This window comes from Manis javanica, chromosome 5 (assembly GCF_040802235.1).
Source record: "Manis javanica isolate MJ-LG chromosome 5, MJ_LKY, whole genome shotgun sequence".
NCBI classification, from domain to species: domain Eukaryota; kingdom Metazoa; phylum Chordata; class Mammalia; order Pholidota; family Manidae; genus Manis; species Manis javanica.
The window spans coordinates 27,875,871-27,947,077 of NC_133160.1; the positions used below are offsets into that span (position 1 = coordinate 27,875,871).

At 47.3% G+C, this 71,207-nt stretch overlaps 1 protein-coding gene across 4 annotated transcripts; it reads left to right on the plus strand.

Moving 5' to 3' along the window:
* The first annotated feature begins 8,092 nt into the window (after positions 1 to 8,092).
* On the plus strand, positions 8,093 to 48,306 carry STK35 (serine/threonine kinase 35). 4 transcript variants are annotated; one of them, XR_012131505.1, is made up of 5 exons: positions 8,093 to 8,650; positions 9,238 to 9,838; positions 21,812 to 22,561; positions 43,708 to 47,721; positions 48,106 to 48,306. XR_012131505.1 is itself a non-coding variant. In XM_017680174.3 (4 exons), the coding sequence occupies exons 1-3, from the start codon at positions 8,345 to 8,347 to the stop codon at positions 22,522 to 22,524; spliced, it is 1,620 nt and encodes a 539-aa protein (XP_017535663.3). In that variant the 5' UTR covers positions 8,093 to 8,344; the 3' UTR covers positions 22,525 to 22,561; positions 43,708 to 48,306. The 4 variants fall into 4 exon arrangements, 2 of the variants coding, with proteins under 2 accessions (XP_017535663.3, XP_036852340.1); XR_012131506.1 differs by having other exon boundaries at positions 43,708 to 44,621; XM_017680174.3 differs by having other exon boundaries at positions 43,708 to 48,306.
* Positions 48,307 to 71,207: the final 22,901 nt, after the last annotated feature.

Consider the following 71,207-nt stretch of genomic DNA (forward strand, 5'->3'; position numbering starts at 1 on the left):
GGTGCCTTGGGTAAGAAACATCACCTTCTGAGTCTCAACTCGCTCATATGTTAAGTCCCTAGACTCTCATTTACTTTATTTTAAACAACAAAATACTTTTTGGGAGGACCAATTCATAGAAACCATCTGGTTTTAGAAAAACCAAACAACTTTCGACACAGATGTAGTCATTATAGGGGTGGGCCTCATACCCCACATAAAAATGCAAGCCTTATAAAAGGGACTTTGAAAAGCAATACATTAAATATTAAGATGTGTTTAAAACTATAAACCAATAGGACAAAATGTAAAAATAATAGTGTCCTAAGATTAAGTAAACTGAGATTTCAAGGATAAAATATTTCAGCGACAGCAACAGAGACTCAGAAAGTGCTGGATCACAATTTAGATCGGAGTGAAATTTATGTGACCTAGAAAGTGAGTTGGGTAATTCAGAAAGCAAACCCAGGGATAATCAAGATACTGAGGTCAAAAACACACAGGAAGAGATGGAATAAAATGTGAGAAAGTAGGGAAAAAAAGCCAATATGTCTAAATTTATATATTAGTTATTAATAATATATTTAAATAATATAATTCAAGTAACATTATAATCTTGAAAGTATGTGCATACCTGCAGTAATATTATATATAGACCTTTGATTATTTCATCTACAGTCTGAAGAATTTATATACCCAAGTTGCCTCCCCCACAATTTTTTTTTTTTGCAATCTTCTCATTGTGAAAAATGAGAGGGTCACCTTATATTTGGGACCACCTAATACTGAGATAAGTATGAGCAAGCACTTAAAACTCAGAAAGCTCTGTATGATTTGTGACAGGCACTGTGATGATTGTTAAAGCTATTTTTATTATGATTGTTTTACCCTAAGCTGCGCTCTTTGGTTATGTACTTCTGAGCACTTACCCATTCGAATTCCCTGATCTTCCACTCCTTAGCTGTGTGATCTCAGGAAAGTTACCTAACCTCTCTGTGCCTTAGTTACCTCATCTTTAAAATAGAGATAATAATAGTATCTCACAGGCTTAAAAATTCAAAAGATCAGTATATGTGTAAGAAATGTTTGGACCACTGCCTGGTAAGTGCTTCTTAAATATTAGTGGTTCTCATTATTTTCACAAATGGAGAACTGTAACTATTCATAAACATGGCAGTTTTTCTCACAATACAGTGAGATTTTACCAGCAGGGAACTTGTCGTATTCATCCCTGGATCTCCAACTTGCATTTAGGGCCTAATCACATAAATACTGGTTTAACCAATAAGAAGATGTACAGAGAAAGGAAAGCTTTCTTTCTCTGTATAATGTTTGAGGCTCCAGCACAGCACTCAGATCCCATTGATTAGAAGGCTGATATCTATGGTGCAAGGCCATTTCTCACTGGTCAACAAAAATTCAAAGTAAAATTAATAATGCAATACAGTTGGAAAAGACTGTAGGCTGGAATTGGTGCAACCACTATGGAAAACAGTCTGGAGGGTCCTCAAAAAATTAAAAATGACCCAGTAATCCACTTCTGGATATTTATCCTAAGAACATGAAAACACTAACTTGAAAAGATAACTGCATCCCCATGTTCATTGCAGCATTAGTTACAACAGACAAGATTTGGAAACAACCTAATTCCTTCTTTTTGATGGCTACACTGTATTCAAATGCATGGCTGTATGTAACTAATCCTGGCTCTGGCACCTGAGTATTTCTAATATTTTATTATTAAAAATGAGCACAATAAAAATCCTTGTTGCACATATATTATTCCACACTTGGCTAATTATTTCTATAGGATCAGTCCTAGAGATGGAGTTGCTGGATTGGTGTATGAATTTTTAAGCGTATTAATAAACACTGAGTTATCAGATTGCCTTCCTAAAAGGCTGTGTCACTTTACACTTTTATCAGTGAGTATACCTTGGCATGTGTTTGTGTACATTTCAACCAGATTCCCCAATCATTTATTTTGAATGTCCCAGCTGTTACAGAATCAAGGACTTGTGCGCCACTACTTTTGCATTGTTTTCCTTCCTCTTGCCAAAAATCATTAATGACTCCTAAGAACTTAGCAACCAATTTTTTGTGGCAAATATTCAGAGACATAGCCTGACAAAGAATTTTTTATGCCAATCCCAGATGAGAGGGGAAGAAAGGTTGGCATTTCTGAGCCATTTCGGTGGCCAACAAGAAGAGCATTTGAAATGAAAACAATCCATTCTGTTTGGGGAACAGGATGGCTCTATCTGCTTCCATCCCTGTTTTCTGTGGCTTGGACCCTCATTAAATAGATAAGAGATCCTCTCAGTTGAGTCTTAGTGGGTACAATGTCTCTTGTGCAGTGTCCCCAGGGTGTGATTTGGGTACTGACTACCTGAGCCATCTAGATGCTTTTAGATAATACAAAGGTGGACATCATGGCCAGAAGCTGAACAGCGCCACCAAGCTGACAGGCTGCTTCAGTGGTAAATACCATTTCCACTTCTATTTTCAATTTCAGTTTTAATACAAGTAGGAAATAAATATCCATAATGTTTAAGAGTTAGTTACTACTACAAGTTTGATACCACCAGAAGGATCTCTTGTCTGACTCCCAAGAAACAATAACTCATTCTGTGGTTACCTCTCCATACTCGATTATGGGGTCACTTCAAGGTTTTAAAATTGTAGATCTTTCCTGTTAACTTAAAGCTATGGAGAATAAGGGTTTCCTTTTCCTTTCTGTCCTCTCTCTACACATACACACAGCCCTCTCCAATTTTTCCCAAGATAATTATATCATAATTTTTGTTTAAATCAATGTGCTCTTTTTATATTATAATGACAATGTGATATTTCCAGCTGAACATTGCACTTTGTGATGATTATGTTTTTCTTATAAATTGTCTTGTTTTCTTGGCTTTAATAATCACTTCATCTCTTATTTGCTTAGTTTTCTATGTACTAGCTCCAACCCATCCCCAGATTCTTTGCTAGAACTCCAGCCCTCTCCGACTGCCTCAGCTCTGTGCTCAGTCTAGGGGCGGTATAGTGTAATACACGGTGGTTCTCAAAGTGTGGTCCCTGGACCAACACTACCATCAGTACCACCTGGGACCTAGATAGAAATGCAAATTTCAAGTTCTCCCCAAAACTTACTGATTAGCCACCCTGAGGGTGGGGCCCAGCAATCTGGTTTTTAACAAGCCATCCAGGAGATGCTAATGTGCCTTCAAGTTGGAGAACACTGGAGTCATGGTTAAGAGCTTGGATTCCACAGCTCAAGTCGGCCAGGGTTCAGATGCAACTATCCTACTCATTTGTGATGTAACAGCTTCCAAGGCTCAAGCTTCCCACTCATAAAGTGGGGACAAACTGCCTCTCCACACAGTTGGGACCTGCGTGCTATCAGGCAGCAGGACGAGGTCCAGCTTTGCTTTATGCTTTTTTGGAGAAAGCCCTCCTGGAGCCCCCTGTATCCAGTTCTGTTATGGGAAGGGAGTCCAAGCGGCCGCAGAGCCTCCCCCAGTCCTTCCCAGTGACCCTGTTCAGAGCATATTCTCTACCAAAGCAGGGTCACCTCAAGCTTCTGTCCTTCAGCACCTTCGCGGCCATCTGAAGTCTCCCTACTGCACCCCTCTAGGAGCCTCTCTTCCCTTGGGTTCCTCCCTCACCCCACGCCCCCAACATTTCACTTGATTCTCTGCTACAGCCCCCTGCCACCTCCAGCCGCCAGCCCTCCCACCTCATCCGTGGCTAACCTCCCTGAAGCGCACTGGAGCAGACTCAGCCCCTCTCCCAGCTGCCAGCCCTGCCTCACTCCCCCACTCCCCCCAGCCTTTCCCTCCCAGGCCAGAGCTCCCTGTTTTCCCATCAAACCACCCCCAAGGCTGGCTGCCCCTCGGACGTTCCCAGGCCCCTGAAGGACAGGGATGAGGAGGGAGCATCATCATTCTGCCTCCTCACTCTGCGCAGCTCTTAGAGTAACAGCTTATCTGAGCTTCAGCTCTCCAGCTACATCCAGTTGCATGGCGCTTGGTATGTAATAAATGCTCAATAAACCCAACGCTCTCACCATGGCCCACAAGTCCCTGTCTTGTGACAGGGGCCTACCCCATTTCTCCCTCCTCATTTCCCACTATTCTTCCCCCATTCCCTCACTCCAGTCACACTGGCCTCCTTGCACATTCACATCCCAGGGCCTTTGCATTCAGTCTTCCCTCCAGCATGACTATTCTTCCAGTAGATATGCATTTGGCTGATTCTGTTACTTCAATCAGGTTTCTGTTCAAAGGTCACCTCCTTAGAGAGGTTTTCCCAAACCATCCGTTCTAGAATAGCTCCTACCCTGAACCTTGCTATCCCTTTACCTGCTTTACTGTCCTTTGAAGGACTAAGGTCATTTGGAATCACCCAAGAACCACTGGGTCTTATTTTCTGTGTCAGCCCCTCACAAACAGGGCTGTAAGTCTCACTGCTGCCCTTTCCTCTGTCCTCCATTTCTTCTGTCACTAACTGCTTAGCTCCAACCATGTGTCTGGCCCTATCTGAGGCTCCAGAGGATATGGAGGCAGGACATGGAGACAGGCATACACATCAACAGAGAAAGGTGGGGAAGAAGGCTTTCCATAAATGCTCACAGAATGCTTACCTTGGGAAGGGCTGAGCAGGGAAAGGTAGAATGAAGAGTCTGGATTCTCAGTTCACATCCTAGCTGTGCAACTGCCTCCCTCAGTCTCTTCATCTGTAAAATGGGGCCAATGATAGAAACTACATCACAGGACTGGCACGAGAATCTTAATTTATTCCTGTGCCTGACAGATAGACAACTCTAATCAAGGTTGGCTATTGGTCACAATAGTTAGGTTACTTCTGTAACTTAAGAAAAACCAAAATAAAGAAAAAAAAGGTTGGTAAAGCCATCAACAATTTTCCAAGTAACATGGCTCTGCTCCAGTATGCTAAAGAATTTATACTCCTTGTGGTTCCCAGGATTTTAGATTCAATCTCTCTCAAAACTCAGGTGGGGAAACTAGCTGGAACAGAAACTAGCTGGCCTTGCTCAAACTATGAGGCTAGTGATGGCAGAAATGGGGCCAGCCCTGCCTAGCGCCGTGCAGCCTTCTATGCTTAGAAACTCTAAGTAAAGATACAGGTATCATGATGGTGGCAGGGTTAGGGCTTGTCTTTCACCTCTTACTCAACTTTATTGCAGTATAATTTACATACAATAAAATTCCATCACAAGAAAATTCCCTGGTGCCCCTTAGCAGTCAATTCCGCCCCCCAAATAACCACTGATATGAATCCTGCCCCCATAGATCAGTATTGCTTGACTTTATGTTAATGGAATCATATGGTATGTATTCTTTTCTCCCCCAGTTTTTTACAGTTTAGTTGAGGCAAAACTGTAAAATTGATGTTCAGAAATTGCAACTATTTAAAGTATACAATTTGAAGTGTTTTTAACATATCCCCCCTTTAAACTATCACAAGATAATTTCAAGATAATGCTCACATCCATCACCCCCCAAAATTTCCTCATTTACATTCGTATCCCATTTCTCCCCAACCCACCTCAACTACTCATCTGCTTTCTGTCACTATAAGTTTTCAGTTTCAAGAACTGTATATAGAATCATCCAGTATATATTCTTTTGTGCTTAGCTTCTTTCCCTCAACATAATTATTTTGATTCATTCATGTTGTTGTATCAATACGTCATTCCTTTTTTCCCCCCTGAGCAGCATTTCATGATATAGGAATACCACAACCTGTTTATACATTCATTTATTGATGAACATTGAACTGATTTCTAGTTTGGGACTCATGGAGAAAGCTAATATAAAATTCTTGTGCAAGTGTATTTGTGAATGTAAGTTCTCATTTTTCTTAAGTAAATACCTAGGCATAGAATTGCTGGGCCATTGGGCAGATGTATATTTAAGTTTATAAGAAACTGCCAGACTTTTTTTTTCCAAAGTGGTCGTACCATTTTACACTCTCACCAACTGGTTGAAGTTGAGCATCAGTCTTGATTCCTGTCTTACGGTTTCTGTACTTGTTCCTTCTTCCTAGAATGCCTTTCCACCTGCTTTAGCATGGTTGGCTTTAGATCTCAGTTCAAATATCATATTCTAAAGAGGCTGCTATAGATTGAATTGTGTCCCCTCCACCAAATTCCTATGTCAAATTCATAAGCCTCCATACCTTAGAATGTAACGTATTTGTAGATAATGTCTTTAAAGAGGTGATTAAGTTAAAATGAGCCTGTTAGGGTGGGTTTATTCCAACATGTTTTGTGTCCTTATAAAAAAAAAGAAAAGACACCTGCTCAGAGGTAGGTCTTGTGAAGACACAGGAACCCAACCGCAGGTCAAGGAGAGAGGTCTCAGGAGAAATCAAACCTGCCAACACCTTGATCTTGGACTTCTAGCTTCCAGAACTGTTAGAAAATAAATTTCTATTAAGCCAACCAGTCTGTGTTATTTTGTTATGGCAACCCTAGCAAACTAACACAGAGGCCATTCACTAATCACCATTTTGCAACAACAACAACAGTAATAATAATAAAAATTGACTGAGGCCAGAATCATCAATGGATGCTAAAAGCAGTGGGTGAGAGTCTGATGAACTGGACAAATAGTCTCAAAATATCTTCTCACAAGATAATAGTTATAAAGGCAAAATTAGTAACTTTTCAGTGGAGTTCTTTGCACACATCATTTTAACCAGATGATAAGTTAACATCACCAGGATTAGAACAAATCAATGTCATGTGCCTCCTGATGTGACACACTCAGGATACAACTTTCTTTCAGTGATATTCCTGCCAGAAATGCATAACCTGAATCTAATCGGAAGAAAGTATCAGACAAACTCAAATTCAGGAACATCTACAAATAAGTCACCAGTGCTCTTCAAAAATGGCAAGGTCATGAAAGACAAAGGCTGAGTAATTAACTGCCTTTCCTGATTAAAAGAAACTAAAAACAGGCATGACAATTAAACTCAACATGTGATCCTGAATTGGATCCTAAGGGATAGCGATACTATAGGGACAATTAGCAAAATTTAAATATGGAAGGTGTATTAAATAAAAGAATCATATCATTGTTAAAATTCCTGATTTTGATAATTGTACTGATATTATACAAGAGAATGTCCATGTTCTTAGGAAATACACACAAAAGTATACAGGATTAAAGGGGCATATCTGAAACTCTAAAATGATTTAGGAAAAAAGTACACATGCAAGAGAAAATATAATAATGCAAATACAGTAAAATAATAATTTGCTATTCTGGTTGAAAAGTATATGATAATTCTTTATTATTCTTGCAATTTATATGTAAATTTGAAATTTTATTCAAAAGATGTTAGTCTTTCAGTGACCATACTACTGGAGGTGGCCTGTTCCCAACCCCTAGACACTCTTCAACTCTTTTTATCCATCACACTTATCTTGTCCTAAATTATCCCGTGTACTTGTTTATTTAATAACATCTAACATTATTGTGTGCAAGGCCCTGTCCTGTTCTAACTGTATAACCTCAGTGAATTCTCCAACTACTGTTTTTTCTTACAGATAACAATTAAACACACAGAAAGTTAATCAACTTGCACAAGTTCACCCATATTTGTCTCCTCCAGGGACATAGAATCTCAACTAAGGCAGAGTCTGCTTTGTTCACTGCTTTACTCCCAGAGACTTGGGATGGTGCCTAGCACATTACAGGCATTCAGTAAATATCTGTAGATTCAGTTAACAAATGATGGGCACCTACTAGGCATTGGGGTACAAAACATTTAACAAAGTATTTAAAAATCCATACCTAAATGGACCTTACACTGAGCGCTAACCTCATCCCTGCACCCAATTAGCCACTTTATATTCATATACATTCAATTCACTTGGCGCTATCAACCCCGGGAGGTTAAGATCAGTCTACCCATTTTGCAGAAGAGGAGACAGGTCCCGGGTGGGGAAATGATTTACCCGGGATAAACCGGCTAATAGGAGGCAGGGTGTAGATTCCAACCCAGTCCCAGGCGGTTCCCAGGCACCACCTATGAATCAATCAAACGGACCAATCCAATCAACCAACTGGTATTTATTAGGCGCCTACAGCGGGTAGCTCCCCTACACGCAGCCCAGGCGAGAAAGGGAGAGGCAGTTACGGTGCGCAGACAGCTGCGGAGACAGCGCGGCCGCAGCTGATCGCGTGAATTTGGCGCCTGTTTTTTGTTGGTGGGGTGTTCTCGCCTGTGATTGGACCCCGGCGCAACGTGCCCGGTGCGCCGGGCTGCGGCTGCTCTGTCGACCTCTGCAGGACCCGGGAGGCACGGTACTCCAACGGCCTCCCAGGGGATGGGCCACCAGGAACCCCCACTGGCCCGAGTGCTTGCGGGAGGTTCGACTTTTATAAATAGATTATGTAAAAGACTCAGCTGGAGAGAACACGCGGAGAGCGGCAGGAGTCAGGACACCCGGCTCTCCCCCGCCAGCGTCGCTGCCACCATCCGCGCAGCAACAGGCTCAGTAGCTCGCCTGGCCCAGGCCAGCGCCACTCGCCGTGCTACGTACCGGCGGCAGCCCGGGCCTGGAGCGGACCATCCCCAGCCGGGGGCCCCAGCGGGGAAACGGACCGCCCGGAAGTGGAGGGGCGCCGACCAGGTAAGTAAGGGCGCGGCCCGCGAAGTGAAAACAAGCGCTGATGCTGGAGCAACCCCCGCCGCCTCGGGCGCTTGGGGAGGCAAACGGGCCCCAAGTTTGGCGCGCTCAGGGACGCCGAACTTCCACGTTAACGCCCTCCACCCAGAGCCCTCGGGGATGTGGGTCGGTTCGTTGGGCTCGGCTCGGGCTTAATTCAATGGACTGTTTACACCCGGGAGAACACAGGGCGGAACGTAGGGAGGGGGATCCCAGAGGAGTCAGGTAGGAAAAATGGTTTCCACACTCCAAACTGTTTTTTAAGGCAATTTCCATAAATTGTGAAGGCCTTTTGTCCTTGTTTTTCCTATTCTTACACGATAAATTAACTGAGAAGGCGGGTGGTTTTGCTCTTCTTTCCGGCTCCCCCTCTGAGCCATAGCCCTCTGGTTCCGTCTTTCCCGCTTTCCCCTCCCCTCCTGTTCGGTCATTGGCGGTGGCTTCCGTCTTAAAGGAGCCGCGGCCGTCGGAGGAGGAGGTGCGGACGCCCTGCGGCCTGCGCTCTTTGCCTCCTCTCCTCGGCCTCGTTTAACCAATTCTTTCGCCCGCAGGTCACGATCCAAGGTCCCGCTCCTCCTCGTCCCGGGGCCGGACGAAGGGATGAGGCCAGGGGGGCCCGGGCAGCGCCGTTGCTGCTCCCCTCGCCGCCCGCAGCCATGGAAACGGGGGAAGAGGACGGCACCCGTAGAGGTACACAAAGCCCCGCGCGGAAAAGGCGAAGCCCAGTGCCGCGGGCGCCCAGCGCGAAGCTGAGGCCGGCGGCGGCAGCCCAGGCCATGGATCCGGTGGAGGCCGAGGCCCCGGGCGAGGCCTACCCGGTGCGGCAGCGACCAGAGGGCGGCGGCGGGTCGGCTCGGCCGCGGTACAGCCTGTTGGCGGAGATCGGGCGCGGCAGCTACGGCGTGGTTTACGAGGCAGTGGCAGGGCGCAGTGGGGCCCGGGTGGCGGTCAAAAAGATTCGCTGCGACGCCCCCGAAAACGTGGAGCTGGCGCTGGCCGAGTTCTGGGCCCTGACCAGCCTCAAGCGGCGCCACCAGAACGTAGTGCAGTTTGAGGAGTGCGTCCTGCAGCGCAACGGGCTAGCCCAGCGCATGAGCCACGGCAACAAGAGCTCGCAGCTTTACCTGCGCCTGGTGGAGACCTCGCTGAAAGGTAGGAGCGCCACGGGCCATGTGGCCCGCGCAGGGCCTGCATCCTCGGCCCTACATCCCTCGGCCCAAACTGCCCCCAGATCCCAAGGCCCTGGTCCTGGTCCTGTCACCCTGGGCCCAGACACACCCTCTTTTCCCGGGCCGCCTCTATTTCAGGACCCAGGATCAGTCCCCAGCACGAACGTTAGCTTGTGTTTTCATAACAAGTACTCATTAAGTACTAACCATTATCTTAGTAAGTGCTCAGCAGATGTGAACCATTATCATTAAATATCGAGCACTTTTAAGATGGGAGCAGGGTCGTAGAGGGGGTTGGGTTCAGAGTTGGTAGAATCGATGGAAAAACTGCTTAGCCCTCCTCAATCTCTAGGGCCTCTTATCTTTACTTTCCAAAGCAAAGAAAACAAAAAGGTGTTACTGGGCCCTCCCTCACCCCCTCCCTGCCTGGTTCCAAATATCCTGACACCGTCCAGCCCCAGCCCCCAAACTTTTGCTTCCTGCCTTTTCCTCTGAGACCCCCCAACCCCTCATCCCAGAGCAGTCAAGCAAACTGGCGGTTTTCTGGCTAAATCCTCTGGGACCTGCAGAATAATAACCACGCAGGTGGGGCCTAGAACTGTCACATAACATGATCTAACCATCTTTTTTCTATTTTACATTCTTAATCTTTTTCTTAATCCTCTGAGGCTTTGTTTATAGGGAAGATAGGGCTCAGTGAGACAAGGGAGTTTTGCAGTCCGGGGAGAGCTAGTTGTAGTTTTGGGGTTTTAACTTTTGTCAGGGAGTGTATTCATCCTGAGCCTTCATTACTCGCATGTCTTGTTCGGACTACAAGTAACCAACAATCTGTTCAGAGAGGACTGGGCGAGTGGGCTAGAAGTCTTGAGCTCCCTTCTCAGGAAAGAGGTTACTCTTCCTAGGAGTCTACAGAAGTTATTTTAGGTAATAACTTTGTGTAAGTGCTATCTTCTTTTGATAACCAAGGATTTATCAAATACAACTTGAGCAAGGTTAACCAACTTTCAAGGAGAGTCAGTTTGTACTCCTGGTTTCCTTACAATTTTTCATAGCTTAAGTTATATAAATCCAAATCTGTCGCATTCAATGCCTAGATCCTTTCACATTGGGTAATGGTGCCCTCCCTACCTTAAGGATGAACTAGAACTGATGTTTCAAGAACGGGTAAAATTTTGGGTATGGTTGGATAGGGCATCTCGTTTCCAGCTTTTGCCCAACTTTAAGATCCTACAAGCCCATCTCAAGAGAACTAGTTTGCCTCAAGTCAGTTGACGATGGAGGGACATGATCCGTATCACCTGGAGTCCTTTTTAAAAATAGGCTTCCACTTTTTATACCCATCTCTGCTTCATCCACTCTGAAAAGCCCACCCTCTCCTCAGGTGAATATTTGTTTTTGAAGACTTTCCAGGAGATTATTTTACCTTACCTGTATTCTACAAATCTTTACTTCCATCAGACTCTTTCCATTCTGGTCAATGAATGGTCAGGAGTCCATATTACACACTCATTCCCCTTGGGAAATGGGAATTCACTTTGCCAAATGATCCCCTTCTGTCCGCATTCATTGATGCCAATCCTCAGTGGCACCTGGGTTTAGAGTCTTTGCTTCCTCTCACCATATACTGTTAAAATTCTCTGACGTGTACAGTTTCTCAGAACTCCGCAGTAAACAGTGGCAGCATGGCTTAGAGGTTAATACCATGGGCTTTGGGGTTACACTCGCTTTCAGTCTTGGCTGGTCAGAACTGACTGCATGAGACATGGGACAAGTCATTTAAAACTTGTGAGGAGCATTCCTTTATCCATAAGATATGTCATACGGTTGCTCTGCAGCCTCGGAATGTCAGTAGGTGCTCAGCTAAGGTGGACTTCACTGTCTAGCAAGTTCAGGCTATGTTTTGAATCTTTCCCACCATTAGTGGAATTGAGATGCCCGGTATTCTTGTTCAAGTTTCCCTTTCTTGTTTGACTACGGAACACATCTTATTGCCTGTGTTGTCAGCAACACCAAGTTGACAGAAATGCTGGTGTTTTCGTCCTCCCTTTGTGAACTAAAACTGAGGCCTAGAGAAATGAAATGTTTTGCTTTAGGCCACATGGCTCATATGTTCCTTTTCAATTGCTTAGAGTCCTCAAAATATTTGAGCCTCTGCTATGAGTCAGGTAATGTTCTGGGATCAGCCATAGGGGCAGTAAAGAAAATGGGCATTGCCTCAGTTTACAAAATTGCCATTCAGGTTTACGTTTCAAGTGTTAAGTTAGCAGTCAGTAAATATGCATTTGTTTTTGTTTTGTGTTTGCTGTTAATATTCAAGTGTAGACTAAAGACCCACATCACTCCAGGTTAACTTTTCCTGACTTCAGCTTCCAAAATTTAGCAGTCAATCTGCCCAGGGGCACTGGGTTTAGGCACACTGGTAGCGTTCAGAAATGTCAGTTGGAAGGAATTTTAGAGATAATCTGGTTCATCTCTGTCAATAAAGTCACTTGTAGTCACTTTCTGCCCAGTCTCCTGCAATTTAGAGTAATTTTGAAATAAGACCAAAAAGTGCTAATTGCCTTAAAGTCTCAACTGAACCAAATCCACATACTTTTTAATGAGTCCTTATAGCCTATTTGCAGGTGGGGGAAAAGACACTCTCTTCCCCAAAGAAACTTAATTTGAAAATTTTGAGGACCTGTGGAAGACTTCATACTAATCAAGGTCACCAGCGGAAAAGGCAGGTTGGCTCTATAAGGACTCAGTACAGATGTGCAGAATTAACAGGAATAAGAATCAGAAGTTGGCAGAGAAAATGGGCTTAAAAGGCGGCTGCCTAGGGCCATGCGGATAGGGAGAGAAGAGAGAAAGTGGGATTGATTTAACAGTTAAGCCAAATAGAGAATAGTTGCTTTTCCTCTTTCAGTACCGGTTCTCTAGTGAATACTCAGACATTTCTATAGTCATTTGACATAGAAATAATCCAAAGAAAAGGGAAACTCCATACCTCAGTTCTTGGTCTGATCCAACTTTTTTTGATGGATTTCTGTGTCTTACGGCTTCGGTTTCTCTCAGAACATAGACTCGACAAGTCCTACCCAGATCATTATTTGGAGAACAGAAGTTTCAGAATCAGTAGGGGTCTTGGATGCCTAATCTGGCCTTGTGTTTCACAGAGAAGGAAACTGAAGCCAGAAAAGAGCTGACTTGGCCCCAAATGAGTTAATGGTACCATTCAAACCAGTCCCCAGGGTTTTTTAAAATCAGACTAACAATCCTATAAGTTACTGGGTTGATGAGTCGGTGTCTTTGTTCAACCCTACAGAGGAATGAAAGCATCAGCAGTTTGCTTTTATCCCCTTGTTTCCTTTACTAAAGGACCCTGTGCCAAAAGCACCTAAAACTAAGGTCAAGATTACCGCCACTGAGAAGACAGCTGGTGAGCCCCAGCTCACTGTCAAACTCAGGAATACTGGTGCTCCCTCTGATACACACACTGACACGTAGTAGGGCAAATGAAGAAATAGCACAGAGCTTTCTGACAAATAGCAACAAATAAGGACAAATATGTGTATATATAACCAGGACAAACTCTCAAGGCTCAGAATACTGAATTATTAGTTTAGAAAAGTGGGATCCTAGCTTATTCTAATTTGTAAGACACTAGTACTTTACCAGTTAAAGTTTGCTGTACTCAAGATATCTTTAAGTGGCTTGACATGGGTGGGAATCTAGGCCCTTAGGAGGTAGTCCTGTCTGTGCACTGAGAGCCAGTGGTGGCTGAGCCACTGTGCACTGTTAGAAGAAACTGTGCAACATTTCTTCCAAGAGGCACACAAAACGTGCCCAAGTGACCACAGTTAACGTCACTGGTGGTGGGTATCCCAGAAAACAAGTTCCTTCTGGGAGTAAAGAGGCATGGGGGAGTAGGGGAAGGAAGTAGAAGTGGACTTCAGTCGCTGAGCACAGGGTAGGATGGGGAGCAAGACCCGGGTCTTGGCTGTGGATTGGCTGCCAGCCCGCAAACCAAAGCCCCCCACCCCCCACCCCCACTGGCCCAGCACTCCCCATCCCCAGCCTATTGGGTGCCAAGGGAAACCTTAGGGTCAGAGCTGGGCCACCTGAGCCCAGGCCCTGAGAAAGCAACTCTGAATTCTCCACTGGAGCTTAGGGCCTCAGAGTTGAGACATCCCCCACGTAAAGGCAGAGAGCTGGGTAGCGATAACTTGGCTACTCTGACACAGTCAAAAAGTGGCCCTAGGGACCCTGGGAATTAACTGGATACAACAGAACAGTGGTGTTGACTTGGAGTCAGCTGGTTTTAGCCCCAGTTTCACCTGCTTAAGAGCTGCAACTTACTGATTGCTCTGTGCCAGGTACTTTTCTAAAGGTTTTCTGTTAACAGAATTAGTGCCCAGAGCCACCTTTTGAAGTAAGTGCTGTAATTAGCCCTGTTTCGCAGGTGAGGTGACTGAGGCACTGATGGGACGGAAATCACCCATATAAAACAGCTAAGCAGATAAGCCAGCATCCAAGCCCAGGCGTTCTAGCTTGACTCTGCTTTTTCTTAACAGCTGTGCTGCACTCAGGACAGGTGGCTTAAGTTCTGGGTTCATTTTTTCTTGGTTAAATGGGCATAATCATATTTTAGAAACTAATGGCTACTGTTTATTTTTAATTCTGTGTTAATCAGTACTTGAGGCACTGCTGCTCTCTATTGGTGCCTCCCGTGAGTCTCAGTTCCCTACTCTTGAATGTACTGAGACAACCATGCAGACTCTTCTCTTGCTACTGACTAGCCTGCCTTCTGTGTGTGCTGGGGATTTTAGATACCAGCCCCAGGAGGTAGGAACAACCCTTACTTGAGAGCTTTCCTTAATTGGGGTTGCATTGGGTAGGGCTTTTTGTGGTATAAACTCTCAAGGAGGGCTTAGCTTTCCAATAGAACATGAGTTTATTTTTAAACTTAGATTTAGCCTGTGGTGGTATCCTTAGGGCCAGGAGCCCTCCTTAGTGACTCGCAAATTCTCGATCTTTACCTAATTGTCTTTAAGGTACATATTCTGCATGTCTCCTACCAGAATTTACCCTATTCTTTCCCTTTTTTCTCAAGCCTCTCCAGCTCACAGTTCTCATCTTGATTCATTTCACCCAGTTATTGAGCACATAACGTACTGTGTGTGAGGTACATTGTGGAAGCTCAAAGCCTTGGTGTGCCCAACTCAGTGGAGGTAGACACAGCACAACACTGCAGTCTGGGGAGGTACTCTGGGGGAGCAGCTGCCAGGAATCTGGACTAAGTTTGGGGGGGTGGGGGAGGATGAGTTGTAAAAGGGTAAATCAGAAGCCATCCTAGCAAGAGGTATGGCCTAGTTATGTGGCAAGACCCACTTCATGTGGAGTAAGGAGCCAGATTGCTGTGGGTTACTCCCCACTCTGGCTAGTAGAGTCTGCTTCTCAACAAGATCCTTATAATGTTCGAATACTAGTAGTTAGCCTTTCATAGTATTTTCATATTCATTCTCTCATTTAATCCTCTCCATTTAAGTTGTTTTCGTAACCTGGTCTCAACACATGAGAAAATCAAGACCCATCAAGGTCAAGTAACTTGTCCAGTACCATACCAGTAAAGAGTTAGGCTCTAGATTAACAACCAGATGTTCTTCCTAGTTTCCATGTTCTTGACATGCTGACTGTACCAGGGGGCTGCCAGTGGTGTCCAGACCCATTAACATAGCAGTTGTCTCTCTGGTGTCCAGGTATGATGCAGGATGGTTCATGTGTCACTGTTAAGGCTTACAATAGCCCAGTGAGATACGTGTCTCTTCCCAGTTTATGAAAGATGAAACAGTTTGATAGGCTTTTCAGACCTTTGCCCAGGGTCACATAGCCGTGTCAGTGAAAGAGTAGGGGTGTTGACCCCAGGCCTGGCTGGCTCCACAGCCCTTGTCCTTCCTGTTGTGCCTTGGGTTCATAATTGGCTTCTCGTTTCCTGGAAGGACACTATATCTTGCCCTGGCAGCCACCCTAGGAGGTCATCTCTTTAGTGTACAATGACATTTGACTAATCTTACAAAGTATTTTGGATACTTTGTATCTTGAGCTCGACCCAGCCTGTCTATAAAAACAGACACAGCCCAAGGTCACTGGGGCTGGGACAGGGCTCAGTCCTTATGTCCTTGGGGAGACCTGGTGGATGCATCCTTGCCTTCAGCTCCTCAGGCTTGGTCTTCAGCTGAGCCACTTTAAATAGGTTAATCTGCAACTCTTAACTGATCAGAAACAGGGATGGCTGCAGTCATAACAAATTCAAACTTCATTTTTCTAGATTCCTTTCTAATCCATTTTCTTAAACAATTTCATATTCTTTCACTTCATATTAAATTTGCTTATGACATGTTATGTAAGCTCTCTGTTGGCTTTTTATGTAAGTAAATTTTGTTGAAGTATAAGCACTCATCCAAGTGGCAGTACCGTAATTGCCACTGGCTGCTCCTGACAGTTGTCTCAGGTCTTCCTTCCTACTTGCCTCATGGAGTACCAGTTCTGGATATTTTTGGCACTTAGTGTGCCCTTTTCATTGCTGTTGGTGGTGTGGGTTTTCGTTTTTGTTTTTGTCTTTTTGGCACTCCCAAGTTCCTAGAGGGGGACTTCTGTATCAAATGGATTGAGCATTTTAAGACTTGTGGTACATGTTGCTGAATTGTCATCTCGGCACACTGAAGTCAAAATCATAATTAGTCCTCTGTTGAGAAATGACTAAATGTTGTGTGGTTGGACTGTCAACACCAGGGATTTGATGGACATTATATTCTTTGGACACATACATAATAGTTTGCTTAACAAGGAAATTTTTGTCAAAATGAGCAGTGGGCTGTAAAAGTAAAACATCTAGGTGTTAAATGCTGCCGGCACCAAGAGGCTGCAGTAGAGCATCATGGTTAAATCCAGGCTGTGGGGATGGGGACTGTGGGGTGTGCCCGTAACTATCTGTGAGACCATGACATAGGTAGGTTATTTAATCTTCTGAGCCTCAGTTTCCTTACCTGTGGAAGGGGATATAATTATCATCTAAGTAGAAAGGGGTTTGGAGTAAAGAGAATTGGCTGGAGTACTCTCTGAATTCTTCCTTTCCATCATGCATGACACATGAGAAGTCCTGTTGATTCTAAACCTCCAAGACCTTTCCTTCCTCCCTTGACAGCCCTCACTTCTGGTTTCCAGACCTCCTGGTGAATCCCTTCACCAGTCTGCCTTCCATTTCTAAGTCCTCCTCACACCTCCCTGGGGAACTTGTTTCATCAATTCTAAAACATGCTCTTTCACACGTTAGCATCTTGGAAATCAGAACCTGACATAGTCGATGGTGTGGCATAGTGCTGTCAACAGCCTGTAGTTCTTAAACTTGATGATTTCTTAGATTTAATAAGCAGTGCACTTCCTAAAATATATCAAGAACTTTACTTCCCATTTCTCAGTCTAAGTTTGTATCTTTTTGTCTTTCAGACACCATTTCTTGTGAGAGTACCTCCAGCTGCTTCCTCTCCAGCCTCATTTCAACCCTTCTCCTGCTCTCTCTTTGCTGCTTACCCCAGATTACCTGGGTTTCTCTCTGCAAACACGCTCCCAAGTTCCTAGAGGGGGACTAGAGAGTTCCTAGGACTCACCCTCTTCATCCCATCCCAGGAGACACAGGTCAAGGGGCTGCTCTCCCAGTGACTCTCATCCTAACCACCTCTTCCTGCTCCTCCTCCTGTCCTATCCCTTGTTCCCATAGCTGTAGTCATTCTGCTTCTAGTGAGCAGAAACCTTTGTTTGTAAGGGCAGAGACTGCTTCTGAACTCGTCTCAATGCTGGTGTCTGCAAGCAGTGTGTGCTCAGGAAATGAAGTGGAATTGACTAGAGTATGGAAGCCTGACTTCTGGAGGCTTGGGAACAGGCTTTAAAAGTCCTGGGTATTTTGTGTCTCTTTTTAGGAGGTGACTGCTCATGCTGTTTGTCCCAAAAGTTCATACTGAGTTATCTTTATGCTGAGATGGCTGGCCTCAAGCTTCAGAGTAGAGGAGGCACCTTTTGTTAGGAGACTCCAATGCTACTTATTTCTATGTAATGAGATTCGAGACACCTGCTTGGTTCCCCGCCGCCACCATTTTCTCTGTCTCCCTGTGAACTGTGGCATAGGATACTTGAAATACAGGTCTCCTGGTTATTGGATTTGGGGAAAGGTAATAGAGCTATCCTGAAGGTGGGCCTACCTGCCTTTCTTTAAGTCAAAGTGCATTTCTTCGCGCCCCAGTGACCTGATGGATGGCATTGTCGGTGGAAGGACCTGGCTGTGGAGGCTCACACCCTACCAAACCACTCGAGACAGTGATTGTGTCAAGTTGCTGGACCTTTCTCTTAGTTTCCCCCAGTGAAACTGTCCAGCAAGGTGACAGCTCACATAATGGGCCTCTGAAACAGTACCTGGAACCCGGTGGGTTCTCATATGTTCATTCACCACAAACCTTTATCACCTCCAAGTAACACTCTGACGCCTTTTTCCACCTTTAGGAAGCTAAATCTTTAGCTCTTTAATCTTACAGAACTGTCGGTTATACCAAACAAGAGAACTGTAAAAATTAAGTAAATGTTTTCAGTTATTTCGAAAACCTGTTGATTTCATGTAGGGGATTCCATTAGTTCTGCATGTGTCTGTTCCAGTTACACCTCCTGAATCTGGGGAATAACCACAGGGTGGCTTCGGGGACCCACTGAAATGGACCTGAAACTAAAACTGCATTGATGGCCTGTTACCTGTAAGCTTCTGCTTTGCCTGGTGGACCACAGTGACATTTCTGGTCCCCAGGAATTAGTGTCACTTCAGAACCAGTGTTTGAGAATTCCCGAAAGTCTGCCCTTTTCCCTTCCCCAGTGTATGAACACCTTGGTAAACTAAGACAAGGGCCTTGGCTGGTCAGAAGAGAAATTGGGCAAATCAAGTAGGATAGCATTCAAGCTGGGCCCTAAGGTGTACATTTGATGCCCACAGAAAGCTGGGTAAGAAGGAGGGTGCGATTTAGATAGATCACCACCAGAAAGAGTGGCCTGGTCTGGCTACAACATGGCTATTAGCGATTACATCCTCAGACAAGGGATGTAATCATCCACTTTCATTTTCTGATCTATTTCATCTTTTGCCTGACATCTGAGAGCTTCATTCAGTGGTCTGCTATGCCAGGATCATTGAAGTCAGTGACTCCTAGGACTCAGCTGAGGTCTGGTAGGAACGATGATGTTAGTGATGCTAGCATGTGATTTCCCCAGCATGTCTTACAAAAATGTATTTCATGCCTGTGATAACTCAGTAGTACGTGGCATAGGTGGCACCCTCACTCAATGGATGAGGAGACTGAAGCTCAGAGAGGTTCAGAGACTTGCCCAAGGTTCTAGCCAGCTTTCTGTCATACCTCAGCCTCCCCATATTTTCCTTTGAACCCAGAAACCACCCAGTAAACTACTGGGCAGAGCTTGTCCTCTGGCCTGTATTCTTCCTCTTACTTCACCCTGGCTTGCTGCACAAGAAATGTATCAAGTGCTCATCCCTTCCCTCCATCTCACCGTGAGTAGTTGGGGGCCCAGGTGGGCGATTGGCCAGAAGGAAAGGGCCGGAATTCTAACATGCCTCTTAGGGTCTTTAGTGAGCAGCTGGGGATTTCTGCATGAAAACACATGCTGCAGCTTCTGGTGAAATAAGCCCAGGGCCCTTGGCTATGCAAAGAAGAGCTGTCTGTCTCTGGGCTGGTCTCTGCTTTCCTCCGTTTTCCATTCTGTCACACTCAGGCTGCTGTGTCTGATTCTGAGCACTGCTTCCTGTCCAGGGCTTTTCCCTCCGCAAACAGCTCTCTCCCTCAGCATCTCCTGAGCTCAGCTCACACCCCTGAGCAAGCCCCTTGGGCTGGTCCCAAGGGCCTCACCCACTCGCTGTTGTCGGACACCCCCTTCACCCTTTTCTCTCTCCCTGCATTCTCCTAACCTGGACTTGTGCTGGAGTCTGTTTTGCAGACTTTTTTTTTTTTTTTGCTTGAGTTGTTATAGTTACCAACTTTGTATATAAAATAATCATTCCCCACCCTTTATTTCCCCACCAGAAATAATGTTTTCTGATGTGGCAGAAGGAATTTGATGGCTTTTTAATCGTTTCCTTTCTGGCTCTACCACCAGCAAACATTTCTTGCCCTCCTTTTTGGGGGTCTTTCCTCTGGGGCCTAGATTAATCCAGGCTTCAGATCACTGCTTGGTTTTGCAGTGTGTTTTGATAAAAGAGCCCCAGCCCACTACAGCTGATGACCTAGAAAGAGGATTATGTGATGGGAAACAACTGACTTCAAAAAAAAAACCCATCTGCCTCAAACTGGTTCTACCTGTATTACGTTGGTTGTAATATAAACGAATTATATAATTACAGGGGAAGTGAGATCTCTCAGATTGTGGTAAAAACCTGAAGCTTTTGCCTTGTCCATGTAGTCATCTTCTTGCCTCAACCTAGAACTCCAGAACTACTGGCTTTGGCAGACGCTGGGTGAGGAGTGCATCACTCTGGTAGAATGGAAACACCATGCTAGGTTCAGAGGACTTGTCTGCAGGCTCTGGCTCAGTCACAGATATTCCATGTGACCACCCAGGGCAGGCCTAGCCTCATCAGCAAGATATTACATCCATCTATTTAGACTTGACTTTGGGGGGCAGTGGTGGTTAGCAAGTAACTTCAGGTAAGGGCTCAGTGTGCCATTAATTGTTCTACGAAGAACAGTTGGTTCTGTTGGGAGATGTCAGTCACCAACTTGCCTGGAGTTTCTGGTTCAAAAGGAAAGACTTTGGGAAAGGCTGAGTTGGAATGTCAAGCCAACACGTTATTCCACCTCATATACATCTCCTTCCGACCCCACTGTTCTCCACAGGCTTCCTGTTTACACCTCTCTGGTCCATTCATTCCTGTATTCTATTAGGCATTCCATCTCAACCTAGAATTCCCTTCTTCCTGTGTGACCTACTTACTGCCTGTCCTTTAGGGGTTATTAACGCAGTTCTTCCCCTTCTGACTTCTTTAGATCTGGCAGCACTTACCCACCCTTCACTGTTCACAAAAGTTGGCCTTGATGCAAATGCTTGTGAAGCTTGCCATTTTAGATACATGTCTCCTTGAAATTGGGCTTCATAGAGACAGGGGCCTGCTATGTACCTAACCTGTGGTGGGCATATGGTAGCTAGCAGAAAGCTGGTGGGTTGGAGTGTGCCTCTGAAATAAAATTGTAGTGCCATTCTGGACACATTGACAAGGATCATTATACAAGTCAGGAAAGAAGGAAGGGATGGTAGCCTGCCTGGTTTGGAGTAACACATATTTCATGGCTGCGTTGCGTGCTTTACCTCACTTCAGCAGCTCTGGGCCATGTGGGTGCGGGGGTGCTGCCTGTTTGGAGACACCATAACGAAGCAGAATAGCTTCCCAGTTAGATGGATTTGAGTCTCTTTACTAAGTCTGTGAGCCTCAGATTCTTCATTTTATAAGAGGGGGGCTATTTCCTCCCACTCCGGTGGTGGTAAATATTAAGCTCGTTGGCAAGTACCCAGTTACACATGGCCATTTACAGGTGAAGAAGCAGAAGTAGAAACTTGGAAAGGTGAACTCAGCTGCCTGCTGGCTATTCAGCCTGTCGGCAGTAAACCAGAGTTACTTCCCAGGCATTCTAATTTCCAAATCCAGGCATTTGACACCAGTCCCTGCAGCCTCTGTCAGACCTTGACTGATCCTGTGTGAGCAGAGCAGGCCTGCTTGTGTAGAGCTGGCTCGGTGCCAGTTGAGTTGGTCCTCTTGGCTTGGAGCCATTGTCCCCACGGTCACTCCTGCTCTGATAGGCTGTGTTCCTTAGTCTGCAGGTGGTGTGAATGTGACCATCTCACTCAAGCTCTTTCCCGCCCTCCTTTGATTTAGGAGAAAGGATCCTGGGTTATGCTGAGGAGCCCTGCTATCTCTGGTTTGTCATGGAGTTCTGTGAAGGCGGAGACCTGAATCAGTATGTCCTGTCCCGGAGGCCGGACCCAGCTACCAACAAAAGCTTCATGCTTCAGCTCACGAGCGCCATTGCCTTCCTGCACAAAAACCACATCGTGCACAGGGACCTAAAGCCAGACAACATCCTCATCACAGAGAGGTCTGGCACCCCCATCCTCAAGGTGGCAGACTTTGGACTCAGCAAGGTCTGTGCTGGGTTGGCCCCCCGAGGCAAAGAGGGCAATCAAGACAACAAAAATGTGAATGTGAATAAGTACTGGCTGTCCTCAGCCTGTGGCTCAGACTTCTACATGGCCCCCGAAGTCTGGGAAGGACACTACACAGCCAAGGCTGACATCTTTGCCCTGGGCATTATCATCTGGGCAATGATAGAAAGAATCACTTTCATTGACTCTGAGACCAAGAAGGAGCTCCTGGGGACCTATATCAAACAGGGGACTGAGATCGTCCCTGTTGGTGAGGCGCTGCTAGAAAACCCAAAGATGGAGTTGCACATCCCCCAGAAACGCAGGACTTCCATGTCTGAGGGGATCAAGCAGCTCTTGAAAGATATGTTAGCTGCTAACCCACAGGACCGGCCTGATGCCTTTGAACTTGAAACCAGAATGGACCAGGTCACATGTGCTGCTTAAAATTCAGGGTAAAGCATCTTGGGTGTTTTTAAACTAGGTGAGTGTACCTTTGGTTCTGCATGCACACTTCCTGGACTGGATTCTTTATCCTGGGCCCTGGAGTGGGGCCAGGGGGGCAGTACAGGTCTGAGGAGAACCAAGTTCTTGTTATCAAAGTTCCCCCAAGTCTTGTTGAGATAGGAGATACGAGTATGAGTTGGAAAGTCTAGGGAAGCTCTCTGAGTGGACATCACATTTGAGCTGAGTATCTTCAAAGTCTTTTAGAAACCCTTTTTCTCATCAGTTAATAAATGCTAAAGGTAGAAAATGTACAAAAGAGGTATGGACAGTTTTTGGAGAATAAATGCTACCCCTGATCATCCCTCCTGCTCACACATCCAGGTCTGCAGTTTAGCTTTTGCTGTAGTTAGTGGAGCTTATTTCCTGCTTTTTTATTCAATGCTCATCTGAGCATTTCCCTGTGTCATACTTTGAAAGTATGGCTTTTAGCAATCGGCCTTATATTATATGTACCAAAATGGACCATTCCCCTACTTTAGATATCAGGTGGCTTCTGCATTTTAGGTCCTGTAAACATGTGTGAATGAGTATTCTCATACGCAAGTCTTTGCCTATTGGGCAAATTTATTGTGGGCTTTCAGTGTCGGGTACTGTGGGCCTGGTGTAATGATGTAAGCAAAATTAGAAACATGCTGTATGCTCATAAATTCTGCAGCTTACTTGGGGAGAGAAACCTTATCATTGATCATAGTTGCTTTACAAGGAAGAAGTATTAAGGGAGATTTACCCTTGAGAGGATGTTTCCCAGAGGCAAGAATGGGGAATGGGGGGCAGGAGGAGCTTTTCAGGTCAAAGGACTAGCTTCCACAAAGGACCTGAAGTGGAAGGAGCCTAGCACATTTAAGAGAGACTATTAGTGTGGGTTAGTGAGGAGTGTAGACATGTGGTTATCGGGGAGGACGGTGACCAGCCAGTGGGAAATACAGAAGTCTGCGAGGAACTCCAGGGGTAGTTCAGTTGGACCACAGTCTGAGGTGTGAGTGAGGGAAGTAAGATCAGAAATCAGGCAAAGCATGGGACCGTAGAATTTGACCTTGACTTAGGCATTTGGAAGCCACCTGGGGACAAGAGCAGAACAATGCAGCATTAAGAACTTCAGCTTGTGCAAGTTGAATTGAACATAAGATTGGAGACTGGGGGGCCAGTTGGACAGACTATCTCACTCACAGTAGTAAGGGATGTTGTTGAACCTGAAATTGAGTAGCACTGAGCATAGAGGACTGCCTGTATCTTCAGAGCAGATAACTGGCAAGACACCTAGTAGGATGTACAAATAGAAGAAAGTAGTAAGATATTGGGAGACTGATAGACACAAATGCTGGCTAGTGAGTTGGTCAGATTTGAATATTTTCCTTAAAAGAAATGCCTAGCCTCTTCTCATGGGAAGGAAGAGGATGTTGACCCCCATGTATGTGCTAGATGTTCTCACATGGGCCATTCTGTTTGATCTTTGTGGCCCTGCAAGGGGTTAGGTCATTTACTCAATATCCTACTAATTTAAGGGCAGGTATATATCATTCATGATCCCTCTCCTCCCTGCTTTTTTCTTAATATGGCACGCTGGAAGTAAGCCACTCAATTCTGCTGAAGCCTTGATATGAGGTGATGGGGCATGGTACTGATCGAGTAGTCACAAGGAAAGGAGCGTTACGTATTTCAGCACCTGAGTTGGGGTCTTAGCCTTTCTTTTTTCTTTATCACCCTCAGATTTCTAGTTGGAGTTGAAATTAAGCCTGGGTTAAGCCAGGTCACATCTGTAATGTTCTCAGTAGACTTGTTTCTGGAGTGAGCTTTTAATTCTTTCATTCCACAAGCATGTATTGAGTACATTCCAGGTGCCAGGCCACTTTGTCCTACTGTGCAGTGCATAAGAATAGTGTTCCCTAAAGCTAGGTTTGGGGTAGTACCATGTTAAGAGCCCAGAAAGGGTTGGCTCAACAGTGTTTTAATTGTGTTATATGCTGTCACTTCCCATGTCCATCTCATCTTTTCCACTTTTAAAAAACCTCTTAGAATTCATGTTTGCCCTGGGGTAGGAAGAAGGATAACATTGGTAGAAGGACCTGACTTTGGGTTAGGATTATGGGAATGTCATAACTAACTGAGATCAAGACTCCCCTTTGGATGTCCACGCTTGGGATTTGTACTGTTTTGCAAGGCAAAACAAAGTTTTAGCTAAATTAGAGTGATTGTCTCTAGGTAAGATGAATGAGTGAACTTGAAATGAGAAAAGATTAGGAACATAGTTACTGCCAAGTCTCCCAGGCTCTAGCAGCGAATGACACTGCTTGGTCAGTTGGTGCCTGTTTGACCATAGCCTGTCTTGCCCTGCCCTACCTGGGCATTTAGAATTGTGGGCCTGGATCCAGGTCTGTGTGACAAGGAGCCAAGCCCTGCGGGCCCAAAATGATCTAATGATCAGTTGGGATGTGCATGAGCTCTGGCTGGCTGGGCAGAGAATCAGAGGCTTGAGTGGGAAGAACTGTTGAACGCAAACTCCCCTCCCTCCCACCAAGCATTATAGATAGAGAAGCTAATTCCATATTTTCATTCAACGTATTTATTAGGGAACTATTTGCCAGGGATTATTTTAGGTACAGCAGATACATTAGTGAACAGAACAGACAAGAATCCTTGCCTTTGTGGACCTTATGTTCTATTGGGAGACCAACAGTGAACATAAGTGGTAGGTTAGTGCTGAGTGCGGAATGTAGAGCAGGATAGGGGAGATGAGAATTCTGGGAGGTGGGAAATAGAGGTGTTCTTTTAAATGTAAGAGATGAGGGTGGGTCTCTTTGAGACAGTGAATTTTAAGCAAAGGTTAGAAGCTGGAGGTGAGTCATGAGGATTTCTAAGAAACACCATCCCAGAAGGGAGGGAACAGCCAGTATAAGGCCTGAAGGCTTAATCAGGACAAGGAAGGGAGTGTAGGAGGAGAGGCTAAAACCAGGTAAGGAGTCATCTGCTAGAGTAGGCCATTATCAGGATTGTGGCTTTTGGGGTAAGATGGACAGCCATTGGTGATTTCAGCTGTGTGCTGTCTGATCTATTGAAAGGATCCCTGGGACGACTGTGCTGACTTGGGGAGGAAGGGGAAGAAGTGAGGATAAGGTGGGAGGCTGCTGTAGTGACCAGGTGAGGAAGAGGCATGGTGGCTTTGAATGGTGGAGCAGGGGAGGTGGTGATTGGATTTTTGATGGATTTCACGTCAGCCAACAGGATTTCTTTTCTGAATTGAATGAAAGGTATAAGAGGAATCAAGGATGACTTAAAGATTTTGGTCTTGGAAGGACAGACTTGCCATCAGATGAGATGGAGAGGAACAGGTTTGGCTAAAGAAAGTTAGGTTTCACTATCATCTGAAAGCTGAAATGCGTATTTAGAATCCCAAGTACAGAGGTGGAATATGCAGTTGGAGCGTCTGGAGTTCCAGGAGAGATCTGGTCTAGAGATACAGATTTAGAGATGGCCAAGGTACTAGAGTGGGTTTAGAGATGATTCTAAAGAGAGACTGAGCTGTGGGCCATCCAACATTGAGGTTGAGGAGAAGGAAAGCGGACAGAAAGAGAGGAGACCTGGTTATGGCGTCCCGGAAGCCAGGTGAAAGAAAGATAAGAGGGATCCGTCAGCCGCAGCCTGTGCGCCAGTAGGTTGAGTGAGGCGAGGACTGAGGATTGCCTGCTGGGTCTAGCAGTCGCGAAGGCATGGTGCTCACAAGCAGGGTTGGTGGTGGTGCATAATGGGGGAAACTCCCAGCCAGAGTGGGTTTGAGACAGAATGAAAGAGGAATTAGACAGAATAGAGCAATGATTCTCAAAGTTTTTGGTCTGAAGGCCCAGCTCTGAAGACTTATGTATGTTCTTGAAATTGAGGACTCCAGACAGCTTTTGTTTGGGGTTATACCTATGGATTTTTGTTGTATTAGAAATTAAAACTGAGAAATGTTTTAAACATTCTTTTCAAATGAATACGTAACACATCAGCTACATATTTACAGAAGTATCACAATTTATGAAAGAAAGATTTCAAAACAAAAATTAGTATGTAGAGTGGCATTGTTTTATATCTTTGCAGATCTCTTTAATATCTGCCGTAATAGTCAGGTGGTTTCTCATCTTTGTTCTGCATTACAACTTGGTGCCGTGTCATTTTTCATGCTGTAACTCCTGGAAAGCTCCACTGTACACTTACGAGAGAATGAAAGTGAAAAGGGCAGATAATGTTCTGTTGCTATGAAATGGCTTTGCTTCGTGAGCTCCGAAACTCCACACCACACTGAGAACCAGTGGAGTAAATGACTCTCCCTGAGGAATTTTACCGTGGAGGGGAGCTGAGAAGTAGGAGGAAGCTGGAGACCCAGAGAGAGCAGTTATTCAAGGTCCGAAGTAGAGGGACAGAACTTACGTGTCCCGATTCCCAGCTTTCCTATCAGACCTGTTGTTATGCCTCAGACTCTAACTGCATGTAAGAAACATACTTGTCCCAGTACCAGCATGATAAAGAACCGCCTCAGTAGATTCAGAGTAATGTTAAAGGGCTACATGGTTTGTTTTCTGCAACAATGAACAGAAATGCCCATTGGGTTAGAAACATAGGATTCTTCCTTAAGGAGTGTTGCCTAGTGGACCGTCCAGGATTGGGCCTTGTTTCTGTGGTTTCCTGGTTATGTGACCTCAGGTGAGTTATTTTACCTCTCTGGGTTTTATTCATAAAATGGAGTCAACTACATTTCACTGAGGTTTGTTACCCATAAAATAGAGTAGATCATTTATTTTACTGAGGTTGTTGGGGGAATCACAAAAGGTTATGAAAGTGCCCCATATAAACTGTCTAAATGACATGTTAAATGGAATTTTACATACACGCTTTGGCTGGAGGTGGAAGTATTTTGTCTTCCATTCCCCTCTGAAGACAGTAGTCTTCAGTAGCCTTGCTTCAGAGGTTTACCAAATGACTTAAAAAAAAAACTATGCTAAAGGCAATTCTGCCCATTTTCTTCCAAAAATATTATGTTTTTAAAAATTATTCGATGATCCTCTCTCTCCTTTGTCACTTTTTGAAGATGTTTAATAATTCCTGATGGCTCCTACCAACCAGCCGCAAGCCTTACCCAGAGGGGGAAGCCGGCCAAACTGATGATCCAGGTGTTACTGCCCACATGTGACCAGGGAGGGCTGTGATGAGAGGGAATCTGCATTTGCGGCCAAGTTTGCTAATACACAAACCTCGGTTACTAGGGCCTCTTGAAGCCAGGGCCCTTAAATGACATTTCTTTGGAGCAGACAGCTCAAGCCTGCTGAAGGAAATCAGATGGTGGTGTGACCTGAGGGGTTGTAGGAAATATTCTTTGCTTCATATGCAGTCTTGGTAGCCGCCTAACATCAGAGAAAGAAAGAAAGGCCTGATTTCTTGTTTTTAAGTAATAATATATTTATCACTGGTCTGGGCTAACAGCTGGGTGACCTGGGTTAACCCCTTCATCTCAGCTTCAGATTTTGCCTCTGTTTCATGAAATTTGAGGTTTTTTAAACGGGTGTGCACGATGGCGGGGTGGGGGGAGATTCCAAAGCCTCTAGTTTGGCCCCTAAAGATCTGAGAATTCACAAGCTTTTTGAGCTCAGCTAATGGTCAATAGCACATCTGCTTGTGTTGAAGCTGCAGAAGCCAATTGGATCATTTGCTTCCTTTGACTGGAATTATATACCCAACTTGTGTCACATTATAGATGTCAAATTAATCAAAAGTGATACTAAAAATTTTTTTAATGGGAAAGATGCTTAATGTGATTTGTTTTAAACAAGGTCTTCAAAACAGTGTCCCAGGGATAAATTAACAAAGGATTTTAGGTGAGAAGTTGGGAACCTAGAACTGGATAGGGTCTCCAGGTCCCCTTCTCTGTTGAGTGACTTCCTGTCCCAGCTCCAGGACAGTGGTGAACTAACAGGGACTGCACACCCTGGGGGAGGTGGGGCAAGACCGTGGGCAAGACGGCTTTAGGGGTGTGAGGCCCCCATTGGAGCCTCGCCTCACGAGTGTGGAGGGCAAAGAGGTCAGGCTTTGAAGGAGGGCAGCAGTGCTGAAGATGACTGGTGATGGGGGTCATCCTCGGCCAAGTGCTCTGTGACCATTACTATTTCTACTTTTCAAGTCACCTCCCAAAGGTCACGGAGCTAATAAGGGGCAAAATATAGATTTTAACCTGGGCTTTAACCAGTGTGGCATATTGCCTCATTGAAGCATCTCCACAATGCAGTTATTTTCATAATCAAGTTGAGCATCATCAAGATTGAATTTCCTGCCCTCCCAGCACTGCACACTAAGAGTAATGTGGACCGGAGGTGCCTGGCCCTTAGACGGTTTCCATGTGGGAGGGTAGTTTCTCCTGTGAAAAGGCTCAGTGTGCTGGTGAACAACTAAGTGGCCCAGAGGAAAGCAGGGAAGGCTCCACAGAGAAGGTGTAACTGCTGAAGGGACCCAATTCGGGTTTGATTCTTACACCCCAGAGATCCGTCCCTCTTAGTCTCTGCTTGAGCCTTGAGCTCCCCAAAAGGATAGATGGGAGGAGGAAATTGCCAGCTTTACCCTGAAGTAGATGATCAGATCCTTAAAAAATGGGGTTTTTATTTAAAGTTGAGAGATAATTGGCAGGAGATACATCCAGCTATGATTATTGACTTTCTGATCCACACAGATCTGGAAACATTGAGTCCCTTGTGAGTGCCTGTCTGTGAAATGGAAGTCCTAGCCTTGCATTACCATCTCATTGGCACTTCTGGGGGCTGTGTGAACATGAAGGCTTGTGAGTGAAGATCCAGAGGCTTTGCTTCTCTTTTTCCCAGAACTTACAGCCTGCATGCACTGTGAAGACCCAGCAGCTTTAGGTCCTGGTCCATACGGAGTTAACCTTGAGGCCTGGTATGGCTACTATTTTCTGGGAGCTCCCGCAGGTGGGGTGGGCAGGTGTTCATAATGCCCCGGGGCTGGCCTTTGCCCTTGACTCTTCCGGCTGTATCAACAGGAGGAAGTTGAGCTGTCTGTTGTGGAATGGGTTGGTGGCCCCCAGGGATAATCTATCCCTTGAAGCTCTGCGGGACATCAAAGCATCTGTGAGGGGACAGGCTTGCCCCAGGGCTGTTGCTGCTCATGTCCTCCTCCCTGGTGTCCTTGAATCCCCCTAGCCTAGACAGCATCCCTTCGGGCAAATCAAAACAGCTGATAGCAAAGCTGCCTGATGGTTGGGGTCCTTCCAACTCCCATTTCCTCTTACCCCAGGGTACAGAACGCCATCAGCAGTAACAGCTCCTGCTTATTAAAACCTGATGTGTGCAGGGCAGAGGCCCTGCCTTTTATCTGCAGCCCTGAATTAAGCACTTACATATATTATCATACTTAATCTGCGAAGCTGTTTTTATTTGCACTCTGCAGATGAGGAAACAATATCTTAAGGTTTTGAGAGTCAGGGTTTGAAACTAGGGATCTGACTGCAAATTCCATTGTTCCAGCTCATTTAGTGACTCTTAAAGGGATCTCTTCACCTCTGCTCATCAGCGGGGGTGGTGGTGATGGCATGGTCCCCGATATTGTCCTCTAGGAGCTCGCTGTTCAGCGTGGGGATGAGACATGGGCACTTGGTTGTCATAGGTATAGCTTGGGAGAGAGTGGAGGGCAAGCTACTTGAAGGAGGTGGCACCTTGGGCTAGTTCTTGAAGGTAGTTTAGGGGCACCCTATAAGCCCAGCAGTAAAGGAGGAGATTGCATAGGGTGTACTTGCCTTGGCATCCTGGGGCTTTGTTAGGTATAGGACTCGGCTGGTAAGAGGGAAAGGGTACTGTTCTAAGTAGTGAAATTCCCGACCAGAGATGCATTGTAGACCCAGGGCCTGGGGAAGTGCCCATGGTTCTGTCTTGATAAACTAGAGCAGCAACATACAAATTCCCAGCCCCTCTTCATTTCTACTAGTGAGTCCTCTGTGGTGTTACAAAATCAGAGGAAATAGGGACCTCATACAGCATTTCTAGGATTCAGAAGCATGGCAGGCTTTAAAACTGCCAGCCAAGTTTAGAATAAATCAATACTATAAAATACTGCAGTGAATTTCCCAACTTTAAGGGAATTATACTTTCAGTTAGAGGTACCAGGGGAAAGATGTAACTCAGCCTGCGTTGTACACAGGTCAAAAATCTGTATTTGTTTCTTAGTAAAAGAAAGTGATGTCTAGGGATTAGAGAGGAATGGATTGGAGCCACCTAGGCACACCATAGGGCAGAGTGACGAAGATGGAAATGCTTGTCTTCCCAGGCTGCAGAGAGCTGGATGTGGGACCCGGGCAGGTAATCTTACAAATGGCACCCTTGGCTTTTCGTGTCCAAGGCAGGATACTGTAGCAGTAATGAAAGGCGGCTTGAATTTGGTGTATCATATTGGGTTTTGTTCCAATGGGAAAGTCACAGACGATGTGAGCCAGTTGACTCACTCTGTATTTCTGTCTTTTTGGAAAAAGGGCAATCCTTAATTATTACATACAGGACCCTTTTGTTTTTTCCTTTCTGATTTTTTTAGGCATGTCTGAGACATGTCCTCCCAGAATCTAGCTCCAGTCTCAGGCAAATCTAAGGCATGGACTGGAAGTGTTGTGCTGTCAGATCTTGGCAGAATCGAGCCCAGCCCAGCCTTGTACCAGACATCAGGAGAACTGGGAGTCGCAAGTAAAGACTTTGTTGTTAGTAACCAGATTGCATACTTGGATTTGATGAATGTTTGGAAGGAATCCTTGGTTAGCGTGGGGCAGCAGGGATGAATGTGAGGATGCCACACCCCAGACAAACAGGGTGACTTTACCCTTAAAAAAAAATTATTTGGGCATTTAGTCCAGTTGCCTAAACTGAGATCCAGACGTTACTGCTGACATGATCCCAGAGATTCTCCTCCCTCCCCTGCTCTGAGCATCTAAGGGCATTGGCTACACCAACCAGGTGTAGCACGAAGAGCCTTTGGAGGAAGCGCCTCTTCCCAGCCCGTAGCAGTGGGACAGCTGTCCCTAGAACTCCAATTTCCCAGTACTCGTACAATTTCATTGAGTTGGGCATAAGGTAGCAATGCCATAGGCAGGCCCAGATGTGAGTCTTGAGGATCTGCAGAAATTACATAGCCTGGATAAAGTTTAACTGTAGTTAGATTGCTTCTGTTCTTTTTTCAGTGAAAAGAACTAAGGGTATCATGAGTAAGAAATTTTCTACTTAATAGCTGGAGGTTCTATCCTGTGAACTTAAAGACATGGACATGTTACTGCCGCACTCCTCCCTGCTCCTCCTCCCAGCTCCCACCCTGCGACAGTGTCAGGGACAAACCTCAGCACCAGCAGTTCTCAGAATGTGGTCCCACACCGGCAGTGTCACCTGGACCTGCCTTGAAATGACTCTCTGGCCTTACTTCAGACCTGCCTGCAGAGTGGGAAGTGTGAGGGCTGTGAAGCTGAGGCGCTCGGATTTGAGAGTTGCCCCAAGCAGAGGCAGGCAAAGGCACTACACATCATGTCACCGCTGGTCACACATGCAGCCGTCGGCCTTCCCTCTTACCCCTCTGCCCTCCAGAAGCTTGGATCTAGGCCTGAATGCTAGGAGAGCCTGCCAGGTTCTAATCTGGCTCTGTTTTCTGTAATCACCTAGCATTGAGACGTAGGGCAGCCACTTCTCTGGGAGCCACAGTTTCCTCATCTAGAAAACCACGGGACCTCAAGGACTGCTCTGCTCTCCCGTCTCCTCCTCAGACCTGGAAGTTCATAGGGGCCACCATGGATGTGGTTCTGGGACCGGGGGTTCCTGAGTCTGTCTTAGTTTCTCCCTTAGTGCATGTGTTGGGATGAGGTGAGATCCCTCAGCTGCCTGCTCCTGGGAGGAGAAGGAAAACAATCGAACCTCTCCATGGGCTTCCCCACCCATGGGCTAGGGGACTTCTGAGCCATAATAACAACGAGCACCTTGAGATGGTCTCCACAAGTTCTCTTGGGAGTAACGGATCCCCGTAAGGTCTCTGGTGGGATGGGCGATCACCCTTAGAGAAAGGGGGATGTGAGAGGGAATGGGGGAAAAGCGTGATGTACAGGCTGTGCTCAGGTCTCCAGAGGAGTCTTAGACATGGCTTTGAATCCTGACTAGAAAACTTGTCCAATCCACTGAGCAGCTGCTGTGTGCCTGGCTGGGGCTGTAGAGATGAAGATAGTCCCTGACTTCAGTCCATCTAAACCTTAGGTGTCTCTCTGAGCCTTAGAGTTCTCATTCATAAAATGGGCTGCTAACACCACCCATATAGGGTCTTCATGTGGACTAAACAAGAGTAAAGCTGGCATAGTGATGCTAGGCACACAGGAAGGACTCCACAGCTTTTGAGCTCTGCTGTCCCTTCATACTAGTTCTTGGCCATGGTGCTGACAGCTAGAGGTAGTATCTCAGAATATGAGCAAGTTGATATGCTTCCCACCTCCGACCAGTAAAGAAAACACACACCTCAGAGGGGCCCATTAATTTTGTGATTGCCTTTATATGTTTCAGGCACTGGGAGGTCTTGCAGTAGGACATCAGGGGAAAACCAGACATGGTCCAACTCGTAAGGCACTTACACCACATTTTGAGAGACATGTCATTAGGGGAAAAGTACAGATACAACTTCAGGCAGGTATGGATGGAGGAAATAGCCGAAAATAGGGGACCTGTGCAGGCAGTCAGGGAAAGTGCTGAGGAAGTGACATTGAAACAGACCTGAAGGCTGAGGTGCCTGCCAGCCAGAGGGGCAGTGGACTGGTAGGAGCAAGGTGGGCAAGATGGGTAGAGGCCGGGAGGGGACAGGAGCCTTGTGACGCCAAGCTTTGCAGACAGTGGGTAGATCATTGAAGAGTGACTTCAGCCATCCAATTTCCATGTTTACGAGGTCACCTGGCTCTGTGACCAGTAGGATTGGAGAGAGGCAAGCATAGAAGCTCAGTAAGAAGCTGTCATTTTCCAGGTTGAGGTGGATGATGCAGGGGTTGGAGAAGAGTGAATTCAGGGTACATTTTGGTGATTGCCAAGGGGCTTAAAGGTGGAGACTGGATTAGGGAGGTGAAGGCAGGTGGTTCAAGGCTGTGCAGTCGGGGAGAGCCATTTAAGATTGCTCACTGCAGGAGGAGTGCAGAATACACAGACCTATCTTGGATGTGGGTATAAACCTACCGCTAGAGAGATTTGATAAGTTGTAAGTGATTTGGTTGTCTTGGAGTGCTGTTGAACCCAAATTTGGGGCTGAGCATAGGTCCCCTTCCTGGGCATAGTGCCCTCTGTAGGCCTGGGGCTGCCTTCACAGCCTTCCTTTATGGCTGAGTCTTGCTGTGTTTTGTTCTTCATTGTAATCAGCTTCTCATTAAGTGATTGATGTGTCTGGCTCTGTCTTTATTTGCATATGCAGTCTGCTATAATTATGCGTCAAGAACACAGCGTTTTGTTGGTTTTTTGGGGTTTACTTCTGCCTAGAGCTGAAAACCTGGGCAGTGTCCTGTCACATGGGCAGGCTGGTGGTTCTGCCAGAGAGCAGCTTCTAGTGCTGGCATCTCACTCTTTGGTTTTTTGTTTTTTTTTTTTTAATAGTTATATAACATCAGCACCGTGGTTGCTAGCTATAAAATTGATTTTGAGAGCCACTTTAATGTGTGAATTGGGAAATACTTTCTATTTTAGGTTAAGGAAAGGAGTAGAGGAGGAGGAGATAGGGGGACAAGTTCTCTGGTGCCAAGTGCCTTCAGGTTTCTAAGTACAGGTACCAGGAGCTGAGGGTAGCCTATGGCCTCGACATTGAGCTAATGGGAAAGGGGTTTCAAAGTGAGTCCTTCAGTTATCCTTAGACACTTTGGTTTGAACCATGTAGGGCAGGGGTGGAAGCTACTCCTCTATCTATCCACCCTACATACCTCCTTCCCTGGGACCCAAAAGTCTGGGCTCTTTTTTGTACTCATTTACAGCTGCTTACTGAGCCCCTGCAGCTTGCTCATGGTCTTACCGACCCTGTGTTTGTTTCTGTATGGGAACAAGCCTGGTGCAGCCTGGGGTCTCTCATCTTAAGGCCTTAGTGGGGGTGCGTCACTTTTCCTCTCTCACTTGAACCTACTGAGCATGTGACATTTGCCAGACTTCATACTCGCTTTCTGTTTATCTTGTTGAGTCTTCACTTGAGTCCTGGGTGTGGTGTCCCCGCCACTCCCACTCCGGAGAGAGTAAGTGATTTGCCCCCACTGACCACAGAGCTAGCAAGTACCGGCTCCAGGGCTAGAGCTCTAGTGCCCATGCTCTTTTCCACCAAGCTACCAGAGATGGGATGCACCAGTGAGTCTGTAGTGGCACAGTACTGTCTCCACACTCCCAGGAGCTCAGAAGAAGGCTGCTGGCTTTTGTTGAAAAAGTGAGTAATGACAGCTTGCAGAACGTAGGACCTCAGGTGGCCCTTGAGGAAAGGAGGGCAGACGTGGGTAAAGGGACACAGTGTAACCAAAGGCAGAACATCGAGAATCTGTAGAAAGAGCAAGTCTTTGGGTTGGCTCACACAGAGGTAAAGTGGGAGAGCGAAGTAGCGGAGTTGCCAAGAGCTTTGCACATCAGCGTAAGGAGGGTGACCTTCATCTTGCAAAAAAGGTGGCGGTGGTGTACAAGGCTTTATTTTTGGCAGATGAGTTGGTCACCATGGGGAGAGAACTGTCCGCCCCCAGGAGAGGGAGATGAGATATACCCAGACGGTACCAGTCTTAAGAATGTACCTAAGAAGGCACCTTCCCAGCGAGTAGAGGGAGGGAGGTGACAACTGATGGGCAGTTAGAAACCCTGTGCTCCCAGGGTGGCATTACAGACTTGCTGTTGAGCCTGATACGCTGCACAACCTAGGTTTTAATTGCAGCCCTAGCACTTCTAGCTGGGTGGCTCTGGGCAAATCTCCTAATTTCTTTAGGCCCCCATTTCCTTGCCTCTTAAATGGTACTCTTGTGAGGCCTTCATATTTCTCGTGAAATATGAAGTATACAGCCCAACTCCTGATGCACAGTGACAGTTCTGTAAGTGGTGGCTCTGTGTGTGGCCCTTGGCCTGTTTTTTGTTTTTTTTTTGGTGGGTCCTCATAGGCTAATCATCCATTTCACTTCATTTCTCACTAACAACTGGCAGTGCCCTTCTCTTCCCCAAGAGTGCACCAAGCCCCTTAGAAGGAACCCCAGTGAGCTCCCCTTGGCACTCTGGGCTTTGTACTCGTTGCTGTGACCAGAAGTCCATATGGTCTGCTTTGCCCAGACACTCTGGCGATGAGTTTGAATCATTCCTTATATAACCACAAATTGTCCTGATCCCATATGGAAAAGTGACCTCTCTCCTTTAGCTATGACAGCACCTTAGACATCCTCCTGGCAGAGGGGCCCAAGGAGAATTCTAGGAGCCCAGCCTCACCCTGAGCCCTTTTCTGCTAATCACGTAGCCACAGCTGAACCTCAGTCTCTTTGGGGACCAATTGAGGCGGTTAACAGCTTCGATTTCATCCCCATGCTTAATAAATTGAGGAAGGGAATTATTTAGGGTTTTCCCAAAGCTGACTGCCAATTACCAGGGCTGCTCCTGGAAACAAAGTTCCCCCTTAGTTTGTCTTGAGATCCACCCAGACCTGTTTGCCAGCTAAGGTGTTCAGAGGAAATCACCACCCCCAGTGCCCTCGGGCCTCCCTATGTGACTTCCCAAGGCCAGAAAGACTACATTTATATGGTTCTGCATCCTCAGACCCAGGTAGTATGACTCCGGGTATAGTCATTGCTGGTCTCCAGAGAGACCTCCAAGTCTCAGAATTGTAGGTCTTGCCCAGTGAATCGTCTTTGCATACTTTTGGCAAACTTAAATACTAGCCTTTTGGGCAACACACCCCAAGAAATCAAAAGGTTGAAGGCATACTAGGTGGGCATTGGTCACATAACCACTGCTGCAATATGCCTGAGTCTCCATGTCTGGGAGCTCCCATGGTAACTGCTTGCTGCATTTTGCACAAACCATTCCCTGCTCTGTCCAGACTTCCTGACATACGTGAAATAAAGCTGGCAACTGGTGGCATCAGTATGCCACCTTGACTCTAGCTTGGCTCATTCCCTTTCTGTAAGCTGGCCCACTCTACATGGGCTTGCCAGCTGTTGCCGTGAGAGTATGCGTCCTCACTGGTGAGTAGGCCACGGAGCCATCTCAGTTGGCACACAGAGAGCCTGTCTTCTGTGATGGCCTTTGTCTGCTTTAAGAGACTCTCAGGTTCCTCTTGAAAATCTGTTGGGAGGGACCTCTCCCTGGCCCTGTGAGGAGGGCTATCGCTGTGAGTGAAGTCTGCCGCCCCCTGAGCGCCCCCCTCTGCTTGAGCCCAGCCACATAGGTTGGGCTGCTCTGCCATGGAAAGCCTCCTTAGCACTCCCACGCAGCTTTCTCAGTTCTCCCGTTAAGAGTTTTTGCCGTAATAGATAAGGAGCCTACAAAGGTGCTCTGGGTCCTCAGTGTTCCCTTGTGTCAGGGACCCTTCTCAGGATCTGAGTGTTGGGGCTGTTGCCCCAGAAAAATGCACTCAACTTACACCCACTGTGTTACTTGCTTCACCTTCAGGGAATTTGCAGACCTATGTATCCTTGGAGTTACAGGGACCCCAGACTGAGAACCTTGGTTCCTGGTCCCAGGCTCCTTATTGGCATATAAAGAAACGATGTCCCCAGAGAGGGGTGTAGAGAGCTACATGAGCCTGAAAACCAGGTTTCCCACCCTACTCTCTCACCAGGCAAGCTCCTTTACCATTGCTCTGCATTTTACTTCAGCCTCTTAATCTGCTCCCACCTGGCAGGATATTCCTACCATTGTATTTGAGCTGTTACAGCCTGTGCAACAGGCTGCCCTTCACGGAATCCATGGGCTGCTTCCTCTGGACACCCCTAAGTAGGTGAAGAGGAGGTCGGGGTAGTGGTTTCTCAGACAGAGGGTAGACCCCCCCGTGGCTGCACAGGGCTGGTGCTCAGTTCCTCTTCCAGCTGCCCTGCTCCCCCACTCCTATGGCAGTGCAGCCATGAGCACATTTCCCACGTGCAGTATGGGAGTCCACCATACCTGGGAGCACTCCGCCACCACCTCTGGAGCCTTATTAGCTAAGGAGAGCAGTTTTGACATTTTACAGATGGCTGGCCCTGGAAGGGAGGCCATGGGGGTCTTTAAGAATCTGGGGAAGTCCTCAGAGTTGAGGCCAACTCCAGTCCTATCTCTGGACTTCCAGTCCTATTCCCCACGCTCCTTACTAACCTCCTCCTGTGGCTGACTTAGACTCAGGGATGACTGAAGCCAGGCCAGCTCCAGCCAGCCACACTGGGATTTCAGGCTTCCCCGTCCGAATTAAACAGACTGTTCTTGCTGACAGTGGGCTCCCTGCTTCCCCTGTGAGGGCAGGCCTCTTGTGGACGAGTTGGCAAGGCAAGGAGTAACAGGAGAGCTGACACGGCTAGAGGTGCCTCCTGGTGCTGTAAGTTACAGGCTGTGTCAGGGCAGGGCAATCCTTCATCCCCGTGGGCCTCATTTCTCCCCGAGCTCTGGAGGTGTGCGGGGTGGAGCATGGCACAGGCAAAATCCCAGCTCCTCCCTTCCCAGCTCCTGGGGCCTGGAAAGGCAACCTGCCTCCCTGGGTGAGGTTGAGCATCTGTCTCTGCACCTGGCTTCTTGGGATGTTCAGTAGGACTCAACCAAAGGCAGGGATTTTTTATAGTTAAATTCCTGTCATGCTGAATGAATGGACCCTTGAAGTTCGTTCATTAACTTTATTGCCATCTACTTAATCCCGGTTTCTATCAGTCACCCAGTATTTGAGCTCCTTCTATCCTTGGCCACCAGGAGGCTGAGGAGAGACACAACCGGTCCGGTCTGGTCCCGTCCATAGGAAGCACGGACTGAGTTAGAGGCTTGTAAAAACAGAGCACACAGTGGTATGGGGGCGTCAGAGTGGTTCCACATCAGCTCCCTGGAGCCCAGACAAGAGACCCTGCAGGGATGGGGCTCTGGGAATGCGTCCTGAGGAAGGCCGTGGATGGTCCTCACAGGGAGAGTGTGTATGAGCCGACAGCGAGGGGTGCAGCTTGGGGACAGGGGGTGCAAGCAGACCAGCAGCTGCTGGGCCTAAGGCAAAAAGGGAGGCGTTCACCTTGAGAAAAGACCCCAGACCTGGCCGTCCTGTCTGCAACTCGGCCTGAGCCGGAGACTGTTTGATGGGAGGTTGTGTTTGGTCAGGTGATCCACATCTGCCATCGCAGCACATGAATGCCTCCCGTATGCCTCACTGTGCCTGTTACAAATACCACCGCTGGACTTCACACCCTGTGAGGTGGACGGTTCCACATTTTAAGTTGAGAAAACTGAAAAAGTTTTAAGTTGAGGAAAAAGCCCATTATTCTTTACTCTGCTGAAAGGGCGCCCGGGTACTGTGCCATGGGCTGCCCACCACACCATGCCTCCCTGTTGTGCCCTCCCTGGAGCACCGCTGTTGGTGCTGGCCTTAGATGCATCAGGAAGCTCGGCTCGCTGGCCCAGGCCCTCTGGCAGGTTGGAATTGACAGGAGTGCTGGGGCTGCTGAACCGCCAGGGCTGTCATGTTAATCTGAGTATGAAAAGCCAGTGGCTCTGGTGTGTTAAACAAGTGCAGAATGACTCATTGTGAAGCTAATCCTACTTAGAAGAGGCCTGCCCTCTGTGACCCTGGGATTACCTTGCCTGTGCCTCCACAACGTGGTTCACTGAAAATTAATTCCTGAGCGTCAGTTTGCTCACCTGTGAAATGGAGATAGTTCCTACATGGCCCTTTGGACAAAAGGGGCATGGATGTACAGTGCTGCATGGTGTCTAGCATAATAAAGGCATCATTAACTACAGTGGTAATACCACCATGCAGGATTGCAGGAAGGGCTTAGGGAAGAGGGGGCTCTCGGCTACCTACCCGGTCATACTGCAGTTTGAGTTTATTCTATGCTTCAGTCTGTGAGCATGGCAGTGCTCCTTTCTGTTAAATAAATGAGCGGCAGAGAGGAATAGAGAAAACTGGACTTAAGGTTTGAATCCCAGTTAAGCGTTAACTAGCTGTTTACTTTTGCAATTCGCTGAGTAACCTCCAAGACTGAAATTCCTCCTCTGGAGAACCTTTTTCATGGATAAATGGGTGTGTGCGGAGAGTGTGTGCAAGGGCTGGCACCATACCCGCAGACTTACGCACCTGCTTACCTTAGCAGTGGGAGCATAGCTCGGGTGCTCTGGGCCACCTGAAGCCTGGACTGCCACAGGAACCCTCCTGACAAGTACCAGTGGTCACCTGCACTACTGGCCCACCCTTTCAGTGGGTAGCTATGACATTTTTGTCCCCTACCCCAGAAAACAGATCTCAACAAACAGCCAGGTTGTAGTTCAGATTTATAGGTCCCTAGAAATGGGCATTGAAAATCCATCTTAAGGCCTGAGCAGGTGGAAATCCTACCACCACCTGGCTGTCCTTGGGCTGTTACGGTAATGGTGTGACAGGCTTGCATGTTTCAGAGCAGGGACTGGAGAGCTCCCTTCCCCTCCATGACCACCTCCACTGCCTTCATCTTACATCTCCATACTGCAAACATAGGACAGAAAGTTCTTGAGCTAAGCCTCACCTGTAGGTAAGTTACAGATGCTGCAGTCTCTGGACAGACATGAATTAACAACTAACCAGACAGGCCATATTGAGCACCCTCTCTCTGTCAGGTGCTGGGATAAGCAGTGTGCTTGAATCCTTACTTCTCACAGCAGAAGAGTAAATAGCAACATCCCCACATTGGGTAGTGAGGAAAAGGAGGTTCAGATAATGTAAATGGCTGGTAAGTGGCAGAGCGCAGATTTGAACCCAGGACTGTCCACTTGCCTGTACTGTTGCCCTGATAGAGCCTAGAGTGAAGATGCTGAGTTAAAATTTAGTTGTGGCTTCTGAAGATTTCTAAATCCTGTGGTTGCCAGACTTAAACATCTTGAAGGACAGCACAACTTAAAAGTATGGGTGGGCAGTGGGGTAGGTGATGATTCATCAAAGATCTTGACACCAACAAAGAAGGAAGGCCATTCTTTTAGAATAAAGGCTAGTCTTCTATTCACCCAGCTGTTCGGAGTCTGCAGGTTGAGATGCAGAGGAGGGAAGTGGATGTGTGAGCCTGTTCGATCCCAGCCCCACTGATGCTTGCCCCAGCCACAGTTCGCCCCAGCTTCCATTCTCCAAACTGATACTGGTCTTAATGGGATCAGTCTGGTCCTCCAGTCTCCTTGAACAGATTAGACAACTACTTGGTTGGCAGAGGAATTTGCCAGAAGCCTACTCATGGCCTTGTTGGAACCACATCCTCCTTTGTGCCCTGAACACCAGACCTGTCCAAAGATACCTAAGCCAAGTTTTCCATGAGCCTTTTTCTTAGTGAATGTGTTCCTAAATGAAGGGATTAGGTGAGTATTAAACTCTGCTTAAGCTCTTCTTGTCTCTAGCAAGGGATTTTACAATACAAAGTTTCATGTCAAAACCAGGAGCTTTGAAGTGAGACCAGCCTAGGTTCAAACCTTTTCCTCTGTCACTTACTAGCTGTGCAGCGATCTCTGAGCTTCAGTGTCCTCATCTCTAAAACTGGGGTGACACCAGCTCCTACCTCATAGGTTTGTGGGTGACATAAGGCAATAGATGTAAAACCTGTGGTCTGTTTTAGGGCACAGTGAATGGAGAGCAGCGTAGGGGGGTCTAAAGTTGCCCTACTGGGGTGTCACCTTAGCATGTGCCTGGCCTGTAGTAAATGCTCAATAAGTGATGGTGTTGAGACCGTTACAGAGAAACAGCAAGGTCAGAGTGCTGAAGAAACTTATTCCAAGAGCTGAAATAAGAAAGGGAAGGATTTGCCAACCCCTTCCCGAGTCACTGACACCTTCCCCTCAAGGCATCGCGCATGCAGGCTGTGGGAACCACTGGCTGGGCTGGCTTTGCAAGCGCTGAGTGAAGACTGTCAGCATGGAGAGATGGGGCAGTGACGCTTGCAGTGTTTGGATTAAATGCTGGTTCTACTCAGCCCTGTGATGTGGGGTGAGTTGGTCCATCTCTCAGAACCTCTTCCCCTGTTGAAATGGGGCAAGTCCATTCTCACATGCTGAGGTCATCAGGAAGGTGGAAGGTGGCATGCTCTGCAGATGTCATCTGTAGGTCAGTCACATTACCATTTTCGTGGCACTCAGAGGGTGTGGCTTTGTCTGCTAGGAGGCTGTGTGGTCAGAGGTGAGCATTCCACTGAAAGGGACAAGGCAAGCCCTGGTTGAGTCTGGTAGCCACAGCCTGGACCGTCAGGGAGCTGAGGCTTGGCTTCTGGGGCCATGAAGTTCAAGGACCCAGCAGGGCTGGGCCTACGCCATTTATGTTTCCTGCAAGTGCCCAGGAGGGTGTACTGCTGCTCTGGCCCAGCACGATGTAGTCCAAGCCGTTCCTCCTCATGGCTGTGGAGACTGTCCTCCAGTGAGGCTACTGCCATTGGCTTCCTGGGCCATGTGTACCTTGTCCTAATGGGAGACAGCAGAGGCATCGAAAGCTAAGGTCTTCTCCGTAGAAGAGAGAGCCCTCTTGTTCTCCGCAGGGGAGAGGCAGACCCAGGCCTGGTGTGGCCTGAGGCCTCCTACCAGGAGGACTGGAGCCCACGCCAGAGCAGGAGGGAGGGTGGAGGCGCCTATGGGAAATGGCAGCCCAGCTTCCTAGCAAGGGAGCTGGTGACTGCAGCTGCCGCCCGGCAATGTCTCTGGAGCTCCTGCAGAGGGCTGTACTGCTGAGGTGCCCCCTGCGGGTACACTGTGCTCCGCTGGCTTATCATGTAAAAGGGACTTTGAGCTTCTGAATCCCTCTGCCTCCTTGACCACACCGCTTTTCAGCTGCCTTGGGCCACTTTCTGCTGATGGGCCTCCTTTTGAGGAGGTTCCCTTCAATGTGGATCCTGCCAGGGGAGGGAGGAAGCAGGGTTGAAAGGTCGTAATTTGTCCCCTAGATTGTCTTAGCAGATCAAACATGAACGTACAGTTTCCTGGGCTTTTCTTGTCATAGTCACAAGGACCTGGAGTGTCTTGGGTGGTTCGTTCCCCCAGACCCTCCTCCACCCATCTTCTGGGTGCCTTAGAGAAGGCAGTAGGCATGCTGAATAGAGCTAGAGTCTGAAAGGGCTGCTGGATCATCATAGATGTGCTTTCATTTTTCCAAGTTGGAAACGGGGGTACTAGACCCACCAGTGGATTTTTGTTGATTGAGGGGACTTAGCAGATGGAGAAACAGAAGCAGCTGAAGAAAAGGGGGCCTGAGATGTCCAGTATTCTTTTTCCATGAGATACTTTCCCAGTGCCTCTATCATCCATCCCCAGACACAACCACAGGTCGCCCCTCGTGTGCACTGGAGGAGGGAGTTGGTGTGATGAGACCAAGGAGTGGAGGACTTATATTTGCCCATAGTTAAGTCCAGAGCGTCGTTTAACAAGGCAGCGTGGGGCTGAGCAGTGGCTCTGAGTCACCGCTGCCCCTGGCCCCTCGTAAGACCCGAGAGCTTGGCTGCCTAGTACAGATTCTCAGAAGCTTTACCCTCACTTTTCTTGTCTCCAGAATGGGATAAGTAAAGTTGAGAGAGTTGCTGTGAAGTTTTCATACAGCGTGATTACTCGGGGTGAGGAGAAAAGAATGGGGGAACCTGGGGCTGCCCAAGGGCTAAGGGATGGCAAGGGTCCTGTGGCATCTTTTCCTAATAGTTCAGGGAAGCCTCCAGACCTGGATGGAGTTTGTGATGGCATTGGTAGCTGGAGCCAGCATGCCTGGGTACCCTGCCAGGCTCTGCCCCTCAGCCAACGGGGCCATGTTACCTGACCTGTGCCTCAGTTTCCTGGTCTGCAAAGGAGTCTAATGTGTGTCTGCAGGAGGGTGGTTGGGATGAAGCTAGATTCACTCCACATATTCACAAAGCTCCTCCACCAGCATACCCAGCTCCTGAGCTCATCTGGGTGGGGTGCTGGCACCTGGTGGGGGACCCAGTGCCCACATGTCCTGCCTTCTGTCTTCCAGGTTGACCCTCGGGACCCACAGTCTCTTCACGTCTCGCACAGCGGATGGCAGAGGGGCAGGTGGCGGCTTGTTCGGTTGGCGATCTCCCGACAGCTGGATCTCCGGCAATGTGAAGCTTTTGTTTGGATTTTCCCCCTCCTTTTAGTTAACGCTCAATTGTTTATTTTATTTGATTTGCCTCTTTTTTTCCTCTTCTCTCTTTTTTTTCTTTTTTTAAATGATTAAGACTTCAGAAGACCAGGAAGCTATGCTGTGGACAGGCACCAATTTAAAAAAATTCAATATGGACAAAACATATGTATAAATTTCATTTTTAATTTTTATAAGGGGTTAGGGAGCGATTTTGTTTTTGTCCTTTCTTTTCCATCTTTCTTTACCCATCTCTCAGTTCTGCGCATAACACCTCGCTTCCCCAGAGAAGGCCTGCCTCTCCTTGGAGAATTTTGTGGTTTCTCCTTGGACAGGGGCGTGAAGACAGGAGGCCTGTGGGCCACCTCCCCACCAGATGCAGGACCTGCCCAGGCTGCTCCTGGTTAGCACTTAGGCCTTGAAAATGATCAGAAGTGGAGAGCCACCTGGAAGAGAAGACCAGGACTTGGCCAGGAGAACTCAAAAAAGGAGGTCTAAACTGAGGGTTTGTTCTCTGAGCGATCAGAGGCCCCGGGCAACACCAGGACCTCCGACAGTGGGACTCCATTCCTTCCTCTGCCCCTTGTAACTGGGAGCTCTGAGGTGGGGACGGAAGGTGACTGTCTCCCACTTCTTGGCGGGTGAGCGCCAGCCCACCCCAGCTGTACAAGCCTACCTTTCTGTTAGTGGGCTTCCTCCAGAGGAGGATCCCCAGGAAAAACTCGTGCCAAACCTCTGCCTGGGACACAGCTGGCTCTTCAGTGGGCATCTATCACTCCTGTGAGGTCAGCACCCATCACCTACTGCCCCCTGGATCCTACCAAGCATTCAGGTTGCCACAGAGACTGCCCAGGTCCCTGAGATCCAGCTGTGACCATTGCCATAACAACAGGTCCTCCTGAACTGGTTGCCACTGTCGTCTCCTCACAGTAAAGGGTGTGCCCCAAGTGCTGGGCCCCGTATGTCACATATGGTGACAATGTTAAGCACCATCTCCCTCACCTCCAGGGACTTCCTGTTAGGTGCCTGCCTCAGTGTAAATGTGTCTAATGGGAGAAGAACGGACCTGCCGGCAGCAGGGAAGGGACTGGGTAGGCCCCACAGCCAGTAGAGGCTTGTTTGTGTGTGTGCCCGAGCCGTGACCCTTCAGCCGCACCCCAGTGTCCATCTGTGTGGGTGTTGGGACACTCTCCTGGCACCCTGGCGGCCTCCCTACTCACAGTTTCTGACCTAGGTGTCTTCTTACAAGGAGAGGGAGGCTGGCCCTGTCCTGTGCCCTCACCCAGAAGCTACTCTGGCTGCTCCAGAGGCTTTGTACCCTGTTGTAGCCACACAGGAGAGGGTCTTTGGGGAAGGGGAAAGGAATTACTCTTTGTTTAGTTTTTGTTTTGGTTTTCTGTAAACCAGCATAGGATTTGTAGGGGAGATTCAGAGGGCATTTGGGTGGGTGTGTGACCAAGCGGGGGCTTTCCCCCCCAAAAGTAGCCATCCTCCAGCCCCGGGAATTTGGAAGAGGCCAGTGAGGCCAACAGAGAGCATCAGCCCAAACTTCCAGACTCAGTGGTATGTTTGCTGACGTTCCTCCAGCCTTTCCTCAAGCCCCTCACATACCAGGGCTGCTGCTTCCTCCTGGGCAGACAGTAGCTGTGGTTAGCAGGATCTGGCAGGGCTGCAGGTGGTGACGAGGCCCTTCCCTTGGCTGCAGTCGTTTGTGATTGCCTGTCTCTTGTCTGTCCTCTCCAACTTCTCAGGCGACCTGCAGCCAGGAGGGTGGGGGGGAACAGCATCTCCAAACTGCAGTGCATAGTCTGCTCTGCCCCCTACCCAGCCTTCCCTTGGGGGCAGCTGCCTCTCCATTCATGAACAAATGGGAAAAACAGTCCCCAAACTTGTCACCCCCAACTCTGTGGCTGCAGCCCATGCTCCCAATCCCTAGTGAGGACTCAACGCCTAACGAGTTACTTGCCTCATGCTCATCTTTTCCCCCTGCCTCCCCCAGGCCCCTGAACTCCGTGAACACGGGTCTCTGCAGTGCCCCTGCTTCGTTACTTCTCTTGGCATCAGAGCTCCCCCGTGGTCACAGGTGCCCATGCTGTTGGCTGAGGTGGGCAGCCTGGGCGGGATAGTCAGCCTCTGTGCTCGGGGGCGGGACTCTCCTGAGCTCTTGACCAGCCTGTTGGCCCCAAGTGCCTGTCTCCCCTCTTCTCTCCGCCACCCCCCACCTTGTCCACCTCAGGCACCCAGCCAGCCAGCCAGGTGGACGTCAGCCCTAGAGAACGCTGGCTCCATCCAGTCAGTGGACAAGCCTTGGCCGGACCCCAGGAGCTCCTGTCCTCTTTCTCTGCCACTTTCCCCCTCTTCATGCCATGGATCAGCTGCTTCGCCTCTCCTCCTTCTCGCCTCTCCTGGCTCTCGGCCTTGCAGTAGTTGTGTGGCGCATCGTCTCAGCACCACCGAGTCTGTTAGGCTTGTCCAAGTTCTGGGAGTTTCCAAACCTTGAAATAGCCATCAGTCATTGTCTTCTCCTTGGACTCCTTGGATGTGTAGGAAGGATAGCCTGTTGAAGGAGGTTCTGGGCCCCAGCTCTTGGGTCTGGCTCGGTTTCCCCTCAGCGAGAGGAATTAGCAGGACAGATCATAGTGCCTTATTCCATTGCCTCCACTGACCAGACCTGGCGCAGCTGGAAGTGTGTGGCTTCTTTCTCCCTGTGTCCATCTGTCACTTAAACTCTGACTCCCACTCACATGGGAAGGAATACCCACCTACCCCAATCCCTTCCTGAGGGCTGCAGCCGGGCACATTTCCCCACCCACCACCAGGGCACTCACAGCCGCGTTAGCCGAGGACAGGAAAACTACACTGCACACAGCTGTGCTCTGCTGCTTACTGCCCAGTGAGTCCCCTGCCTCTTAACTCTAGCCAGGAGGAGACCACAGTCTGTTCAGTCTGGACAGGCTACGGTGCGGCCTCCATCTGACCCCCTTCTGGATACTGGGGACTAAGATTGCAGGCCTTTGCCTCATTTTACCCCAAAGGTGTGGGGACTGGAGAAGGGGAACTCTCCCTCCCATGGACATGGTTTTGCCCCCAGGGTTGCCTTTCTGAGGGAGTGTATTAAAATGTTTACTTAAGAAATACCCTGTTTACAGCTGGAGGACAAACATCAGCCACTGGGTGGAGACTTGATTCTGGACAGGGCCTGGCCTTAGTGGCACTGCTGGTGGTGGCCCCAGAGTGAATGAAGGCAGAGACGGCAGGGGGGCCCTCTGCACCCCCTCTGCTCCCTAACCCTGCGGTGCTCAGACCACTCACCACCTTCCTCACAGCCTTGCCCTTGGACATTCCCCACCTCTGCCATCCCCTTCCTCCATGGTTCTCAGCTCCTTAACATACCAGTTGTCTTCTAGAAAATCAGTGTTGGGAGCAATAAGATTATTTCTGCCTGAGTCTTTTTCTAAGAAAAGGAAGAGAACCAGCATTGTGGAATCTTTTTTTTGCTGTTGGCAGTTGGCCTTTTTAAAAGATCTTAATAGAATGGATGTCTGGGTTTCAGCCTTGGGGTATCGCTTGGAAAATAAGATCGGGCTTCCCCCACAAAGGAAGGGACCCTAACGCTCTGCCCTCGCCCTGCTCCATGCCGCCTGAACTTCCAGCCATGCCTCTGCCTTTGGTCCTGCATGTGTGTCCCCTGCCATCAACATCTGGGGGCACTGGGTAATTGCTCCTCCTTGGCTCCTTACCCCTTACTGGGCCTGTATGGTGGCCCTCAGGCACGACGACTGGCATCTCCTAGGAGCTGGTAACCTGACGCCAGCCAAGCTTGTGCTGCCCAGCTCCTGAGGCCACCAGGCCGGGCACTGAGGCACAGCCTTCAGGACAACACAGGCACGTCTACGATCCTGCCTGGGCAGAGGCAGGGGCTCCTGTCTGGAGAGGCCCTCAGAGTGGGGAGCCGGGAGGTGTAGTGAAGGTTGGCTGATGTAAGCATCCACTGCCATTAGTCGCCTGGAGCTCTGTTGAAATTGCAGGAGTAACGGAAGGGGGCCGCATCTTCCACAAGAGGCTACAGGAGAAGGGAGCTTATTTAGGAACATTATAAACCTGTTGTGCCGCAGGGGCCTCTTCCCACCAGAGCAGAGGAGAATGTGGCCGTGGTTTAACACGCACGCTGGGCTGACTGGGTGTGAGGGAGGTTTTAACCCAGGCACAAAGTTAGTTTCAAATACTAGATAATAAATCTATTTTTCTTTATTTTCTTTTTTTGCACAGAAGCTGGTAATCTAGGACCTACGTGTGAACAACTTTATATGAATATTTTTTGTACTTGTTTTACTTGGGTTGGTATGATACATTATATTTAAGTTCTTTGAACACTGTGGATACCCTAATGTGTATGAATGAATGACTGAGGCTTTGTAAATTAAGGGACGTTTGTGTGAATAAAGTTATTTGATGGGGTCAAACAAGCCATATGTGACTTGAGAAGGAGTGCTATGTGGCTTTGTCACCACTGTTCGGGAGAGAGAGACGCCAGTCCGTGCCGCAGCCTCCGCTCCCTGCAGGGGAGCCGTGTGGGAGAGGGGTGCCCGGCCACTGGGTGAAGGAGTGCTTGGCGGCCCTCACCAGTGTTCCCACTGCACACCTAGGGGCAGGCACTCGCCCAGAAGAAGCATGGAGCCTGCACTTGTGGAAACAGGAATCCACACTATGCCTGGGCTGCCCTTCACAGGCCCCGGGCCTCAGCCACCGTTGCCAGCCCAGCACTGCGTGTCTGCTAGTTCTGCCTTCAGGGATTGTTGCCGTGGAGATAAGAGGGATCTCCAAACCACAGCAGCAGAGGGAAGGAGACAGTCTTGAAAAGCTCAGTGGGTTCTCAGGGGAGCAGGCAGAACAACTCTGTGGGCTGGGCGGTAGTCACCACATCTGGACAGCTGAGGGCTCCCAGCGGGTTAGACCAGAGGGTGGCAGGAAGAGCATATAACCCACCTCCCTCTGCCTGGCCAACAAAAGTTATTCCTGAGGGATGAGGACGTCACTAGCCAAAGCCAGGAGCTTCTGTCACCACCGGCCTGTGTGGTAGGTGTGTGTGCCTCTGCTGATGAGAAACCAAACACCAAGAAAGTCAGGCTGCCGAGCAAACACTTCGTGCACCAGGGAGGGACGGGAACTTTGCCCCCTGCCAGCTGGGGAAGGCAGTTGAGTCTCACTGCACCTCCCTTATGTAAAATGGAGGTGATGACAGCTGCCTTCAGAGTAGTTGAAGGTTAAAGAGGAACTTAGTATTGAGCCCAGCACCTAGTAAGTGCTCAGCCAGTGGGTCTCTAGTTTCTCCCGGGGTCTGCTGACTGCAAAGCCCTGACTTCCAGCCCTGAACAGCTTGATGGTCTTGTGAGGGTGAATGTTTCCCAGGACCCACCAGCCAGGCTTTTCTGAGGAGACCTGGTAAACCCCAGAACATCCCTGCAGCACAGACTCAGGACTTCAGAATGTGTGTTAGAGAAAAAGATAAGACAGGCTTCCTACCTCCTCTGAGTAAGCAAGCTTGCATTCCCAGCCCTGGCTTTGGTGTCCAGGGATTGCTAGTGATGACTCTTCTTGGAAAGGACACTTTTGTGCTTAACCTGGGCAATAGCCTGGGGCTTGAGAAGGACAACCCACAAGTTGGTTTTTTTAATAACTTTGTAGGAGATAATTCTCCCCTTTTTAAGTGTACAAGTCAGTGGGGTTTTTTTTTATATTCAGATTTGGGCTACCATCATGACTAATTCTAAGACATTTTTATCACCCCGGAAAAGGAACACTACCTGCTAGCAATCACTTCTCAGCCCCTCCCAAGTACGCATGCCCAGCACTAGGTAACCACTAATGTACCTTTTGCCTCTGGACTTGCCTATTCTGGACCTTCCATATGCAGGGAATCATACAGTATGCAGCCTTTTGTGTCTGTCTGCTTCCACTTTGTGATATCAAAGCTCATCCATATTGTAGCATAGACCAGTGCTCCGTTCCCTTTTATTGCCACGTAGTATTCCACTGTATGCAGATACCAAACATTTCATCCATTCAGCAGTTGATGGACATTGGATTGTTTCCATCTTTTGGCTCTTCTGAATAATGCTGTTGGAAACATTTATGTAGTTTTTGTGGGGACCTAGGTTGTTTATTCCCCTGGGCACATACATATCTAGCAGAATTGTCGGACTATGTGGTAACTATAATTTTTTGAAGAACCACCAAATTGTTTTCCAAAGAGGTCGCACTGTATTACACTCTCACCAGCAACATGTGAGGGCGCCACTTTCTCCGCATCTTGCTAACACTTGCTCCTGCCTTTTTCATTATAGCCATCCTGGTGGGTGTTCCAGATGTCTACCCCATTGTACTGTTAATAACAGATAGAGGAAAAGAGCAGATAGATTATTCAGATTCAGATTCAGTCACTGATCCATCCAGTGTAGGGTGCCTAGCAGAGTTCAAAGGACACAGACTGGCTCTGCTATTTACTAGCTCCTTGCCTTTGAGGCAGATACCTTTCTGACTTCATTTTCTCATCTGCAAAGTAGGAAATCACCACTTCATAGCATCTCCCTGCCTCCTATGTGGTGCTTGTGAACCAAAACAAGCCCTGCTGGCCAGAGCTCCAGGGCCGAAGGAGGAAGAACTCGGAGTAAGATGACTCCATCATCTTCGTGTGCTGGGCCTGAGAGATGGAGGCTCCAGGGTCTGTCCAAGGACAGAGATTTGCTGGAGTTGGTGAGGCCTGAAAGCCACACTCAGTCCAACTAGCTGCCTGGCCTGGGTCCCTGAGCCTTCAGTGCTCTGACCCTGCAGCAGGCACAGCACCCTCATCCTTTACTAGCCTTTCCACTTGGAAAGTTGCAGCATCTCCCTGCCTCCTAGGAGATGTTTGCCTCATCATATCCCACCCAAAGGACCTGAAGGAGGGCCTGAGGCATTGAGACCCAGCCTTCCACCCAGCCCCCTCAACAGATTTCCTTTTCAATCATCAGAGTAGGTCATGGTGTAAAACTCTATAGATTGCCATTACACTTAGGCTATTGCCCAGTCCCTCTGCTCAGCCTGCAAGGCCCTTCACTATCTTCCTTCTACTAACTTATTAGACCCACTTGCTGTCCAGCACCCCTTCAGGCTCTGCCTTCTAGTCATCATGGCCTTATTACTGTTCTGTAAGCACACAGTATATTTCTACCACAGGGCCTTTGCAATTGTGTTCCCTTTGCCTGGAATGCATTACTTCATGCTTCATATAGGTCTCTGCTCACACACCTGAGAGATCTTTCCTGACACTATCATTTAACATGCTCATCACCATCACTATCTCTTTTTTTTTTTGAGAGGGCATCTCATATATATTGATCAAATGGTTGTTAACAACAATAAAATTCTGTATAGGGGAGTCAATGCTCAATGCACAATCATTAATCCTTCTCAAGCCTAATTCTTGTCAGTCTCCAATCTTCTGAAGCATAACGAACAAGTTCTTACATGGTGAATGAATTCTTACATAGTGAATAAGTTCTTACATGGTGAACAGTACAAGGGCAGTCATCACAGAAACTTTCGGTTTTGATCACTCATTATGAACTATAAACAATCAGGTCAAATATGAATATTCATTTGATTTTTTTTCTTTTTAAAGATAGCTTTATTGAGATACAAATCACATATCATAAAATTCATTCTTTCGAAGTATATAGATTCAGGGATTTTTAGTACATTCACACAGTTGTGCAGCAGTCACCACTAATTCTAGAACATTATCACCCCTTAAAAAAAACTCTTTCCCTGTCAGTCACTCTCCACCCTTGGCAACCCCTAATTTACTGTTTCACGGTTTTGTCTGTTCTGGACATTTCATATAAATGGAACCATATAAAATGTGACCTCTTATGTCTGGTTTCTCTCATTTCAGATGTTTTTAAGGTTCATCTATATCGTAGCATATGTCAGTACCTTATTCCTTTCAATGGTGGTTATATTCTATTGCATTGACAAAAATCACATTTTGTTTATCCATTCATCTGTCAATGGACATTTAGATTGTTTCCACTTTTTGGCTGTTACAGATTAAGCTTCTATGAACATTCCTGTGGAAGTTTTTGTGATTTGTTTCATTTCTTTTGAGTACATACATAGGAGTAGAATTGTTGGACCATGTAATAACTATGTTTAATATTTTGTAGAACTGCCAAACTGTGTGAATACTTTGTTCCTCAAAAATTTTTACCTAGTGATTTTAATGTTCACTAATGATTCTTGCCTGAATAAGTTATTACTAAGATTGTTGAAAAAATTCACATCATTTTATGTATATTTTTAGGTTGGCACTCTTCCCTTACCTCATCTCAATTTTAGCATCAGTGTGGACTCACAGATTTTTATTTTTTAATGTGTTTCTAATCCATTACTGTCTGCTGTCATTATTCATTTTGATATTCAAGTTGTCCTCAATTTGTTTAGTAGGAGTCCTGTCAGGCTGGCTTCTCTATCTTTTGACATGTCTTCATCATTCTTTGAGCACTTTCTAGCACAAAAATGTTTCAGGTTCACATTGTATTTTCCCTGTTTCATACCTGGAATCAATAGCTTCTCCAAGATTCTATGATTCCTTTTAGTGGGGAATGGTATTCAGAACTCAGAATCTAGGTACTGATACGCTCCTAGATGCTTGGATTGTTTCTTCTATATAATCTACAGCTGACTCCCCTCCATCTATCTGTTTGTCCCCCCCCCCTTTTTTTTAAGTAACTGGGTCATTTGTCCTTTAGTTTCCCACATTCTGTATTTTGCTGTTAAGTGCTACTTGGTGGTATTTAACATACTCCTCTGTTCTGTTTTTCTTGTAAAGTGGTAAGTAGATCACGAAGCTTCATCAGACTCAGGGTTTTATTTTTTTATTTTAGCAAACAGAAAAAGCTGGTGTGACCTTACTTTCATCAGGAGGCATGTAATTCATGGTTGTCTTTTGTGGTTATGAATCACTTGGTGATTATCATTTAGATCTACTAATTCATTAATGGTTGTAAAATGTTGATATTCTACCATTCCTTCTTTGTTGATTAGATGTAGTACTTCTATAAAGAGGGATTGACCTTCATCTATTATTTGGTTATATATTAGTTCTATATTATACAGAATTAGGTACATAGTATACATGAGTTAAGTGTATTTTTCCACTTATTGACAAGCTTTCAAAATGAGTTCGTTTTATAGCATCAAAGGTGACCAGTATGCCTTTTTTGAGTATTGGACTTATGCATTTAAACTTTGTTTTAATGCATTGTCCTTACTATGAATCAAACTGTTCCATCTCTTGAAGTGGAAACCCCTTCAAGTTGGATCCTGAGTCTTTGGTAGCTTCCTTGCTTTCAGGTGTTACAAGATGTTCCAGGTGCATTTTATATATTTTCTGTCTCTAACCTAAAATCAGCCATTTCTCCAAGGACCTCTGGTTCTTTTTAGTGGTAATGTATGGAATTGTTTCTAGGCCTTTTCATTGACAAAGCTAGGAACTATGTAAAAAAAAAGCTTTAAGAGAAAACAATGTATTCAAACTGATACTCCCAAACCAAATTCTGGTCTTCTGGTTTTTAACTTATTAATCTTATATCTGATGGTCATATTGTCAATATTATTCTGAGACTGCTGATTATGTAGTGGGTTGAATCAGTTGAAGTAATCATCTTGGTGCCATTGTGCAGAGTCCAGCTCTGTGGAACCTGAGAGAAGTGGGTGGGAGATTGGAAGAAAAACACAGAGAGAAAAGATGGGAACAGGAGGTCCACTGACCACTGATGGTGGACCAGTGGCACAGTTTTAATTCTCTTCACAGCTTATATACACAGGCTTACTTCTGTGTGCTGCCCACAATGTTCTCACTTCCAGGCTGATCTTGGAAGCTCTTCTTGTTGCCTTCTAAGCTTAAATGCCTGCAGCTCTTTTTGTACCTCACCTTAACTGGGGCTGGTGCTGGCAGGTAGTTCCTTGAGCGGAACCTACAGGATGTGGTGGCCTTGTCTCTCTTACATCCAGCTCTCCACATCTCCTTTTTAGTGGAATAAGGAGGCAGCTGTTGCTGGCCAGGTCCCTGTCTGCTACCTCAGTCCTGATCTGAGCTGGGCATGGACAGCAAAGCAGCCATGGGAGCATAAGACCTCCCTCAGAAGTGGTGAGGGTTCAGGCCTTTGCAGGGTTGGGGGGGGTGAGGTTCTGTGCCCCACCTCTGTTGGCTCTCAAGTTCTCTCCTGATGGCCCCTCTGCAACTGTGCTTGTCATAGGTTGTTCCTTCCCTGAGAATCTTACCTGTCTCTGGCTAACTAGCCATCCTCTGGGGCCAAGAAGGGTGATGTGAGGCATGTTAAATGAGAGAGGAGCAGCATCCCCCAAGAGGGTCAGTTCTCTGTCTCCTTGATTGTCTATGGCCCCGTGGCTTCCACACCCAGCACCTGCCTTGAAGTTCCCTCACCAGCCGGTGGGGCCCTGGCTCTGGTCACATGTCTTAGGGAACCCAGGTTTCTACTACAGAGAGAGCCCAGCTTAAAGCACTGGACAAGAGACAGATGGCATGGCACCAGCCCCCAGGTGCCTTCAACCTCAACATGGGCTGGAAAGCCCAGCCATAGCCTTGGGCAAGTGGACTATGAGAAAAGAGTCTATCTTGGTAAAAGTACAAGAGGGACCATCACAGGACAAAAAAATGATAGGCGCCATCACAGGGAGGAATGGCTCTTGGCACAAGGCAAGTCCATATATGGGGCATATACAAGACATCCTCTGGTCACAGTAGACAATGGGAGATGCCCTTCCTGCAACAACAGGATAGGGAGATTCTAGAAAATGCTGTGTTCAGGAAGGAACGATAGCATCTCCCCCTTCTTTCTTTATTTGAAGCTGCAGATGGTGGATGGCTGCTCAGTTTGCATTGATTCTTCTTCAGAAGGTGCTCCAGGAGGCTTATTTGACCGGCGTCAATCCTCTGGGGAGTGTCCTCACCTCAGCTTCTGATCACTCCATTCTCAGGTCCTTGTTTGGGTGCTACTTGCAGAGTCCGGCTCTGTGGAACCTGAGAGGAGTTGGTGGGAGAAGGATGTGGAGGGCAGCCAGGCACACTCCTGTCCTCATTTTTTCATAAAATATGTGGCGATGCTCACTTGGCTCGTGCAGGAGGTTGCCTGGTTGCTGCGGTGCCTGCGTTTTCTCCCCCTGCGTCGGTCACGCTGTCTCTACACAACAGTCTCCGGTCTCCCCTCAGCTTCCGTGTGAAGGTGAGATGTCCAGACAGAGCGGGCTGCCCAAAGCCAGGTGGGACGCGTCTTCTCACTCCGCTTGGGCCCCTCCTCACACAGGCAAGAGGATCCCGGATGAGCCCCCAAATTGTGAAAAACACACTCACTGGTCCATATTCAATAAGTGGACATGGAGACAAAGAGAACAGCAGAGTGAGGCTTTAATGACGATCTTGCAAGATCGGGTGTCTGGTGTGCAGGCACCTTCATTTGATTTTTATACTTGATTTATATGTGAATCCCACATTTCTCCCTTTATTATTATTATTATTATTTTTTTAATAATGCTGAAGTGGTAGGTAGATGCAAGATAAAGGTAGAAAACATAGTTTTAGTGTTGTAAGAGAGCAAATGCAGATGATCAGGTGTGTGCCTGTAGACTATGTGTTAATCCAAGCTAGACAAGGGCAATAAAACATCCACGGATGCAGAAGATTTCTCTCAAAACGGGGTGAGGTTCTAAGCCTCACCTCTGTTGATCCCCAATTTCTCACCTGATGGCCCCCCTGCGACTGTGCCTGTCTTAGGTTGTTCCTCCCTTGAGGAATCTTACCCGTCTCTGGCTAATGAGTCATCTTCTGGGGCCATACAGGGAAATGTAAAGTTGGTAAGTGAGAGAGAAGCCATATTGTTTGAAAAGGTTAGCTTTTTACTTCTTTGCAGATTTATGCCCTGTGGCTTCTATGCCCAGCACTTGTCTCAAGGTATCCTTACCACTTGGAGGATTTATGATCCTCGGTGAATTTGATATGAGGCACGAATTCTATTTAAGGGTTGTAATTAGGAAGGAAGAAGAAAAGCTATAGAGGTAGCAGATGGAAGAAAACATGGGAAGATTGATTATTTCATTGACATATCTTCTTGTAGAGTAACTTAAGCATGTATAGGTTTTAAACTACTAATTGCACACACACATTAACATAATAGGAATATAACCAAAGCAGATCTATAATTACCAGCCATCTCCAGTAAAGCCAAGAAAACCAGTTAGGTATCCTAGGCATTTGTGAAAATTTGTCTATGATATAACGGATATTGTCCAACTGTACTTGAACAGTCTGAGAGAAATCAGACAAATTAAAACAACCCATTCCTGGGAACTGTTCACATTCCATATGTTCTTTTAACAGTAGATAGTCTGTAGTTGTAAGATTTTGGAGCGCTACAACTTGCACTTCTCCTAATTCTTGGTTGAGTTCCAACAGTATAGATCCAGTCAAATTTGTTGTTTTACTGTATGCACAGGCCAGCTTAAATATCTCCTCCTTCATTCCAATGGGAAGTCCAGGAACCAGTGGGATGAATGCAGCTACAACTGCAGCATTGCCTGGATCTTTGTTGAGGTTTTTTGATGATCATCTTCTGGTATAACTCTTCCAGAGAGTGCTGATGTTGGAAGTTCTTCTTCATATCGTATCTTAGTTCATTTTCTGGGTAGCCAAATTAGGCTTTGGTCCTCTGTATAAACACAAACAGACCCTTTGCCCTCACTTTGATATGCCCTTTATACCATTGTGTAGAACTCATTGGAGGTCACCACACAGGAACTGCTTTTTTTTTTAAGAGAAAAGAATATTATCAGAAAAGTGTACCTCCATACCATCACTATCTCTTTAACATGCTCTCTTTTTCTTTATGGTTTTTATCACTGGCAGAAACTTTTATATATTACACACAGACATATAAAATACATATTTTATATGTTAAACCCAAAATACATATACATTTTCTATATTACACAAACACATATATAATACTATACACATTTGTGTATATAAATAACCTCTCCATATCCTTACCAGAGTAGGCATTCAATACATATTTGGCAAGCTGGTTGAGAGCACTTATGTCAGCAGAAATATGGCCCAGGGGAAGGAACTTGCTCAGGAATCTACAGGTCAAGGAGTAGCTTCTACAGTCTGGGCCTGTGGTGAACATGGCCCATAATTGATGAGTCCAGCTCAGGACTGTCCCTGTGCCGTGTGTCAGGCCCTTGAAGGTGAAGGAGAGGTCATGTAGCAGTTGGTGATGGGGTAAGAACTAGGCCCAAACTGCTTCACCTCCACCTGTTCCCTTGGCCACAGCTCTGGGTGTGTGGGAAGCAAATGCTGTATAGGGAGGTAGGCATCACCCACCATTCATGAATCGAGAAGCAGCAAAGCATGAAAAACAATTGGAACAGGAGTGGGAAATCTGAATCCAGGTCCAACATGTCCTCCTGCCCACTGTGTGGAAGGTGGGAAAGTCTCTCTGGGCCAATAGTATGGTGGATTCTGGACTCAGAAGGGTATGGATGACTGCTTTAATACTTAGCGTCTTATGACCTTGGTGTGTTATTCTCTGAGCCTCAGTTTTCTTACCTATAAAATGTCAATACCAGTACCTACTTAATAGGTTTTCCTGAGAATTAATGATGCAGTGCACATATAATCTACAGCACAGGGCCTGGCATGCAGTAAATTATCCACAAAGGGTATGTATTCATAGTATCTTTTAAAAGGGAAAAAGCTCCTGCAAAAAAGTCTCCAAGTTCAAACACTGTGAAGAAGTTTTGTGTGTTTCACTCCCCTCCATGTCTCAACACACACACAGCTCTGAGAAGTCCCGTGATGAGGCCAGCTTCTCAAGCTTCCTGGGTCAGTGACGCCCCTACCTAGTAGCATCTCATGACACTAGTGTTCTGGGGAAAGGCTTTGGAACCCTCTGGGAGATGCTAAAGGAGCTCTTCTTTGTAGCTCTCAGGTCCTGATTCCTGTCAGGGGCCTTGAGCTGCCCCATCCTGTTTCACATGGGGCTGGAATCACTTCCCTCTTGCAAAAGCCTCTGATAATTGTCTCTGCTTGGTCTACAGGTTCTTTGAGGGCAGATCAGAATATGAAAAATTTAATAACTGCGGTCTGGGTCCCCTGCCAAAATGCTGTAGGGCCCAAGCCCAGACAACTCAAATGTGGTGAGAACACAGAGCCATCCCCGCTCGCAGACCAAGGCCACTGCCAAAACTCTTGCATTCCTGGTCCCCATGTTGGCAGAGCCCAGCCACTCCCCAGCGAGTGTTTACCCAGCGCAGTGAGCAATTAGTGTTCTACTGGGAGGCACCTTAGTTTGACGGTTATGCGTGCCGGCCCCACCATGAGACTCCTGGGTTCAAATCAAGTTGCTGTACCTCTTTGGGACTCAGTTTCCTCATATGTAAAAGGGGGATAGTATCTGCAACTGTGTCTGTGAGGATTAGGTATGGCTGCCTCAACAGGAGACACCCCAAATAGCAGCAACTGAAACGAGGGGAGTTGCCTTCTTTCCCACGTGAAAGGTGTAGGCAGCCGCCCAGGGCTGTGGCTCCAGTCACGTGACATCATCGGCGCCCCCAACCCCTTCTGTCTTCCGGCTCCAGCATCTTCAGCAAGTGGCTCCCGCTTCAAGGCCACCTTCTGGTCCAGAATGGCTGTTGGGGCTTCAAGCATGTTCTCATCATCCCAGGAACAGCAAAGAGGGAGGGAGGAGTTACCCCTCGCTTCAAGGCCACCTTCTGGTCCAGGATAGCTGTTGGGGTTCAAGCATGTTCTCATCATCCCAGGAACAGCAAAGAGGGAGGGAGGAGTTACCCCGCAACACCCTTCCCCTTACATCTCATTGGCTAGAACTTACCGCAGGGCCACTTCTGTGCTAGGGAGGCTGGGGAAGCAATGGGGGCAGTAGTCAACAAAACAAACACAAGCAGATTCAGAGACACAGAGAACAGACTGGCGGTTGCCATAGGGGAGGGAAGTGGGGAATAGGTGAAAAAAGAGGAAGAGGAAAAAATTTGAATGCTCAATATCTTGATCTGAGTGACAGTTACATGTATAAAAATTCATACATGTGTCAAAATTCATCAAGCTGTGCATTTTTCTTGTGTGTACCTCAAAAAATAAATAAGTAAAAGGACCTGGGAGACAAATTATTGAATTTTAAAAAATGTTAAAGGAAATAATAATTTACTTGTCAGAGCTGGGACAACAGCCACTGTGGGGTGCAGCCAGCAGAGCTACCTAATGCAGAGACAGTCACGGTCTTGGGTTATTGTCCGCTGGCATGTCATTTAGCCAGAAAGTGTGCACTGAGCGTCATCATGTCTTAGCGCTCTTCCAGGGCTGCAGAAACGGAGGAGATGGGTGAAGAGGCGGTACATTGTGAGTGGGGTCTGAAACTCTGTGCCTGTGTTGGAGTCCCAGCTCTGCTACTTGCTGTATGACCCTGGAAATTCTACTTAACCTCTCTGGGCTTCATTGTCTTCATCATCTAAGATAAGGAAGATGATAAACAACACCACAAGATTATTCAGAGGGTGAAAGGAATTAATACAAATAAAGTGCTTTAAACACTGAAAAAAAGTCACTGTGGTCTCTTCAATGGACCCACGGAGCTTGAGCCTTTGTTGAACACGTTCTCCTCTGGGCCACTGGAAAGATGAAATACACGAAGACCTATATTCCCTCATTATAGGGCTTTTCCCTGAAGTCCATGTCACAAGCTGACAGTCCTGAAGGAAGCTAGGCAGAGTATAGAGTCAGGTGTGGGACCCACAGAAAATGCATCCTGAGAACTCTGGCTCAGACAAGATGGACCTAGGGACTAAGAGACTTGGGGTCCGGTCCCAGCTGTTGGTGGGATGCAGCCTGTGGACGTTTGCATCCCATAATCCTGGGCAGGCAGCCGCCCAAGTCCAGCACAAAAAAAGTAGTCCTTTATTTTCCTGGGTCATCAAATGAACCGTAATCAGGGAACAAAAGATGATTAGCCATGGATGCCCACAGTGCTGAGCCCACTGCCCTCACCCCAGAGCCCAGGCAGTTCTCTGCTCTCAGGACCCCAAACTCATTTCCCAGGACAGTTGCTTTGACCCCTTCCTCACCCCCACCCAATTCTTGAGACCCTCATGCCCCTCTCTAGCCAGCTTTGAAGAATGGTTGAAATCGTGAGTTCTGCCCACCTGTGTCTGTCACTGCCTCTCAGTTCCAAGTGCTCCTTCATATGTGCTCTATGATTAACAGTTGAATTCCCGAAAGCATTTCTCCTTTAAAATGAGCACAGTTCTAAGTTCTCAGTAGAGGATTCTGGAGGGATATTGTAGGAGGAAAAGGCTTCCTGCAATTTCCAGTTTGGGGTGTGGGGGAAGCGCCTGGGTGAATTCCTACTCCAGCCATGGGCACAGAACACAACCCATCTACAACCTTGCAGCCCCAGCCTGGTGATGGTCTTCCCATAGCCCTCGTAAGCCGAAGCCGCTCAGAGGCCTGCACACAGTTGCCTGGGGACCAGAGAGTCTCATGTTCGCAGCAGGACTCCCTTTTGAAGCCTGTGTGTGGTGGGCAGTCTGAAAGGCACCTGCCCTTCCGGTGCTCAGTCTTTCATTGCCCATGACCCGCTGCCCACACACATCCACTCTGGAGGGTTGCCTATTTCTTGCCCAGAAACTCCAGGCCGGCTCTAGCATGGCTAACCATCCAAGTTCTCTGCTATCCGGTGGCTGAGCTTTCCAACAGGGTCTAAACCCCCTCTAAGTTTGTCCTTCCTTGGGCATTTATTTGTGCAAAAGTTACAGCTACCATCATACTCAAAGGTAAAAAACCAAATACTTTCCCTCTTACATCAGGAACAAGAAAGGATTCTATTCTTACCATTTAACATCATACTAGAGTTTCTAACAAATACAAACAGCCAAAAAAACAAAACTAAAAAACCAAAAGGCATGAGATTAGAAAGAAGTAAAACTGTCATGATTAGCACAGGACATGATCATCTCTGCAGACAATCTGCAAAAAAGCTATTAGAATGAATTTTTAACAAGGTTCCAAGAAACAAGATTGATACACAACAATCATATTTCTATATCCCAGTAATGGATAACTGGGAACCAAAACAGTAAAAAATAATACCATTTTCAATATCATCCAAAAACATGAACAGTTTAGGAATAAATCTGGCAAAAAATAGGAAAGACTTGTGCAGTGAAAACTTTGTTGAGAGAAAGTAAAGGAGATCTAAATAAATAAGTTGATTCTCATTTGTGCATTCTGCGTTTGTGAATTCACATACTCACTGAAATTTATTTGTAACCCCCAAATCAGTAATGACAATGCCGTTGGCAGTTATTCACAGACACACACAGGGCAGAAAAAAATGTGTGTAACTAAATGCGCATTTGGCGGCAGAGGTCCAACAGGGTGATGCTCTGCCTTCTGGTTTCAGCTCTCATACTACAAGCAAGTGTCCTTTCTGCAGTCTAGTCAGTGCTGTTTTTTCACATCTGTACTTTCGTTGGTGATTTTCAAACACCCACAAAGCATAGTGCTGGAGTGTTGTCTGTGTCTTTGTGCAAGGCTGTGATGTGCCTGATTGAGAAAATTTGTGTGTTAGATAAACTTCCTTTGAGTGTGAGTTAACAGTGCTGTTGGTTGTGTGAGTTCATTGTTAATAAATCAATTATAGATAATATATAAGGTGCCTTTAAATAGAAACACACATAAAACAAGGTTATTCATTGATCGTTTGATGAAATGTAAACCAGAGGTTCACAGGAATCTAACCTTGTATTTCTCCTAGAAGCAATAGTTTAATATTTGCTAATTCAGTGTTCATGGAGACTTTATAGGCCAGAACTACTGTGAATGAGAATTGACTGTAATTTGTTCATGGGTGAGAAAGCTCAATATGAAGATGGCAGTTCTCCCCAAATTGATCTATAAGCTCAATCCCAATCAAACTCCCACCAGGCTTTTCTGTAGAAGTTGACAAACTGATTTTAAAATCCATCTGGAAATGAAAAGGACTTCAAATGGTCAGAACAGATCTGAGAAAGAACAAATTTAAAGGCCTAACACAAAATAGAGTCCAAAAACAGACCCACACATATTTGGACAACTGATTTTTGACAAAGTTACAAAGGCAAAACAGTGGGCAGAGAAAGGATAACCCAACTGGATCAACATTTATATTAAAAAAAGGAACTTCAATTTATGCCTTATACTACTTAGAGAAATTACCTCAAAATGGATCATAGACCTAAATGTAAAACCTAAAACAATAAGACTTCTAGAAGAAAACAGGAGAAAATCTTTGCGGCCTAGGGTTAGGCAAATATCTCTTAGATGTGCCATCGAAAGTACAATCCATAAAAGAACAAGTGGATAAATTGAACTACAAGTGGATAAATTGAAATGTGAAACTTCTGCACTTCAAGAGACCCTTAGAAAATGAGAAGACAAAACACAGACTGGGAGAAAATCTTTTTACAAAGCGTATATTTAATAAAGGACTTGTGTCCAGAATATCTGAAGAACTCTCCAAACTGAACAGTAAGAAAACAAACAGCCCAGTGAAACATTGATGAGAGATTTGAATACACATATAATAAGAGAAAATAAACACATGTCAAATAGCACATGAAAACATGCTCAACATTATTTGGCATTAAGGAAAATAAAATTTTTAAATTTCAAATTAAAAAATTAAAACCCAGTGAGCTATCACTACACACCTAATAGAATGGCTAACATTAAAAAGACTGACTGTAGTCATCTTAAGTATGTGGCAGAACTCCTGTATGCCATGGGAAGGAGTGGAAAATGGTATAACCACCTTGAAAACACTTTGACAGTTCCTTAAAAATTAAATGCACACCTCCCAGATGATCCAGCCATTCCACTCATAAGTATTTATGCAAGAGAAAAAGTATATTTCTTTTTATATTCCATACAAAGACTTACACAAATGTTTACAGCAGCTTTATTTGTAATAACCCCAAACTAGAAACAAACCAAATGTCCATCAATATATCAACACGTAGATAAATTTGAGATAGCCGTACAATAGAATGCTACTCAGCAACCGAAAGGAAGTCTTTATACACAAAACAGAGGAATCTCAAAGTGATTATGCTCGTGAACCGAACTAGGCATGAGAGAGTACAAAGGTATGTTTCTATTTATGTAAAGCTTTAGAAAATGCAAACTAATCTGTAGTAAGTGAAGGAAGATCAGTGGTCGCCTGGGGACGGTGAACGACTGGAGGGGAGGATCACAGAATGAAAATGGAAATGCACACAGAGACTTTTGGAGTGGTGGATATGCTCACTGTTTTGAATATGACGATAGTTTCATGGGTGTGTACTTATGTCAAAACCTATTAAATCGTACTCTTTCTGTGCAGTTTGTTCTATGGCAGCTATGCCTCGATAAAATTGTTACAAGAAAAAGTTGGAGGACATAAGAGTCAGCATGAAGGGACTCCCATAGGCCAAACATGGAATGATTTGAACATGAAAAAGAACAATGATGATACTGGATTTTTAACGCATTGAATAGCAATAATAATAATAATAATAATAATAATAATAATAATAATAATAAAAAACTCTGTAAGCGAGTGGTAATACTACAAAAAGAGGGAGGGGAGGAAGAGGAAGACCTTTTTTCTCAGAAAAATGAAGAAAGGATAATAGAATTAGGAAAATCTCCACACTGCTGCCACCGATGCAGTGATTGATTCAGGCAAGGTATCGAGAGCTGCTGAAATCACTGGGCGAGAATTTGGGGAGAATTCGCGCAGGATATTCACAGTCTCAAGGGCCATAATTCGTTACACTGATGAATTATTATTTACAAAGGGGAAGATTAACTTTACAGTGGAGAGATCTGTTGGCAGCATTTTAATCAAACAATCACATTCAGCATCACTAATGACAGGAGCAGCTGGCAGGACGCCCTCCTTATGTAATGCACTGGGAGGATGGCGGAGAGGACGTGACCTCACCTCTGCAGTGTTACTGCCCAGAATGTTCCACCCGGATCTAATCACGAGGAAACTATCTGATACGCCCAAGTGGAGGGACATGCAACCAGACAAAGGGGCTGTCTCTTAAAAAATCTCATGAAAGGGGAAAAAGCAGTGTGGCTGGTACAGTGGGTGCTACTCATTCTAGATCAGATACCAGAGGAATGTAAACCACCAAATGAAGTGTCTGATTCTTGATGGAATCCTGGATTGAACAAAGTCAAAATAAAACAGCTGCAAAGGACATTATCAAGACCTTAGGGGAACTGGAGCTACTCACTATAGGATGATAGACTGTGTGTCCATTGTATTGTACTGGTGTATAGACAGTATTGGAACAATGTAAAACATTTTGGTTATTTTGGTGTTTTGCTGTATAGAAGAATGCTCTTGTTTGTCGGAGACACATGGGTACTTACTGCAATATTTAGGGGTGAAATGTTGTGGTAGCTGCGTCTCTCTCTTTCTCTGCTGTCTGCTCTCTATGGAGCCATAGAAGGAGATGGGTGTGGGGAGAGAGGGCGAGACAGGGGGAAGGGAACACATATGCCAAAGCAAATATTGGGGTGGAGGGTATGTATACGGTGTTCATTGTCAGACCCCTAGCAGTTCGGTGGGTATGAAAATACTGCAGTTAAAAGCTGGAGGACAGTGAGGCTGTATCTTTCCAGCCTGGACAGCTGGCTCAGGACTCAGACCTTTGACCAGCAGGTAGTATCTGGGCCTCCCCTGACCTACTTCCCACCTGGGGACCTCGCCCCTCAGCAGCCACAGCTCTACTCCCTGCTGGCCTGGGCCACTGATAGCAGGACGGTTGTCCCCACCTGTCCAGCTCCTCCTCCGCATCGTCCCTCCTAGTGCCCCCTGGAGGGAAGCTGGCGAGTGTGGGGGGAAGCAAGCAGACACAGAAAGGCACCCTGCGGTGTCCTTTGGAGCCCCTGTGACAGCCCACAGAGGTGTGAGGACACAGACACCCATAGCTGAGGGACATGGGACACACAGGGCCAGGTTTGCCCTTGCTCAGACCTGTCGGCTGAAACCCTGCAGTGACTTCCGTTTCTTGGAGGGGGACCGCTGAAGTCCTCACCATAGCATACAGGCTCTCAGTCGGCCTCTGTCCCTCCTGGACCTCTCTCCCCTCGCACGTGCTGCTCTGGAGCACACGCTTCTGTGTCAGTTCTGAGCGCACACCTGCCTCAGGACTTGTATGCTTGCTTGCTCTCCTGAAACCTCCCCTTGCATCCACGTCCTTGTACCCACCCAGCCCACCGCATCTCCTCTTGTCTTCCTTGCTGGCTCTATTTTTGTCTGGCTCCTGAGCTCCCGTCCCTATCTCACATGTCTGCCATGTTTATTGGCCATCTCTCCCATTGGAGGGCAGTCACTGCATCTGTCCTGTTCACGGCTGAATCCCAGCACCTAGAACAGCACCTGCTACACAGCAGGTGCTCAGTAAAATGTTCCCAAGTGCCAGGCTCCTGCTTGCCTGTGTGTGTGCCTATGTGTGCCGGGCAGGCTGTGGGGTGGTGAGCCAAGCAGGCCATTCTCTTGAGACTTGTTTTCTGGGGTGTAGGCAGAGTTCTCAGATGGGTGAATGCCTCTCACAGTATCAACACATTACATTATCTGGCACCGGGCAGAGGTGAGGGGGCAGACAGGGCCTTTATTCTGTGTTTGCCCACGGAAGCTTCCCTAGGCCACATACTGAGCTGCCAACCCTTCAGCTTTGTGCTCCCTAATCATCCCGACAGGGCCCACCGCCCATTCACCCTGCCCACTGGCTCTGAAAGGGGTTTGCACAGACGCCCCAGGCCTGGGAGGAGCTCAGCCCTGGCTAAGACTCAGACAGCATTGCCTGGGGCCTCAGCCCTGCCTGGGCACTGGTGACCCTGGAAGGCCAAGCCCACTGGCCCGCCTGCACATGCCCAGGGCTCCACGTGAGACTCTGTCTGCCCACTGACCTTTCCTGCACTAGGATTCATGCCTGAGCTGCCTCCAGGGCCACAACCCAGTGCCTCAGGCCCCCTTTTGGCCACAGAGTGACCCAGGGAGGGCCATGGGGTTCTGGCAGCCTCAGTACCACCCCTCATCTACCAGAGAGCTGGGTTTGGTGACTGACCTCACAGAGCGCAGGACGTAACGCGTGTCAGAGGCCCAGCTCCCTCTAAAGAGGCCAGCAAGAGAGAGCTGCTGTTGTGGTCCCAGTCACAGAGGGCTGCTCTGAGCCCAGGCTCGTGGCTAGGGATCCAGAGTCTTCCATGCATTCAGCTTCTGCTTTCCTGGCACTTTGAGCCCAGTGCAGGGAGATAGATATAAACAAATAAAAGTAAGCAGCAGGCAGTGGGTGCTTTGAAAGAGAGAAATCAGGGCATTGTGATGGAGAGGGTCAGGCTGACAGGGTGGGCTTCCCTGCAGAGGGAACGTTTGAGTGGAGGCCGACTGAAGTGAGGTCTGAGCCACGCATATGGCTGGGGTAGGGAACGCAGCACACGCAAAGGCCCGGAGTGGAGGGTCTTGTTGGCTTAGGGGACAGTGTAGGTGCAGCTGCATAAGTGAGGGGAGATGAGGTGTTGGAGGACCACTAAGGCCTGTAGGCCATCGCAAGGTCTTGGGTGTTTCCTCCCAGAGCTAGGGGGAGACTTCAGAGTGTTTTGAGCTGAGTGATAGTAACCAGAGCCCATTTTCAAAGGGTCCCTCTTTTCCAAAGGCTTCCATGTGGGGAATAGATTTGGGGTAAGGGGCAGTTGAGAAGCAGGGAGAGAGGCCAGGAGCCAGCACCATAACCCTGGGAGAGGTAATGGCGCTGGGCCAGGCTGGTAGGCATGGAGGTGTGAGAAGTGGCCAGAGTCCCAAGAGATCCTGAAGGCAGAGCCACCAGGATTGGCTGGCAGATTGGATGTGGTGGAGGACAGAGAGGGGGATCCGGACAAGACATGGTAACAAGCTATTGTCTCCTAACAGCTTCTAGGGGTCAAGCCCTTACACACAGGAAACACTTCTAATGACCTCAGCACCCTGAAACCTGCTGTCCTTACCTTGAAGACAGAGAGATCAGGGCTCAGTGAGCGGTGGCTTCTGGCTCGGGCTGGGTATGGCCACAGAGGGTCAGCCCCACCTTTCTCACAGAGACTCCCTTTACAGAGAGGTTGTGGCCCAGGCCAGGCCTCACTCACCACCAGCGTCTCAAACTCCTCCCCTGGGCACACAGAGGACTCTGTGAGCACACTGCCTGACCCAGCAAAATCTCCATGCCTTTTTCCATCTGTGCTTCAGCTACCTGCTCAGGGCCTTGCCGTGGCACCTAAATGTGCCCACACCTCCACTCACACATCCAAGAGAAGCTCAAAGTCAACAGGCTGAAGGGGGCACTGGCTTCCCCTCCTATGCCACGGGCCTCCATCCTCTTCTTCCCAACCCCTGGGGGTGAGGACACCACGGGCCTCCCTTGGCACTTGGCAGGTATTAACTTTCTCACATCCCGGGTCGCTCCATTGTAACAGTGGGAAACCAAGGTCAAGAGCTGTTTGAATCATCAGCCAATTCTGTATAGTTAGAAAGCAGCAGAACAAGGACTGAACTTGGGTCTGTGTGATGTCAGAGCTCATGCAAACCTAGAGGAAGAGAGTTTCTTCAGTGCCTTTTATATGTGACCATTCAGTGTGCATGTGAGGGGGGCGAAGTGCAAGAAACCCCAGTCACTAGGACACCAGGCCAGGGAGGAAGAACTAAATCCAAGGCTTACTTTATACTTTGGGGTTTTGTTCTGGATGAAAAAAGCAGCTCATTCTTGAGATAACCACTGTGTTCCACCACCTAAAACATCGATAGCCGAGGTAACTGGGGGCCTCTGTCTGGCCGCATGGTCCCTGAAAAGAATTTTCAGCCTCCTGAACTGAATTCCACTTAGAATGTAAAATGCACATGTGAAGTGTTTTCTCTGAAGTGGTAACAGGTAATTGATTTTTTTAAAGAAGGCGACCTTTCTGGGCTCTGGAAAACGCTTTCAGGTCTTTTTCTTATTTTTCTGTGCATAAAGGCAATTATCCCAGGTCAGCAAGCGCACAGGAAATGGGACTCGGCTGGTTTTGCACAACACATGTTTGACTGGAGCTTTTCCTTATTGCAAGAAGGATTATTATATCAGCTTGTTTCACATCAGAGAGAAAAAGCAGGCCTGAACCACGGGGCTGAGGTAAGCGATTCCAGAGGGTTTGGAAAATCCCCACCCTGCCTCCACCCACAGCGTACTGCAGAGCAGGGGGAGTCGTTTTCCTTCTGCATGCCTTAGTTTCTCCTCTGGACGACAGTGGTTATCACAGCGCCCACCCCTAGAAATCCCTGGTGGTAAATGGTAAAAATGGCCACCCATCATCCCCTCCCTCTGTCCGTACCCTTTGGTGATCCTCCCTCACCTGACTCTGGCCAACCCCATGTGACTTACTTTGGCCAATGGGGCAAGAGTCAATGCAATGCAAGGAGAGGCTTTCAGAGCACTTGCTGCTCTTTGGAACTCCAAGACCCCATGAGTGAGCCCAAGCTAGCCTGCTGGAGGATGGGAGGCTGCATGAGCCATGTGAGCTGGCCCGGTGAGGACCAACCTGTCAACTGCCAAATAGGTGAACAAGGCCATCCTAAGCATCTAGCTTCAGAGCAGAATAACTTCCCAGTAACCTATAGAATTATGAGAAATAATTGCCTATTGTTTTAATGCACTAATTTTAGGAGGTGTTTTGTTCCACAGCAGCAGCTAACTGGTACATTACCTCTTTGTCCTGTATCTGTTAGGTTCTTTGGTACTTGGGTACAAGGAGAATTAATTGGGAAATTATTGGGAATCACAGCCAGGCTTGGGATCAGACAGGAATAAGAATAGTCACTGCTGGTTTGTCAGGACACTGCCTGTGGAATAGGCCACCCACCCCTTGGGACAATAGCATCCTTGCACCAGTTCTTTCAGGAGTTAAAATCCCATATGACTGAGAAAGTCACATGCCCAGCCTCTGGGGCCAGCCTGTCTCGGGTCGTATCCCACCTGCTGTGCATGAGCAAGGTGATCTCTGACCTCGCTGGTCTGTAAACGGGCGGGGAGCTGCATCCATATTCTGGGTTTATTGCAACGATGAAACAAAGTGATCTGTGGCATTCAGAAAGCACTCAATAAACATCAGTTGGTATTATTATTATTACTGTATTCTGTGGTGGGAGAGAAGAGCTATGGAAATTATCTTGAAGGATTTGTCAAATTACTAAGACTCCATCCAATGTGGGAAAGGTAATTTCCCAAAAGGAAATCAGGGTTAGGAAGAGGGGGATGGACACCAGGTGACCAAAAATGATAAATGGCCTTTGCTGGGAGGACTCAGCCTGGTCATCGCTGGTGAAGAGCCGAGTGTTGTACTGGGTGGCAGTGACCGAGTTCCTTCCGCCAGGGCTGACCTTCTAGCTGGGTGGAGGCTTGCACAGAACAGGTGAGTCCATGACAGCATGTGATTCCTGAGGGCACTGAGAGCCAAGGCGAATGGGAAAGAAGCGGCAGGGTGCTGCTCAGGGGTGACACAGATGAGGGGCCGCCTTCAAGACTCTGGAGTAGGAGTGGTCAGGCTCTTCATTAGCTGCTGCTGGTGTGCGCTAAGCCCCCATGTGCTCCATCTATGCTGTCCCTCACCCCTTCCCCTGGGGCATCCCCTGGGTGGGGGCTCCTAGTCCTTGGGTGCTTCCTGGGCAAGCCCCTTTCCTGCTCTGAGCCTCAGTTTTCATGTGGATGTGATTAAGGTGCTGAATGAATGGGTCAGCAATTATTCAAAGACATTTTCAGGTTCCTTTGTTCCTTGTGAGACCCAAATAAAATGGATGGAAATGGGGGAGGAGGATGAGAGTCCTGCTTGTGAGCTCAGCTTTTCTGTCACCTCCCCTCTGAGGCCCCTGAGACACTTCTGCAGACACCTGAGGCTCCAAGGAGTCCCACGTGCAAACCCTGGGAGCACATAAATGATATCTTGGAGTAGACAGATGTGGCTTGGATCCTCCCTCTGCCCCTGGTGTGCTGTGTGATCTCGAGTCCGTCCCTTGACCTCTCTGACCCATGTGTATCATCTCTCTGGAGGGAATGGGGATTAGGAGGTGGGTCTGGGTTCTAGGTCCCCTGCTCCAGCACGGCCTTGCTCTGGGCCTTGGTGGTCTCCTTCCCAAACTGGGATTCCTCGTTCCAGCCTCTCCAGAGTCTGCCTCTTGAGGGATATGGCAACTTATGGAGTCCCCAAAGCACAGCCTGCCCACTCCTCCCTCCTATACTCAAAGGAGGAGAGAAATCTAGGAGGCCACTAGCAGCCCACACAGCCCAGAAATGGCAGGCCGGCTGGTGGGCAGCTGACCTTGGGGCTCAGGGCCTGAGCTGAGGTCTGTTGCCTAGCAACAGACACCATCCCACACTATGGGTGGCCAAGGGTTCCAGTGGTGGCCAGTGTCGCTAACCCAGACCAGATTTTCCTGGGTACTGGATAGGGCAAGCAGTACTGTCCTCAGGGGCTTGGAAGCAAAAGCTTCCCTCTGTGGGGCATTTGCACACGGTGGCCCTCTGGCCTCCAGCCTTCTGGCAGCTCCTGAGGTGCACAGGTGTGCTGTGTGGTTACTGTTATCTTTAATCCTGACAAAAACTCAGCAAATAGGGATATGACCCCTCTGCACAGGTAAGAAAACAGGAACTCAGCCTGGCCAAGTGTCTTGTCCAGGAGCAGGTGGTGGGTCGGCAGGCAGCCCCTCCACTACAGCCCAAGAAGGGAAGGGTGGAGGCGCCAGAGGTGGTGGGGTGGTTTCCGAGTGGCTATGGTGGGAAAGGTAGAAGATGAGGAGGTGGAAAGAGATGGTGTCTATGGGCCTGATACCTCTCAGGTTGAGGGGACATAAGGTCCCTCCTGCAACTGCAACAAGGTAGCTGTCCCCAGAGGTGAAGTGGCCAAGGCCCCGGGCTGCTGGGGCAGGATGGGCTGCATGGCACCCTGGCTGTGGCTTCAGGAGGCAGTCCCTTCAGTGGACATGCTCAGGAGCATGGACCTGGAAGCTCCAATCTATTTCTTCAGTCCTCCTCAGCCCTTCCCTGGCCATCCAGGCGTGGGTCTTCAGGGAGGGCTTCAGGGTGTGGGATCAAGATCCCTGGAATCCTCTGAAGCCTTCTTCGTGGAGCTGGCTGTTAGCTGAGCCTTCAGTCAATGTGGGGCCTGGGTTCCAAGAGAGAAGGCTTGAAAGAGTCTGCCTCCA

What these genes read in the sequence shown, in the direction of transcription:
- STK35 (XM_017680174.3), top strand. Translation starts at nt 8,345, where the DNA reads ATGGGCCACCAGGAACCCCCACTGGCCCGAGTGCTTGCGGGAGGTTCG. An exon ending in AGTGGAGGGGCGCCGACCAG is followed by an intron (nt 8,651 to 9,237) that starts GTAAGTAAGGGC and finishes TTTCGCCCGCAG; the next exon opens with GTCACGATCCAAGGTCCCGC. An exon ending in GGTGGAGACCTCGCTGAAAG is followed by an intron (nt 9,839 to 21,811) that starts GTAGGAGCGCCA and finishes CCTTTGATTTAG; the next exon opens with GAGAAAGGATCCTGGGTTAT.